At 36.8% G+C, this 72089-nt stretch overlaps 1 pseudogene; it reads left to right on the forward strand.

Annotated features, from left to right (window-relative positions):
* Positions 1-17717: 17717 nt before the first annotated feature.
* LOC103557127 (ubiquitin thioesterase OTUB1 pseudogene) lies at positions 17718-37600 on the forward strand (annotated as a pseudogene).
* The last annotated feature ends 34489 nt before the right edge of the window (positions 37601-72089 follow it).

The raw sequence follows: 72089 nt of genomic DNA on the forward strand, positions 1-72089 counted from the left end.
TCTGTGGTATTATTTGAACGAATGGGAAAGTACACGAAATTCTAACGCCTCCCATTAGGTCTGGAGTTTGTCTGCCATAAGTTTCATTTTAGAGAGTATATTTAGGTTAAAAGAATTTTCCATGTGTTCCACAGAAATACTCCTAAGGAGAAGAATATATTAACAATGGACATTCAATAATATCTAAATATGCACTAATTTATCAACTACTCTCGAAGGAGACATTCAAAGACAAAAGAAACTGAATTGTCTGTAACTCATTTTCTCCATAGAAATCACCTCTTCACCTCTGATTTATTGTTATTAATGACAGTAATTCTGCCCTGTCTTTGTATCTCTATTCCTCCTAGACTATGATGCAGATTCTTTCAAGTTAATGTATTATTGTGTTTCCATATAGCTAGTGTTCTGATATAGCAAGTGTTAAAAGACAAAATTAAACAGTAAATTTGAAGATCTAATTGGCTTTGTTAGGTGATTCACGAATCAGGCAGCATCTCATCTAGCAAGTAAAGGGTGCTCTGAGGAGTTGTACAAAATGGAAGGTTTTTACAGGAAGGAGGATGGGGGAAGGAAGTTATTAGCTAAAGAAAAGAAAGGATTATTTTGGACCAGGACATCTTCTCTTTGGGGGTAGGGGAATGGCAAGGGTTTCATCAAGGAGGTTGTATCTTCCTCCTCCAGGGGATGGAGAAGGTCCATGTGACAGTTTACCTCATTGGTACTGACCAGAAAATTCCAGACTGGTTGATTCAGAGTACGTTTCCGGGAAGGTTGACACAGCAGTTATGTTAGGTGTTACATCTAGGATTGGAATTATGGGGGGTCAGAATTTGCCACCCCAAAATGTGTCTCTTTGTCTTGATTATTTAAAAATTTTTTTAGGAAGACTGGCCCTGAGCTAACATCCATGGCCATCTTCCTCTGCTTTATATGTGGGACACCTGTCACAGCATGGCTTGACAAGCAGTGCATGGGTCCATGCCCAGGATCCAAACTGGTGAACCCTGGGCCACCAAAGCAGAACATGCGAACTTAACTGCTGTGCCACCGGGCTGGCCCCTGGCTTGATTATTTTTAAGAACAAAAGACTCAGAAATTTTGACCTTACCCATAACTGCCTAAAAGAATAGAAGGCCTGTTCCAGAAAGGAGCTAATACCATAAGATAAGTGTAGTATACTATATACTAGGTGTGATAGACAGGGAGGAACCTAGCAAGGTTCACCCTAATCAAAGGCCTCCCCATATCCCATTGTTTTTGTAAGGTATGGTAAACATTTGTTTACCAAACCTTTGCTTTCCCACCTCCATGCAAATTGCCTTGTTCCTCTCTGAAGTCCCACACCACTGCCCCAACATCCTCCTTTGTCTTTAGCTAAAGATGGTATTTAAGGTAGTGGCTTTGGCCATTTTGGGAAGTTAACTTAGTTTTCCTGGGTTTCTCCCATGTATACATATTATTAAACTTCATCTGATTTTCTCTTGTTGTTCTTTATCATGTCAACTTAATTCTTAGACCAGCCAGAAGAACCTGGAATGGTTCTTCCTCCCCTACAGAATCATGGACTTTTTCACAAGTGATGCCATTTTGAGCCTGTGGTTTTCTCTTTAACACAAGTAAGACATTGAAGAAAAATGCAAAATCCTCATGAAGTTGTTCATGAGAAATATCATAAGTCCTCTCCTTAGCAGAGAATACAGTTGAGTGGAATTACTTTCTTCAAGCTGGTATCACTGGACATAACCAAACTTCATATTTTCTATGAACCACTTTTCATTCTTATAATGAACTTTTCTACTGATATTCTATCATCTGTTTTGACTCTATATAACTGAAAAGGGGGCTTTTGAGCTTCATCTTTAGCCTTTACACTTTCCATAGGGAGGGACTCTCCAGGTTATTGAAATTTTACTTTTTCACTGTAATATTTAAACTTTTAATAAAAATAGTAAGTGCACATGATCAAAGATCAAATAGTAGAGAAGGATATATCTGTTAGGAATGTTTACAATTGTGAGTAAAACAAAACCCAACTTCAAGGGGTATAAACCATGAAGATGTTGATTTTTTTTTTCTCTTCATAAGTACTGAAGGCAGATGATCACAAGGTTGGACTAACAACTCCATGTCGTCATTAACACCAGATTCTCTTTCTGATGTGACACACGTATTAAAAGTGACCTTTTTTGCCTCTACCTAAAAATCCTAGGTAACTCAGAATCAGATATTTCTCTTATGGATTATGTAATGTGAAATTTCAAAAATATATCTCTTTACCCCCCCACCCACAAAAAAGGCAATGAGATAATATTGGGATACAAAACGAGGTTGGGAAAAAGAAGAAAGGTAATGCCCTAAGCTTCCTGCAAATACCTCCACTCAGATAATACCTGCCTCTCCTAATAAAATAATATCCACCCACAATCTGATTCATCATTAAATCATTTTGATTTTACCTTATTCTCAATTAAAGGAGTGATCTTTTGAAAATAAGATCATGCCTTAACTGTAGTGAATTCTAAGTTCCTCTCCATGCTGTAGCTCATCCTGGTCTGGTCCCACCTCACATCAGACCCTGTACCAATTGCTTTCTCTCTGTTCCACTTTGCCCCAGCCACGTTGGCTTCCCCATTTGGGCGTTTTGCATACGCTCCCACCTCAGGGTCTCTGTCTGGTTATTTCCTCAGCGTGTAATGTTCTTCTCCATTGATATCCTGCCTGCTGTCCCGTCACTTCCCTCAGGTCATTATTCTAATCTTGCTTGTCAGAGAACCTTGCCTCATGATCCCTTTTACAATTGCAATACCCTCAAACCCAACACTTCCCACCACTCTTCTTGCTTCCATTTCTATTCTTAGGACTTATATAGCGTCTCTGTACTAAAATTTTGTCACCTAGAGCAAAATGTTAAGTTTTCTGAAGGCTCAGATTTTTGTTCCTTTGTTCAGTGTGGTAACTCTGGCACCGAGAACAGTTCCTAATTTGGGCAGTTCCCAGGATTTGGGAAAATTGAGCTTTGTTTCAGGGTCCCAGACAGAGTGCAAAGTGAAGGTGGCATAGCAACTAAGATCTGTTGCTAAGAGACAAAATATTTTGTACTATATGTGGTTTCCCTCTCTCTCCCTTTCCAGATGGGACTTTGTATTGATGTTTTACATTTTTCTCTCTGCTGTTGAATATTGCATGTGTTTAGGAAATGCTTAGATTTATTTTCAGAGAGGAAACATATCCAGACTGATTAACCATTCCAGTAGCCATCTCAGGGGCTGATTAATCTGGGATAAAGGGGAAAGAGCGCTGGCTTTGTGCTAACCTTTATCTTTCCTATCACCCAACTCAACTTCTGCCACTGTCTACTCCAAAGAGGAGCTAATCTGAGCAAGGTCAGTTTCCTCAATTTATTTTTAATGAAATCAATGGTGGACTTAGAGGATTTGCACATGTACTTGATATCTTCTTTCAACTTTGTATGAATAATAATGATAGTAACGGTTACAAACTCTAACATAATGTTTACTGAGAGTCAGACACTTGTCTGCTAAACACAGATTATCTCAGGCTCACCACAATACTTTGGATATGGACTTTTTTCACTCCCATGTCGTATATACGAAGGCTTGAGGCACAAATTGTTAGCTAACTTGCCCAAGGTCACAATCAAAGTGCGAAAGCCAGGAATTATCCCCAAACAGTCTGACTCCAGACTGGATGCTCTTAACCCTCTTTGACTATCATGTCTTTATTGTTTCTTGTCTGTAACTCTTTTGTGTGTGTGAAATTTTAATTTCAGTAATAGCCTCATATTCTTATTTTTTATAGTTTTTGGTTCATCAGGAATATATCTTGAATTTTCATAAACAGTATTTAGACATTTATTTTTATGCTCATTTTAAAATTTATTGATAAATACATTAACTACTATTATACTCCTTGGGAAAACCTCATTTGGTCTTTTTCTGTTATATTTTAAACAAACGCTAGATTCTGTTTGCTAATATATTATGTGGAATCTTGTGTGTATTTTCCATTGGTCCATGACTTTTTTTTAATATTATATATATATATATATATATATATATATATATTTAAGGTCCGAATTAATGTTATGCTCAAGTTTTCTTCCATTCTCTGTGCTCTGGAGTCTAGAACAGTTAAAATCCATGAGAGGGACCAGCCTGGAGGTGTGGTGAAGTTTACATGCTCTGCTTTGGTGGCTGGGGTTCACTGGTTCAGATCCTAGCTACACACCACTTATCAGGCCATGCTGTGGTGGCATCCCACATAGAAGAACTAGAAGGATTTACAACTAGGATACACAACTATGTACTGGGATTTCAGGGAGAAAAAAATAAAGGAAGATTGGCAACAGATGTTAGCTCAGGGCCAATCTTCCTCAGCAAAAAGCATATCTTAAAAAAAAATCCAAGAGAAATATTTTTCCTTGAAGGTTTAGAATTTTTGCATGTGAATATAATCTTATATTGCTGCTTATCCAATCACTTGCCCTAAGTCTGATAATATGTTTATCTCATAATTCCCGGAAAAATGCCATGTTTTCTCATTCTTCTATTTTTATTTGTAGACAAGTCTGTCTGTTTTTAATTCAGTCTCGGTTTTCTTCATTCAGTCTTGGTAGAACACTAGCTTCCTTGGCTTTTTTTCTTAGTTCTATGAGGGCAAAGTTGATAAATTTTCTCAAAATGACAGACAGTATATTTTGCCCAAAATGTGTACTCCGTAAATGCAGAAGAGCAAGAAGGTGGAAATGGAGGCGACAAAATGAAAATGCCAACCATTTGCGCCTTTAGATAATTCTTTATAAAACTACAATTTATACAGTATTCTCTGAGTCATGGAGATTTATCTACCACAAAATCAATCACTTCTTAATTCATACAATTTCCATGTTGTATTTTACTTTATAATAAGGGGCATTGTTTTTTTGTTTCAAATCCCCATTTTTATAGATTCATGTATATATGGTGTATGTGCTTCTAGCTGAAGCATGAACAAAATATGACTGTCGTGATGTCTGGGGATTGGAATTTAAGTGACTTTTTCTATTATGAGAATGTAACAGATTTATAAACAAAATATGTTTTTTGTTTTTCGAAAGAACAAGCTTCAAAATCCAACAATCCTATTAATTTAATGACAACCTGGTACCATTCATTCACAAGACTTTATGTAGATGTACGTGTTCATTTTCTTGGGTAAATTCCTAATATAGAATTCTTGGGTAAGGGTAGGTATACTTTTCATTTTATCAGAAACTACAAAGAATGTTTCAAAGTGGTTGCATGATTTTTTGTTCACACCACCAATATTGCTCTACACTTTTCTCTTTGGTATTGTCAGTCTATTTAATTTTAACTCTTCTAGTGAGTGGCAAAAATACTTTATTTTGCTTTCATTTGTACTTCCCTGATGAGCAAAGATGTAGAAAACCTTTTTAAGTGCTTATCAGGCATTTATCTTACTTGAAAAGCTGTCTGTTAAAATTTTTGCCCATGTTTATTATTTTGTTTTTCATATTTGTAGGAATTCTTTATAATGCTCAATGTGAGTCCTTAGTCAGATTTGAATATAGTGATTATATTCCCCTGCATGTGAATTAACTTTTCATTTTCTTAACTGTGATTTTCAATGAGCAAAAATTTAATTTTGATGAAATTTCTTCTGTGAATTTGTTTCTTTAAAATGGATTTTTTGATGTGTCAATTTCACTATGCAACAGTTTTTAGTTTTTCAACCAAACGTTTATCTAAACATCACTGTGAAGGTATTTTGCAATGCAAGTAAGGGAGATCATTTTGCAAAATCTAGGTGAGGCTGACTGAATCAATTGAGAGGTCTTAAAAGCAGAGCTGATGGGGGTCCACCCTGGTGACATCGTGGTTAGGTCTGTGTTCTCCATTTTGGTGGCCTGGGGTTCACCACTGTGGATCCTGGGCATGGACCTGTGCACTGCTCATGAAGCCATGCTGTGGCAGCATCCCACATAGAAGAACTAGATGGACTTACAACTAGGATATACAACTGTGTACTGGGGTTTTTGGGAGAAGAACAAAGAGGAATATTGGCAACATATGTTAGCTCAGGGCCAATCTCCCTCAAAAAAACAAAAGCAGAGCTGATGTAGGGAGAGAGAGAAAGAGAAAGAGTAGGTATAGAGAGAGAGAAAGAAAGGGAGAGTTATTCTCCTATGTTGTCTTTTAGAAACCATTGTTTTAGCTTATACGTTTAAGCTTATGACCTATCTTGCAATAATTTTTTGTGTATGTTTTGAAGAAATGGGTGAAGTTTATTTTTCTCCTTACTTGGATATTCACTATTCCCAGTAACATTTACTGAAAAGCCTTTTCATTCTTATTGAATTATCTTGTCATCTTTATTGAAAATTACTTTACCATATACATGCAGGTCTATATCTAGAGGCACTGTTCTATTTCTCTACTTTTTCAAATCTTATTCTACTTTATGTTGCCATAATTACTGTAGGCTTATAATAAATCTTGAAAACATGCTGTTTAAGATTTCCAATTTTGGGGCTGGCCCTGTGGCCAGCGGTTAAGTGTGCACATTCCACTTTGGTGGCCCAGGGTTCGCCAGTTCGGATCCCAGGTGGGGACATGGCACTGAGTGGCAAGCCATGCTGTGGTAGGCATCCCACATATAAAGTAGAGGAAGATGGGCACGGATATTAGCTCAGGGCCTGTCTTCCTCAACAAATAGAGGAGGATTGGCAGCAGATGTTAGCTCAGGGCTAATCTTCCTCAAAAAAATAATAAATAATAAAAAAAAAATCTCCAATTTTGTTTTTTCTTTTTCAAGATCTTGGCCGTTCTAGGTGTTTTGCATTTGTATGTAAAATTTAAAATCAGCATGTCAAATTCTACAAATGCACACTAACATTTAAATTATCTCTATACAGATTTAAAGAAACAGTGTAATACTATTGTGAATAATTACACATGTTTATCCTAAAATATTTAATGTAATTATTGATCTATGATTCTTACAAGGTGTGTCAATTTTCAATGACCTCACATATATGGCTTTCATGGTTTTGCTTATAAAGAAGTCCAAGTAAATTAGTTAGAAGTGAATTGTTCTTTGTGTTATTGTTGTTTTTCTTTCTTTCTTTAGTATTGGCAATCACCTTAGAACCAACTTTTCCATGCATTTGTCCATGTGTTCTTTTTTTCCTATTGAGATATAGTTGACATATAACATTGTGTAAGTTTAAGGTGTACAATGCGTACATTTGATACATTTATGGATTGCAATATTATTACCATCATAAGGTTAGCTAATACTCCTATCACATCACACAATTAACATTTCTGTTTGTGTGGTGAGAACATTTAATGTTTTAAAACTAATTTTCCTACTCTAGCTTATAATTTAAATTAAATTGACTAGGTGTAAATTTTCCTTCTTTGTCTCGCCAGTCATTTCTTTGATATTAAAATTATATTTGCCATTTGGATGTCTTCAGGGACCTGCCCTGAAAGGAATACATTAGTGAGAATGTACAATATAACAACTATGATTTTCGCTGAAACTAATTTTATCCTACTAGGAAGATAATAGACTTTACAACTGAGTAAAACTTAGAAACTAATCATTTTTGCATCAAATTTTTTCTCAAATAGTTAAATCATTACTATTAATCTAAGCTCCATTTAAAATGGGATTTTTGTTGTTTTATCTATTCGTATACACCAAGCACTTAGTTAAGTGCCTGGTACATTGGAGGTTAAGGATTTGTGGGATAAATGAACGAATTCCACCCTAATTCATTTTTAATGTTCAATATTTTAGTAATTTCATATATAGTTATTTCACCAAAGGAGAAATTACTTAAAATTTTCTGTGACAGTTTTATGTTTAACAAAGTGCAGGAATTATTTGATTGGCGTTAGCTCCGTCTCTCTTTCCTCCTGAGCTCATACCTAGACTACCTTCCTCAGCCTCTCTTACAGTTAGATGTGCTTATAGGATTCCTCTCTGGCCAACGTAATGCAAGTAGAACTAGTGAATGGCACTTCTATGCTTGACTATATATTCTTCCCTGTAGGCTGGATTAATATATATGCCCACTGTGACCACGGGACCCAAGGATTGCATTATTACCCTGGAATCCTGAATGCTTCATGGAGTAGACAGCTCCTCTCCCCGTACCAACTCTCCTTAGGCTTTATGTGAGTGAGAAATAAATACCTATTGTGTTATACTATTGAGATTTGGTGATATTATTTGTAACAGCAGTTAGAATTATCCTAATTAATACAAAGGTATTATCCTAAAGTGGTGTGATGCCATGACAAAAATATGCAATCTGCATAGTCATTTGGTGGCAGGAAGTAATGAAAGCAATGTAAAAGGGTAAGATGGAATTGCTGATAGGAACGCAAAATGGTACAGCCACTTTGGCAGTTTCTTACAAAACTAAACACACTCCTATTATATGATACAGCAATCACACTTCTTGGTATCTACTCAAATGAGTTGAAGACTTACGTCCACCCATACTTGCACATGGATGTTTGTAGCAGCTTCGTATTTGGAAGCAACCAAGATGTCCTTCAGTAGGTGAATGGATACATAAACTGTGGTACATCCAGATGCTGGAATCTTATTCAGTGCTAAAAAGAAGTGATCTATCAAGCTAGGGAAAGACATGACGAAAACTGAAATACATATTACTAAGTGAAAGAAGATAATCCGAAAAGGCTACATACTATATGACTCCAAGTATATGACATTCTAGAAGAAGAAAACTATAGAGACAGTAAAAAGATCGGTGATTGCCAGGGATTGGGGAGGGGAGGATGGATGAGTATGCAGAGCATAGAGAATTTTCAGGGCAGTGAAACTATTCTGTATGATACTCCAATGGTGAATACTTTATCACTGCACATTTGTCAAAACCTAAAGAAAAGCGGCAAGAGTAAACCCTGTTGTAAACCATGGAATTTGGGTGATGACCTGTCAATGCAGGTTCATCAATTCTAACACAAATACCCCTCGGTGTGGGATGTTGATGGGGGGGAAGTTGTGTATGTGTCAGGGGCAGGAAGTGTGTGGGAACTCTCTGTACTTTCTGCTCAGTTTTGCTGTGGACCAAAAATGGCTCTAAAAAATAATGCATTTTTTTTTAAAAAGAATTATGGAAAGCCATATTACGCAGCAGCAAAAGGGTTAGAAAATTGTTGTCTGTAATAACGTGGAAAGCCAACTGTTACTGTGTTCATTTGATGGGACTGCCATAACAAAGCACCACAAATTGCATGGCTTAAATAACAGAGATTTATTGTCTCACAGTTCTGGAAGCTGGAAGTCCGAGATCAAGGTGTTGTCAGAGTTGATTACTTCTGAGGGCTATGAGGAAGAATCTGTTCCAAGCCTTTCCTCTAGCTTCTGGTGGTTTGCTGGCAATCTTTGCTGTTCTGTGGCTTGTGGAAGCACTACCTGATCTCTGCCTCCATCTTCACATGATGTTCTCCTTGTGTGTGTATGTGTGCCTAAATTCTTTTTATGAGTATACCAGCTGTATTGGATTAGGTGCCCACCCTGTTACACACCCACTAGTAAGCCCTCAATTTAACTAATTGCGTCTGCAATGACCCTATTTCCAAACAAGGTCACATTCTGAGGTGCTGGAGGTTAAGTCTTCGACATATGAATTTTGTGGGCACAGAATTCAATCCATAATACCTATTAAACCTAGAGCTGTAGGGGAACAGATTAACATGAAATATTAGCCAAGTATTTTGGATGCTATTAGCTGAGGGTAACAAGGAATATAAATAACAAGATGGGCTTAAATAACAATTGGCAGGTATAGGCAGAAAGAATGTGAATAGAGTGATTCCAGAAATAAGGGGCTTCAAACAGTTGGAAAAACTACCAGCAGTAGGAAATAAGATTGAAATGGCTTTGAGAGACAAAGATCTTGCCACCCAAGTTTGAAATTCTCAAGATTGCTGCTGTAAAGTTGAGGAGAGTGGACTAGGGCAAGGTGGCAAAAATCAATTTGGGCTTGATAATTATTTTTAGGAAAAAAACCCAAAACACCTTTAAATGTAGTTATTGGCAAATGAAATCTATTAAAAATATACATATAAAAATCCTATTAAGCAATTGAAAAAATGAGATCAACTTTAAAAAGTCTTTAACCATCCAAGTTCTAAAACAACTTTTAGCCTGTCAAATATGTACCAGTAGGAAGTAGGCCATGAAAGCTGTAAAACTCACAAGCAGGGCAAAGGCACCAACTCCAACTTCAGATGTGTCCATAGAGGAAAACAGACACAAGGAAGCTCCCCAAAGGTGGATCCGGTGGCCACAGAGAACAATGGACATGGATCTCATTTCTTTCAGAGAGCAGAAATAGAGTCATTTAATGAACTCAGCCTGCATCTGGGAGCAGCACAAAGCTTGCTGCAGGATTTCCAAATTACTATGTCCTGAGACTACTGTTGTTTCCATTGCTCCCTATTGATTGTGGGTTCCCATTGCTGTTTGTTCTTATTGGGTCTATAGGAGGGCAGGAGTGGAGCAGTGTTTTTGCTTTTATTTTAGAGATTGCCATTACATGGGTCACATCTAGATATGAGAAAAGGATAGTGCATTGTGCAGAAATCCTAGTCCTGTACACCTCAGGAGATGGAGCTGAGGCTTTCTCCTTGGGAAGTAGGTGGCTGTGTTTTATCAGAAGAGGAACAAAATGAGTGTGTGGTGACCGGAAATACTGTCCATGGTAGAGTCTGGTTGGTTTTTCACCCAATTCTTTCCTCCTAGGCACACAGCTAGAATTCGTTTTCCAGCCTCATCTGCAGTTAAGTATACCTACGTGACGAAATTCTGGCCACATCCATGTCTAGACAACAAAAATCACTTGCATAATTTTCTGTTTTCTCATTTTCCATTTGCTTGCTGGATGTCAAAGCTAAGAGTGCTTTTGAAATCCCATATATTGAATGTTATTCAAGCCCCCATCAGTTTGGCTTCTTGAATTGCTTAAGCAATACTCACCCCTTCATGCCAATTAGTCTTACACAAGGCAGAAGTAAACTTTTATTTCTTAGGTCACTGAGATAAGGGGGATTGTCAATTCCAGTAGTTAGTACTGCTTTAATTAACACCTATATCTTTGTTATATTTTGTCTTAGTTTGGGTTATCTGAGAAGCGGACTGTAAGAAAAGAATTTGAATGCAAACAGTTTATGTGGAAAGTTATTGCAGGATCAGTATGAAGGGATAAAAGCCAATTCATTGTGCATTAATAAGGTTATTGCTCTAGTAATCCTAGGTTTAAAACTTCTGGTGATTTCCAGGAGAGTACATAAATACACGTCAGATATATTTCACTCAACAGGCAAAAAATTTATGTCAATGGAAGAGGGCTTCTCCTGGAGACATCAATCCATTGGCCCTTTGGACTGTGCATGCTTACCTCAAGCATGCTGTTATGGACTGAATTCTTTCCCCTTAAAATTCATATGTTGAAGCCCTAACCTCCAACGTGACTGTATTTGGACCTAAGACCCATAAAGAGGTAACTTAGGTTAAATGAAGTCATAAGAGTGGAGCCCTAATCCAGTATAACTAGTGTCCTCCTAAGAAGAGGAAGAGACATCAGGGATGTGCACATACAGAGAAAAGGTCATGGGAAGACAGAGTGAGAATGTGGTTTCTACAAGCCAAAGCGAGAGACCTCAGACGGAACCAACTCTTCTGACACCTTCATCCTGGACTTCCAGCCTCCAGAACTGTGAGAAAAGTCTCTGTTTTTCAAGCTACCCAGTCTGTGGTGTTTTGTTATGGCAGCCCTAGCTGACTAATACACAGCTCCTATAGCACAGGCTATATCTACAACTCCTATAGCTCCCTTCAGCACACAGGCTGAGAAATGCAGTCCCTTAGAGTAAGAAGCAGTAGCACGTATGAAAATGTCTGAGACATTGACAAGGTCAATTAGAGTCTCCCCATGCACCACTATGAACCATTTTTGCCCCTTGTGAAGTTCACTCTCTCCTGAAATTGATTTTCAAGATGGTGGCTTCTCACAATTCCCAAGAAATCTAACAGAATGTTAGTGGAACAAGCAGCATTCTCCACTTCTGCATTTGACCCTGAAGCTATGGTTCATAGTCATGATCTCCCACCTCTACACCCTTCTAGAGTCTCCTCACCCTCATCCAACAGTTCTGCTAGTGTAGCTTCCTTGCACCTGGGTAAACCAACTTGCACCATGGCAGGTCTGAGCTGCTGATTATGAGGCCCCTATCGTATCATGGCTTCTTCAATTGCTCCTTCTGGTTATCACCAGGCAGAAAATTAGCAAGAGGCATCCAGTAAATAACTAGAGTTCTAGACAAACTCCCCCATTCCTCTGCTATATGATTCTACCTCTTTTCTCATGATAATAAGAGTGAATTACCCCTACTAGTATATTAGCTCCTTTCTTTGTCTGCTGAAGAGTAGGCAAAGAAACCAGGATGAATATTCCAAAGTAACCATGTAACACTGTAGTTACTACTTGGCATAAATGGCCTCCCCTAGGGACAAAGACCACTAATTCAGTGGAGCCTAAAAGTGTTGGCACAGAAAACAATTTCCTGAAGTGGGTCACTGGAAGTATTGTGAAAGGAGCCATTCCTCCTTCTATCCTCTGGTTCCTGGTCCATGTTGAGATAACGACCACCCAAATGAGAACAAGCAAAGGCTAAAGCTTGCTGTAGCAAGGGAATCTGCCATCGTCACTGTCACTTGTGTCTGGCAGAGACTCAAAGGCAGGCAGGGAGATTTATGGTGGAAGAACAGAAAGGCTTCCGGTGTGCCCTGATTAGAGGTTGTTGGGACAGAGGAGGTGAAGGTGGGCTAACTAGACTCCTGTGTGATTGTTTAGGGCAGCATATTTGGCTTTCTCTGGTTGGTCTTAAACTGGAAATGGGCTCAAATTAGGGGATCAGACAGTTATTGATTAAGTCCTGACTGTTTGGGGCTGACTGTTACAGATTGTTATTTGCCTTTCTGGCTTGTTGCTACTGATTGTGGGTCAGAGTTCTATTTTTATATATGGTCTAGCCATTGTCCCTTTGTATATCTAATCTCTCATCCATGTATTCTAGTAAATGAGGACAAAGCACCATATAATGGCTATTCATTCAAAGTATAAAAATGCATCAATGAGGATAGAGCACAAATCTTGAAAGATGTTGCGATGGTTAACTTTATGTGTCAATTTGGCTGGGCTAAGGGATGCCCAGATAGCTGATAAAACATTATTTCTGGATGTTTCTGTGAGGTTGCTTCTGGAAGAGATTAAGACTAGCATCTGAATTGGTAGGCTGAGTAAAGAAGAGTCCCTCACTAACGTGGGTGGACATCATCCAATCCTTTGGGAGCCTGAATAGAACAAAAAGATGGAGGAAGGACAGATTCTCCCTCTCTTCTTGAGCTGGTTCATTCATCTTCTCCTGCTTTCAGGACTTGGAGCTCCTGGTTCTCAGGCCTTCACACTCTGGGACTTATACCAGCAGCCCCTCGGTTCTCAGGCTCTGGGACTTGTACTGAATTACACCACCGGCTTTCCTTGTTCTCCAGCTTGCAGGTGGCAAATTGAGGCATATCTCAGCCTCCATAATGTGAGCCAATTCCGATAATAAATCTCTTCTTTACCTATCTATCTATCTATATACCTATCTATCTATCTTTCTTTCTATCTGTCTATATCCTATTGGTTCCGTTTCCCTGGAGAACCCTGATTAATACAGATTTCATCCTCAAACAGACACCATAGCTCTGCTTTTAAGAGACCAATCTATTATGTATATAGGCCAACAGGTTCTGCTTGATATGATATGCAAATGGATCCCATTGCCATCCGTTCATTGTTGCAACTTCTTTTACAGTAAAGTGGGTCACTTACGTTGAGGTAATATTCAGTGGGATTTCATACTCATAAATTAGATATTCTGTGAGCCCTTGAATAGTGGGTGGTACTGCCCCTAAAAGCTTCAGGCTTGTTAATTATTCCATATATGGAATATGTATCAATTTCAGTAAGGAAAAGTCATTGCTCTATGTATCCAAAATATTTCTACCATCAAGAAAATAAATGCTCAAAATAATGAGTTAGATTGTGTATTAAAAATGTTCCCTTCTTTTGCCCATGAACACTTCTTTAATTAAAGTCAGGTGACACAGCATTAACACGAGCATCAAAATGCATGCTTAGATTAATGAAAACAATAAAACATCTCACTGGCTAATTAATCGATGCATGAAATGATCATAACTATATCAACAGGGAATTTTAAAGTTCTTAACACATAATAAACAGAAAAGATTTGTTACTTTTTATTTCATTAAGAATTTTAAAAGGCCATATCACAGAAAGAAATACATTCTATATGATTATTGACTACAAAGTATGTGTCTACCAGGAGGGTTCTTAAGAAAAATGCTACCTTGTCTGAATACCTAATGCATTTATACAACAGATTATCCTGTAATCAACTCTCCAACTTTCTGAGGCATAATGTACAACATCTTAAATTATCACATAAAGTTTTTATATTCATTTATTCAAAATAACTTTTTAAATATATCACAAATGTATCTTCTTGAAACATGTGTCATGGGGAATTATTGTTTTATGAAACATAGTTTGGGAAATATTAGTCCAATGTAAACCCTATTAGCTGGTAATAAAAAATGTAGGCTAGTCGTTCAGTTTTTTGTACATATTTTTCACTTATAAGAAAATTATTTAACTAGTTTCCTTAAAAGGACATGGGTATAATAACATCAAATCTATTTATTTCACCCAGTTTTTATGATGATAAAACAATATCTGAGAAAGAAAATTGAATAAAATCCAAATACTCCCAACAAATTATTATTTTTAATGAAGAGAGCTTTTATTGATGCTATTGTATTATTCTTAAAAACCTATCAAGTATTTTAAAAATTCATTTAGTTATACAGAAAAAATTTATATTATTTATGCATAAATACAGAGTTGCTTAGAGTCTCTGATCTTATTTTTAGTGATTTTAGAAATGTTAAAAAAGCCATGGAATTTCTGACCATCTTCATTAGGTTATAATTTACATAAAATAAAATATACTGATTTAAAATATAGTTTGATGAGTGTGACACCTGTGTAAACAACACCTCAATCATGATATCCTCCTAACCCTTTACATTCATTACCCATTTGCCCCTTAGCACCTCTCCCTACCCAGGAAGCTACTGTTCTGATTTTTATCATGTCAAAGCATATAGTGTGTATGCTTTAATATCTGTCGTCTTTCATTCAATAAAATGTCTGCGAGGTTTACCCATGTCATTATATATATCTGCAATACATTCTTCTTGCCGAGTAGTGTTCCATTGTAAGACTACAACAAAATTGTTTATCCATTTACTTGTTGATGGACATTTGGGTTCCAATTTTTGGTCATTATTTTCATTTTTTGGTTATCATCAATAAAGCTATTATAAACACTCTTTGCTAAAGTCTTCTGTGGACATTAAATCCACTTAATAAGAAATTGAAAAAGCAGTTGTCCAACAATTGTCCAAAAATAGTTGTACAGAAATAGTGTACTATTTGGCACTCTCTTGATATATGAGTATCTCAATTGTTCTATGTTCTTTTAAATGCTTGGCTTTGTCAGTCTTTTCAATTTTAGCTATTCTAAAGGGTGTAATTGATATTTTTTTGTGGCTTTAATTTACCTAAGGGTATTATTGTCTTTAGAGAATTTTGGCCCTGGGGTGTTATAAAAAATGTAGTTTTTTTTCCATGATGAAGTAACATTTTAAGATAACAAAATAAGACAAGTTGGAATTGAAGACTGTGCAGTAGATATGTGCGGGAAAAAAATTAACCAGCAGCAAGAAATATTTAAATAATGATGAGATGTTTATTCATTCAGAACAGTATATTTATAATGAAGCAAGAAAGTTTAAAAAAATATACATATATATATGTATGAAAGGATAACTGAGAAAAAAAGAAAAGTTAGGAATCCAGGCTGCAGAAAGTTTGGTAATATATAGAGTGACTAAATAAGTTATTGTCCTACTAGGTCTCTCCGGAGAGTAAAAGGGGGTATTAAAGAATAATTAAAATTATATAATTTAAACATATATTTATTTATTGACCAAAAAATTAGTTTATTATATTAGTGGGCCTATAAAACAGTTTTATGCAAAGTTTCTAAAAATATTTTTTCAAAAATATATAACTTCCTTATACATCAAGCAAAATTTTAGAAAATGACTTAATTGATTGTCTAAAATAAATGATGTGCATGTTTTAATATTTAAATTCTATACTTGTGACATAGAACATCTTATCTTGTGGAAAGGATCATTTGATAGATTCCTGTATTTAATAACTATACCAGAATCAAATGGATGTAAGAAGTCCTTAAATTTTGGAGCACCTAAATTTGACAAAACAATCAAAATAAGCATAAATATAGATTATTAGTTAATGAATTGTCTGTTAAAAATATGTACTAAAGAAAGAGTCTCTGAAAGGAGGCCAAAGATAGTGCCAGTGCCTGTGGAATTAATTGAGCTGTAATAATAGTACATTTCATGTGACAAATTTATTACCAAGAATATCTGCTAACAGAAATGATTCTTCACTTCATGAAAGCATATTACACTGAGATAAATTGATTGAAATGGACAATTCTAAATTTAATAACCATAAAATGTGACTTCAAATAAACGTATATACACTTATTGAACAACTAAGAAATGATAAGAGCATGGTAAGAAAACATCTTTAGAAATAAATATTTCTGTTTAGTTTTGTATAGTAGTAAAGGTAGTAGAAATATGTAGTATTAAAAGCATTAAGGGTGGGGCCGGCTCTGTGGCATAGTGGTTAATTAAGTTCAGTGGACTCCACTTCAGTGGCCCAGGTTTGGTTCCCGGAGGCATACCTACACCACTTATTGGTGGCCATGTTGAGGCAGCGACCCACATACAAAACAGAGGAAGACTGGCACAGATATTAGCTCAAGGCGAATCTTCCTCAAGCCAAAAAAAAGGAGAAAGATTGGCAACAGATGTTAGTCAGGGTGACTCTTCCTCAGCAAAAAATAAATAAATAAATAAACAACCATGTAAAAGCATTAAGAGGATATAGTGTTAAAGGTTGATGTCAAAAACAAATATCAAAATATGTATATACAACCTAAACATAATTCATTTATATTATATTGAATGCTCAAATTGTCAATATAAAATGTTTATGTTTTGAAATTAATGATATAAACCATATTCCACATTCTGGGCCATAAAACAAACCATAACAATTCAAAATAAATGAAATCATAGAAGGTGTCCAGAGATCAAAAGGTAATTAAACTAGAAACCAATGGCAGAAAGATATCTGAAAAATTCCACATATTTGGAAATCACCACACTTCGAGACAAATCATGGAGACTTATGCTTCTGAGATGCAGTAACAGGGACGAACTTACCCTTCTACTTCAAATAACCAATAAAAAACCCAAAACACTTGACAAAATATATGAAAATCAGGCAATGAAGCAATGGGATCTCTTAGAAATGGGAAACAAATGAGGCGAGCTCTCTGAGTGCCCTAATTTATTGTGTCGAGAGAGTTTCCAGGCCATGGTGCAGGGAGGGGGAGCCCAGTCAGAGCCCCATGAACTCTCTGAGTAAAGGAGATGAAGACTGCGGAAAGCATTGGGAGATTAAGGCTGTCAGAGTTCACTGGGCGGAGGACAAGAGACGAGAGGACTGCACAAACCTGAAGAAGGTTCCTCTTAAGTATTCAGTAGAACACCGTTCAGCATCCAGGTACGAGGAAGCTACCTGAGGCTGGGGAGAGAAAAACTAAAAGGATTTGAGGCAACAGTATGAGTTCCTCTTCCCACAATCCAGAGGGTAAACCTCACAATTCATAGGACATTTAGCAGACTACTCAAAAGCATCCCATCCTTTTTGGGACCAGAGGGCTTTTTGAAAATAGCATTATCTCCCATTTGCATTTCCCTTAGAAAAAGAATGTGTTTCCTTTACCAAATAGCAAAGTATTTCTTAAATTTTTGGCAAGAGGAAGTTCTTTGGGCCCCTCTCCATGGGCGTAATTAGGAGATACATGCCATTACCATGCCCTGAAGTTTTTGAATCCCTGCCTCTGTTTTACACCAGTGATTTCTGGTTGACAATCTCCTTTCTCATGAGCCAATGATAGATTCAATTTTGTGTAACAACCCAGAAAATTGTTAGACTCCATGCCCAATTGAACTAACATATTGAAGGTCTGGTCCAGAGCATTGACCTGTCTGGTCAGAGCACTCATTATCAACAAATTTCCTCTCATCTGAAATATGTTCAGTTTTCCTTAGGCAAGCCACCTCTAAACTCACTTCCACAAATACCCTGAGATATGGTCTGATATTAATTTCCAAATCACTGCCATTCTCTGGGTCTATTAGCTTTTTCTTCTCTATTCCAATTCTGTGTTTAATTCCCAGGGAGAGCTAAGATCTGGTCTAGTAACTTCAACAAGGAGAGAATTGTTAGTTTCTCCTACAAAACAGCTCTGTCCAGTGGGAGATAAGAGTTTAACAGACCTGGAGTGAACAAGATGAAAAGAAGCCTCAGCACTTTACCTCTCCGACGTAAGGAGGCTCAGTGGGGTACTAAGGAAGGCTTTGGGGGTCAAGCATTCTGCAAATCATTCTAATCCTTCCAATTGCACCATTCCAATTGTTGGCATATATCTCCATCCTGCTTGAAGCCACAGTTTCATATAAGGAACCTGAATCAAAAGTGATACTATGTTTATGTTTTTAAAATGGTCTCAATCTTTTAGAGAACCGAAAAAACACATAATGAAAAGCTTTTATTTCTTGGAATAAATTCAAAATAAGAGAAAAAGGTAGTTCACAGGTAGGAGTGTAGTTGAAAAGCAATGAACCATGAGGTGCTAATTATCAAGCTGTATGTTAACATGTGTGTTATATATTTCTCTACGTTTTCATGTTTGAAATAGTTCACTGGAAAAATAAGACTGAATGGGGGTTAGAAAATTAATATGGTATATATAAACAAATCAATTCAGAAGCTTATCCGTGGTTCTGAGAAGCAGTGGGACTTGGCAAATGACAACTGTGGGCCAAGTGTTTTTGAATATTGAATACTTATGGAAATGACTTCTCAGAGAGAGAGAATTTGAAGACACGGGAGCAAGCAGGTACAACCAAGGATATGAAACCTTTTATAATGTGAAAGAGAGTAATAGATACAATAAGAGGAGGGATTGGTCTTTTATAGAAAAGAGGACATGCCTCTATATAAATAAGAGGAAAACAAAAAAATTAATAGAGATAAAGGAGGATGTGGAGATTTAAGAGGCAAGAAAACACAGAAGTTGCTGTTTAATTGAACTTATTTTGTTCTATGAAGTATGAAGGAGGATCATCAGACGATATTGTGTGTGGAAAGCTGGAGAGGAGTTTGGGAAGGTGAAATACATATAACATTGCAAGATTTCTAGGCAAAGCCGAGTGCCATTAATAAATGTACCAGTTTGCATAATTGTTCCTCAGCCTGTACCCAGTGTCAGGACTCTATCAGGTGTCTCCTGGGGCTGCTTAGTAGAGAGTCGCTGCCCATCTCTGGCCTTCTGAAAGCAGGCAGACCTACCAGGTCTGTCCCTTCTTTCTATTTTATGCTAACCCCTTCTCCTGAGGCAGAGCCTGATGCTGGAAATTCTTCAAATCATCTGCCCCACCTCATCAAACACAGGTTTAAGGGGAGGAGAGGCAGGGGGAGGAAAGCAGTTCAAATGGAGGTGGAAATGCAAATGTGTGTTAAACAAGTGTTTGTTGTGACCAGAGAGACACATTGTACATTACACTACAGTTATCTTAGGTATTGGCTCCTTCCTGGAACAGTCCTTCTACCCTAAATTCTTTTAGGCAGTTAGGGAGAAAGTCAAAGTTTCTTTCATAGTCTTTTGTTCTTAAAAATAATCAAGGGTTGGCAGGCCCCATGGCCGAGTGGTTAAGTTAGTGCTCTTGGCCTCCCAGGGTTTCAACAGCCAGGAGCCTGCATGAGGACATGGCACCACTCATCAGACCACGCTGAGGCAGCATCCCACATAGCAGAGCCAGAAGAATCTACTACTAGAATATACAACTATGTACTGGGGGGATTTGGGAGAAGAAGAAAAAAAGCAAGACAGATTGGCAACAGATGTTAGCTCAGGGCCAATCTTTAAAAAAAAAATAATAATAATCAAGGCAAAGAGACATATTCTGGGGTGGCCAATTCTGATCCCCCACAATGTTCACCTAATTTTATGAATTGCAGCTCAGTAACCATTTTTCCTAACTCAGCTGCTTAATAAGGCATATGAAAATACATTCCCAAGAAAATGATAATTTATTAAAATAATGCACATCAATTTTCTCTGAAACTCACTTTTTTCCCAAGCTCACATTTCATCATTACACAGTTCATTTGCATTTTAAAAACTTTGTCTAACAATTTAAAAGTTATTTCATAATAACTAAATTGTATCAAAACTTTTTTGTGCAATATGCCAACACTTCCAATTAACTACTTCTACTTTCTTAGATGCATAAATCAATTATGATTCACTATTAATTAATGAGGTTTTTCAAAAGGAGAAATTAAAATAACTGAAGAAAAATAATGAAAAACTTTTATTGTAGACACACTATTGCATTTATTGGGGGACATAATGGAATGAAAAAAATTTATGTACAAGGGTACTGATTTTACCGGTGCATTGGGTTCTTGTTGTCACTCAGGATAGAAATCAAGAGAGACAACAAACAGGAGTAGAAAAGTAAAAGTTTATTAGCTTGTGCACAAGGGAGGCACAAGAGAACCAGTGTGGAAAGGAAAGGGGCAGGTGACAGGCTCATTAGGGAGCAGGGCTTTTATTAGGCAAAGACTGGGGAGGAGTGCCTTGTTATGGCATGTAGGTAGGGTTTTTCTTGCACTTGTGCTGTTGCTGGACATGCCGCCACATGCATTGCATGCATTGGCATGCTAGCTGTCCCCTCCTGGGTGTAATTTTTACTGTGGTAACGGGATTGGGTCACTTTCAGTCAACTCCTGGGTGCTAGAGCGCATGCATAATCCCAAGAAAGTCACCAGGCTGTAGAATGTGGATCTTGATGGTCTCTATCTGATTCTCCTAGCTTGCTGATTGGTTAGAGGCCTTATCTTGTTAGACCAGGGGCTTTGTGGGCAACCCTATCTTGTCAGGCTGGTTCCTGTCTCACTGAGATATTGAGTTCTATTTTCCAACTCAGTGACAGACAGTAGAAAGAAGAATAAAATTAAATCTGTAGGAAAAGACTTCATGTTGGTTGCATACTACACTAGCTCAGCTTAAGTTTCTCTGCTGAGACTCTCAAAGAAGGTCAGTTCATCTGTAGTGTGATTTAACTGGGTTGTTTTCTTTAAAGAATGAGACAACTTTTGCAAATTTAGAAAACTTAATAAACTATGGTTCTGCCTCATTTGTACTTTATCCCAGATGATTCAGCCTTCAGTTCCATGAACACATTTAATCATATTTCACTCCAGTAACTTTTGTTAGCAGAAGAATATCATTTATATGCTTTTATCCCAGGATAAAACAGGGCTTCTTCAGTATTTGAAAACCAATCAAGGTATTTCACCATAACAAATCTAAGTTAGAAAACATATATAGTCAAGTAAATGGATTCAAATTTGATCTTTGTGGTCCTTGGTTAAGCAAATATTTCTTAGATAGAACATTAAAATCATAAGATCTAAAATAAAAAATTTATAAATTATACTTCATAAAAATTAAAAACCTTTACTCTTTAAGAAAGACAGAACAGTGGAAATATTTGCAAACCACACTTCTGAAAAAATATCTTGCATCCAGTATATATAAAGAATTCTCAAAACTCTATAACAAGAAAACAAAACAAAAAGACACCCAATTAAACAGGAGCAAAACTTTTGAATAGGCACTTGACCAAAGAAAATATACCTTCGGCAAATAAGGACACGAAAAAATTGCCAATGTTATTAATCATTGGGAAAATGCATATTAAAAATACAGTGAGATAGCACCACACGTACATCATAATGTCTAAAATTAAAAATACTGACTAGATCACATGTTGACAAGGATTCCGAGTAACTGGGACTCTCATCCATAGAAGATGGAACTGTGAAATGGTACCACCACTTTGGCAAACAGTGTGGTAGTTTCTTATAAAGTTAAGTGTACACTTACCATATGACAACAACCTTACTCCTGAGTGTTTAACCGAGAGAAGACAGCCATCTATGAGCCAGGAAATGAACTCTCTCCAGACACTGAATCTGCCAGCACCATGATTGTAGACTTCCCAGCCTCCATAACTGTGAGGAATAAATGTTCATTGTTAAAGCCACCTAGTCTATGGTATTTTTGTTATAGCAGCCCAAATTGATCAAGACAAGGCTGAATTGTGTCACCCAACATCCATGTGTTGAAGCTCTAACCCCTGTTACTTTAGATGTGACTGAGTTAGGAGATAGGGCGTTAAGGAGATTAAGTTGAAATGAGGTCATTAGGGTGGGCCTTAATCAAATCTGAATGGTGTGCTTACAAGAAGAAGAAATCCAGATTTCACAATCCACAAAGAGAGACAGCAGGGATGAGCAGACACAGAGGGAAGACCATGTGAGGACACAGCCAGAAGGTGGCCATCTGAATTCCAGAGAGACCTCAGGAGAAACCAACCATGCAGGCACCTTGATCTTGAACTTCTAGGCTCCAGAACTGTGAGAAAATAAATCTCTGTTGTTTTAGCCACCCAGTCTCCGGCATTTTGTTATGACAGCCCTAGAAAACTTACACAATTTCTCAAGACAGGATTAGGCCAGACTATTAAAACAATAAAGAGACTGAGAAGTTTATTAAGGGTGTTAAAAAATGTTTATTAAGCTTGGTTAAAAAACCAAGCTCAGAGAAAAATGTGTCATCTTCTACCAATAAGTTTATCCTTGGATTATCTATTAGCTTTTCTCTGAAAAAGTTAGATTGCACAATTCTGATCAAAATGGAATCGCTGAATTTTAGAACTGGAAATTCCTGTGTCCTTTTTGTAGGTTAAGACTCTGAGATGTAATGGTTTCAGAGAACTTGTCAAGATTACAGTTACTTGAGAAAAAATATCCCTGAATCAGCTCCAATTTTAGTTGAAAATCGTCAATAAGTCCTTAGACAATCTCTGTTGTTCCCTCAAGAAAAAAAGCAATCTGTCTCTGACAGTCCCTCTAGCCAAGAAGATTTCACTCTTTGCAGTTTCTTCATTATTCATCTTAATTCAGTTGCTCTTTCTTAGCCCATTATCAGGAGTGTGAATCACTTTTTAAATTTCCATTTTCTGTCTCCTTGGCAAAAGGAAGACCAATTTCATTGTCATTTTTCTTCCTTAGCAGTTCAAATATCCTTTGGCTTTTATATAATATCTTCTTATTTTATGTTTGCTAGTTTTTTCTCCTGATTCATCAAGGATGGTGGTTTAGTAATTTTGAAAAAGACAGTGCTTCTCTTCAGCATTGGAAATTTTTCATTTGCTTTTAGCAACCCTGTTTAGCTCAAATGTGTATACCCTTAGCCTTTTGCTGAGTGAGCTTGTCCTTTGACGATTAAATGTCAACAACAAAAAGTTTTGAATTCTTCAGTAATTCACTAATATTTCACCATCACATCGTATTTGGCAGTTCTCACTTTTGCTTATATTACTTTCTTAAGAGATTCCTTGAGTAGCTTTAGTGACCTCTTCATGTATAAAGCATGTGAAATTTCCCTGAATATCTCAAAATGCAGTTCTCCATTTTAGCTCTGCATGGTGAAAATATTCAATTCAATTATTTTTCTGTGCTAAATGACAACTAAAACAACTTAATACCGTAAAAGCTAAGCAAAAGCTTAATCAGAGAACTTTACTTTACTTTTCTTAAGTATTATAGCTTGCCAATATCATCATCTCCCCATTTTTCTTCAGAGCAGCATTTGAGTTATCGTTGACAATTTGAAGTTTTTCCTTCATTTTTGAATTAGAAAAATCCTTGCCCTCCAAATTAATCAATTTCTCCAAATTAATTTTCAATAAGCACAATCTTTCCCATTCCTAATTCTCATGCAAGAGTCAAACTTTGAATAAATGCAATAGGCTCTTTTTCAATTTCACCATCTTTATTTGCTTTCCTGAATCAGAAGACTAAAATCGTGATTAGAAAACTGCATTATATGACATAAGACTGGATTTTAGTCCCAGAAATTCCATTTGATAACTGCAACAAAATATATCCCATTCATACCTAATTCACAGGCTTATTAGGTCTTAAATAATGTATATAGGAGCCCTTTGACTAATAAAAACTAACACAGTAACAAATGAAAGGAATATCTTTGAGCAGTTTCACCTGCTTCACCATATTTTCCTGTAATAACTCAACCTTCATTATTCCAGTATCACAGATCTTCCTCCATCATTTAATTTATTTCTCAAAGCATAGTCATTAGAAAATTTCTATCAGTATCATTGGGGAGTGAGCTGATTTTATTTAATCAAAGAATTCTAGGTCACATCCCAGAACTAGAAATATAATATCAGAGGATATGGCCCAGGAATTTGCATTTTAGTAAATATAATATCCAAGACAGTTCTTTTTCACATTAAAGTTTGAGAAACATTAATCAGTGTGTTTTTCATCTCTTTCTCACTTTTTTCCTTTAATTATATCTTAATGTGATAGGTTGACTGTAAAAATGGCCAAGTTTTTCATCCCTGTTTATATCCACACTCTTTGAAATGTGACTCTGCCACTCCTCCCATCAGTAGATAGAATCGATTTCCCCATCTCTTGAATTTGACTTGCTTTGGCTAATCAAATGCCACAGAAGCGGCAGCCTGCCAGTTTCAAGCCTAGGTCCTGAAAGGACTTAGGTGCTTCCACTCACTCTCTTGGGACTTTGCTGCTACCAGCATGAGAACAAGTTAGGCTAGCCCGCTGGAGAAGGAAAGACCACATGGAGAGACCTAATGGTCCCAGCTGTCTCAGTTGTGGACACCCAAGATCAGCCACCCATCAGCCACTTGAATAACTGCAGATTTACAAGTAAGAGCAACCAAGACAAATATCCAGCTGACCAACAGACCCAAAAGCAACAAGATACGCCAAATGTTTAAGCCACTGAATTTTGGGTGGTTTTCTATACAGCAATAGCTAACTAACACACTTCACAGATCAAGAAACTAAGGCTTAGGTAATTTGGGTAGTTTTCCAAAGTCTTTGTAATCAACGTCTATTCTTTTGCTTTTAACTTAAATACACATATCATGTATGCATTTTCACAATTTGAAATTCTCCTGTCACTCATTCTAGGCTTGTAACTTTTTGTGTCGTAAGTATTATCATACTATTGTTTAAAATGTATATATTAAATACAATTATTTCTTTACAACTCATCTGAAATTATAGCTCAGTTCTGAGTTTTTCTAAATAAATAAAAAATGGGCATATCAGTGATTTTAATTTAATTTCACAAAGCAAAAACATAGCTCCAAGTAAATATACTTAGTCCACATCATTGTCTAGCTTAGAATTGCCTTCAAATTTGAAGTGTTTATAGCACGTTTTTATGACTGTATAATCTACATAATCTTAGATACTTTGTTTGCCTTAGCTCCAAACTTCATTTGAAGAAATAGAAATAACTACTTGATTGAGTATGTTTAAATATGTAAGATAATGTAACTATATAATATCTGGAAAGGGAAACATAACAATGGAAATTTTTCTCTTTGACTATGGACCGTCCTCTGCCTATACTTTCTACCCTGGCAAATTCAGTCACTTGTCCACTCAGTTGTTAATTCTATGCAGAAAACTCCAAAATCTCTGTGTTCTGCCATGGCTTCCTTTTGAAGCATCAGACACACTGTACCAACTACATGTTAGATAATTAAGCTTGGCATCCTGCAGGTACCTGTCAAAACATAGAAAAAGTTCAAGGTTATGTTTGGCTTAATAAACATTTAGCTTTACTTTTTCAAGGTTTTGTTTAAACTTTTATAAAAATCATATGTTATGGCTCAATACAATTTTTTCCCAAACAAAGCAAACATACTTTGGAAATATTACAACTCTAAAGGTTAAACTTGTATGTCAAAAATAAAGCAATTTGACAGCAAAAGAATGTTCAGGGTTTTTTTTTCAAGCATTGACTTTCTAATATAAACAACCTGGTGTTCAATCTATTGGAGTTAAATTTAACACTTAGGTTACTTCAACCCTCTTATTTAGCAGACATCCTCTGCCGAGTAATGTGAGCATTTAATTTATGTTTGCTTGTTTTAATATAAGTAATGGACAACATGGTTTCTGAAAAAGATATTTTAGGATCATAAGGTTTGTTTCAAATTTTCCTTTTAATGAAATCTATTTCTCTACTTAAAAGTTGACCAAGGTTTATGATTTCATATTTTCCTTTTTCAGAGAAGGATTTAGTTATCATTTCTACATTCACAAAACACATGTGTTTAAAACCTATTTCTTCAGGAAATCCCAGATAGAACTTTTTGTTGTTGTTTTTATCAATGTCAAAATTATCTCTTTTAAAAACTATTAAACTTTCAGGTTTTTCTATTCATATATTTGTGGACATTTGCTGAATGCATCAATAACAAATACTTAGTTTTATAAACAGACACACTGTTTTCATAATATTCATATAAATGACCATTAAATGCAAATAATAACAGCAACGCTAGGAGAAGAGACAGTGAATAACTTTTAAGTTTCCAGCCACTAATTCCAAGTTGGGAACTTGATTATACAGCAAAGAATATCCTTATATTGTCTGCATAATAAATGATTTTAGTAATTTACTGAATAGTCTAATTTGCAAAGTGTAAGATGCTTCCTTGTAATGGTGGGAGATGATTGTTCGGTAGACTGAAAACACTCTCTACAGATGGATGTCAGATGCCAAAGAAACCTCCTTCCTCTCGCCACTTACTGCAGCAGCAGAAGAGGAAACATTAAGGACAGCTAGAGAAGTTGTTCTGCGGATTTGACAGGTGTGTGTAAAAGGTGCCTGCACTCTAGGTCCTCAAGAAATCAGATTTCAAGAAATCTGAAAATACCAGGTTGTCAAAATGGAACCCAAACTTTGAGCATTGTGTAAGTGACATGAGAGCAAAGACAAAGAAGCTATCGTTCTACTTTTCAAATCAGCCCTGATACAAGAGACTCTCTGCTCATGGATTAAAATGGGATGCAGAAATGGATAGGAGAAAAATAGTGATAACAAAGAGAATGGCTTTATTTGTTTGTGCAATAGTTTATTTTAATGATAATTCTGCATAAATGGTTTGATGTTTGCCTTCAAATGTTAGTTAATATTTGGAGAAGCCCAATCAGGAATTCCAGGGAGGAATTTAAATAAAATAAAGTTACTTTCAACAGATTAACATCATCCATCAGACATGACTAGTTTCCACTCATGGAATGGAATAAAAGAATCCAACAAACACAGAAGTTTGACCTATCAGAGTAGCCCCTTGCACTCGGTGTTCAGAGTCCCTGTATCTCCCCATTTCATGGAGGTCATGTCATCAGATTCACTCATGCCTGGGAAGTCCTGCCATTAGAATATTGTCACTTGCCTTTGTGAGCTTTTTGTTCAGTGTTAGTTAGTTAGTTGGAGGGCCTGGGGTGTGGCGAGGGACTTCCCTGTGCTTCAGTGTAAGGCTGTGTTTGTACTCCCTTGTATAGCACGTCATTTAGGTTTGACAGAATTTGTCTAGGGCTTACTCTCATTATAATTTATCACCTGGGAAGAAGGTTGTGGGGGAAGGACTGCATAATTCCCAACTGTCCCTAACCCTCGAAGAATACAAATATTTAAACAGAGAACCTGATATTTGCCATTTAATGTATGATATTAGCAAAGGAAATCCAAAACTGTATTCAAATTAATGAATCATTATCAAGTTCAATTTATTCCAGGAATGCAAAATTGATTCATCATTTGAAAATTTGTGAGTATAATTCACCATATTAATAGATAATTATTTATTTATATACATGATCATCCTGCTGTAGAAAAAAATAAATTTGATGAAATTAAAATTTTATTTATAATAGAAATTCTTAAACTAAGAATAGAACATGGTGTATCATTGCATCATACCATACTGTCTTAATCACTATAGTTTTATAATATATCTAGTATTTATGAAGACTAGTACTTCTAACTTTTCCTTCTGCTTCTTAGGCAATGCATCAGTATTCTTGGCCCATTGTTCTTCTAATTAAACTTGTTAAATTCCATTAAGACTATGGAAAAATTCTTAATATAATTGGATTAGATTAAATTTCTAATTAGTTTTATTATTTAAAATTTATAGTTTTATTATTTAAAGAGAACATATATGTTTATATGTATGCTATTGTATGTATGATCCATTCCATTAATTGAAAAAAGCAAAGGTTTCTTGAAAATATGAATGGGAGATTGACAGATGCAAATCAGTAGGTCAAATAGAACATAGAGATCAAACCATAAGACCAATGCCTGATAGGATTGCTGTTTATACAAACGTTTATAGTACTTACTAACATAGATTTCAAACTAAACCCATATGTTACAAAAAGTTTAGGGGCTGCTCCAGTGGCATAGTGGTGAAGTTTACGTGCTCTGCTTTGCTGGCCTGAGGTTCACAGGTTAGGATCCCAGGTGCAGACCTAGCACCATTTGTCAAGCCATGCTGTGGTGGCATCCCACATAAAATGGAGGAAGATTGGCACAGATGCTAGCTCAGAGCTCATACACACAAAAAGTCTTAATCGTTCTATTTTTAGACAAGGTTATATTTGAACTTTAACTGGGGATCAAAAAGGTTTATATCATGTTTGGTATCTTATCACTTTAGTCATCTATGGCAAAATAGTCATACAGAAGTATTTACAGAACACTATTTTTGAATTCAATATGACTCAAAAGTTACATACATGAAACTATGAATTTTTCTGCAAAGTCATTTTGCAATTGTGATAGTTAAAAATTAATGACCTAATAATAGTGATGGATCAAAAATGACCACTCAGGCCCAATAAACTTTTGTTGTTGTATTAATAACCCACATCTGGGATATGATACCATGTTTGAATATGCAAGTCAATGAATTATGAATGACGCTATAACTTTTCTCTTATTTCATATTTTTTATAAAGTTTATCATTTTATTTATTTTTTTAATTTATTTTATTTTTTATTTATTTTTTTGAAAGATTATCCCTGAGCTAACATCCACTGCAAATCCTCCACTTTTTGCTGAGGAAGACTGACCCTGAGCTAACATTCGTGCCCATCTTCCTCTACTTTACATGTGGTACGCCTACCACAGCATGGCTTGCCAAACAGCGCCATGTCCTCACCTGGGATCTGAACCAGCAAACCCTGGGTCACTGAAGTGGAACATGTGCACTTAACCGCTGCATCACCTGGCTGGCCCCATTATTTCATATTTTTAAGATACATTTTAAAGCAAACAATTTTAAAAAGTATCATATACAATCGAGGTTTTTTTTTAATGTGCCAGAAGCAGTCTCACAGTATTTATCATTTAGTCATTAAATGAGGCCCAACACATAAATAAAAGTCACAACACAGATTTTAAATAGAAAATGTCATTCTTTGATACAAAAGTCAAATGTGTTTATATCCACACTCTACTTAGATTTCACACATTGTCATGCCAATGGACTCAGAGAAATGGAAGATTAACCCTATTCTACATGAAAGGAGCCTCCAGAAACACCAACTAAGCATCTTTAACGGAAATAAAATTCATGAAGAAAGGACAGTTTTTTAGAAAAAAAATTTATGTTGATTACTTGTATTTTATTTTAAAACATCCCCACTTAGGTCCAAGTGAAACCAAAGAAAAGTTAAATTCAACTGAATGCAGTAAATTTTCTTTGGTTCCAAAGTATAATAAATGAAGAAGAAAGGCTTAAATGCATTTAAATTCCATTTCCATGACACCAATACAAACTGCCTTCTTATCTCATTACCTTCCACTGCAGACTAAAATGCAAAGTACTGGCTCTGGCTCTTTCTTTGTTTTGTTTCTTTGTCTGTTTTTTAAATATGGAAACCAGAAAGAGGATGAATAATTGAAATCCATTAAAGTTTTATTTGTCTACATATCATTGTTTTCAATTCTTCACCCACGTAGAAAGCATAGTAACAAAAATGAATGATTGAAATTATCTCTTCTTGGTAAATGATGTCAACTGCCACAGGGCGCACAACCAACAGTGTGGACAGACACAGAGACAAAGAGACAGAGAGACACAGAGAGAGAGAGAGACTATGTAAACCATTAGCAAGGTAATTAGCACTAGAACAACTAAGAGGTCATCAAGTCACATCTTGCACATTGAGAACATTGGTAATAGCTTATTTCATGTTTTCTAAAAGGTCCTAGAAATATTTTTCTAAATGCCACTTAATCAGGTGCTATCATGCCTAAAATTCTGTAATTATAAATCTAGACCATTGTTTTCCTCCTGACTCAAATTTATCCCTTTCTCTCCTTCTCTGCCACCACCATCAACTTTCCTCTGGAAAGTTCTCCCCCGTACACATTTGCTCGCCCATTCTTTCTCTTCCATTTTATTTTCCCTGTAAGAGTAATTTCTATAAAATATGGCAGGCCATGCCATTGCTTTTCTAAAACACGTCAGTAGCTTCATGATGCACTTGAGTAAAATCTAATTCTCATCTTGCTCTACTAGATCTTACATTATAGAAACCATGTCAACTTCTAAACCTCAACATATGTCCCTGTTCCTCCTTCTCACCAGGCACTAGTGACACTCCGTCTTCCTAGAATGTGACACTTCCCATTGTAAGTTATTTGTTCTTGCTTTTTTGGCAAGCCTCAGATGCTATTTTCTCCAGATCTCCCCCTGACTGGTTTCTAATCCTTCATCTCCAGGTTTACATATTGCCTCCATTGAAACTTCATTCCTTTTCCACCCTAAATCGAGTGGGCCCTCTCTATAGCTCTTTATCACAAAACACTTAATCTTTTTCCTGGATCTAATCACAGCGTGTTTATGTATACATGTTTTCAGTGTTTAACTCCTAATTGAACAGAAGCTTCGTGAGGGCAGGGACTGGACTATGTGTGTGTCTTACCCACCATCATATACTCATCACCTTGGACATTGTCTGCTACATTGTGGACAACAAAAGACTTGTTGAATGAATGACTGAAAGAAGAACGGAGTAATTTTAATTACGTCTGTATACACACAAACATAGAGTCCAAAGTTGCAATGGAAAAGTATGTTCTCATATCTTTATTTCTATTCTCCATCTCATTTTTCATCCCTTTACTGAACAGACTCTTAAACTCTAGTCAAAGACATTGAGTATCTGTGATCCATGCAAATGTAATGTGTTTTCTCTCTAAAAGTATTTCTTTTGAGTGGCAATAAGCCATTGCCAAAATAAAAGTTCACTCTTTTAATTAGTTGTGCAATAGACAATTTAGGTAGAAATACTGAAAAAGTCCATAAATCCTCAGCTCCCTTGAGGAAAAATTTTTACAGAAAGTCAAGACATGAAGAAACTTGCAAGCAAACTTTTATACTAAACCTCATTTTTCTATATTGAGCCTATATTCCCCAGTCTTCAGGGAACTGGAAAAAATAGGAGTGAAGAAAAATAAAATAAAACTTAGAGAAGGGAAATATGTGATTTACATATACTGGAAGGATATTTACCACTTCTATTACTGAATTTACCAATTATTTATCACAAATATTTTTATACTTTTTGCATGGATATTACTTTAAGAAATTGTTTCAAAATGTGTAGTGAGATGTTAAATTAATGAGTCTTTGGTATTAGATAGACCATGATCTGAATTCCAACCCTATACTTCTTAGTGGCATGGACTTAAGCAAATCATGTCATTCCTAAACTGTGGGTGCAAAACTATCATAGTCAATAAGTTATTGTTGAATTAGGTCAAATAAAATGTGAAAAATAACTACTACAAATCTTGACACAAAAGTCATACTAAAAAATTGTGTCCTTGTGATTTTTTTCCTTTGGTGAGGAAGATTGGCCCTGAGCTAACATCCATTGCCACTCTTCCTCTATTTTGTATATGGGATGCCAGCACAACATGGATTTTGATGATTGGTGTGTAGGTCCCCACCCAGGATCCAAACCCGTGAACCCCAGGCCACCAAAGCAAAGTGCACGAACTTAACCACCACATGCCACCAGGCCAGCCCCGAAATTGTTTTTGATATAGGCATAAGGAGATGATAGGCTTCCAAAACCACATAGACTTTGTTTTTTCCTTATCTTGCCTATTCCAATTCAAGACCACAGAATCTGAGCTGTTAGCAAAGAAGAGCTGCAACGTTAAATTAATCCATAATATAGTTCCTAGATTACATCCTCTCCTGAACATTGAACAGCATTCGCAAAGAATTTGGTGAAATAGAATGTTAGATATAGTGTAAAAAAAAGCTATAATTACAAGAATTACAGTCATAAATGCTGGAGAATAATAAACAATGGAGAACGCAAAACATCTTGGGACCTGAATTCTAAAAGCATAAGTGGCATTACCATAACATATGCAAAATAAAACAAAGACAACCAGATCATTCACTTACACAACAAAAGTTTATTGGGGAAATAATAGGCATCCTAACAGGTGTGAGATGATATGAAATTGTGGTTTTGACCCAGTAGTCTTGTGCAAGAGAGGAACCTCATCACTCAGACCCACCTGAGCTCCTGGTTGTCTCTCAAACGTCATTGATTGTTCAAGCCGCCATCTTTATTCTTAGTGACTCCCAGTATTGAGGGTACACCAAGACCTGCCAGTGTCCCTGAGGGGAGGACTGTGGTTAGCACCTTGATGCAGGCTGAGTAGAAGCTGGACCCTCAGGCAGCACCTGGAAAGTGTATAGTTAGGCCCCTTCAAGGGAGAAAATGAGAAATGGATGTTTTTGCTTATTACCTCTATGCAGAGCCTGGACGTATAGTGGTGAGGGTGTGCTCCTATGCTTGTTTAAAAACCCCTTGTCTGTTTGCTACAGTCCTGGGGTCACAGGGATGCAAACTTCATTGGCTTTCAGAGCTAGGTGTTTTGGGTCCTGTCTCTCATGTGAAAGCTTTAAAAACTGAGGCACTAGTTGTGAGGTCCAAACCCTTTGCTCCTCAGGGAGAAGCTAGGAGTTGGGGGTTCCCTCCTAATTGTATGGCACTGTGCTGGGGATGAGGTTTACGGCCAGAGTGTGTTTCAGTCTTTCTTACTTTTCGATGTGAGTGTTTTCTCATTTACCCAGTGTAAGTTACCCAATGTAATTTAACGTAACCCAATGATTTACCAATCAGCTAGTTTCTGGTTTTTCTTCCAGAGGGAATTGCTCCACGTGTAGCTGTACATTCAGTGCATCCATGTGAGGGAACTTGAGCAGCATTCTATGTTGCCATCTTGGTCCCTCAACACAGCAGTTTTATGAACAATTATAAACATGCCTTCATGGAGTTTACAGTTTAGACATGCAGAAGAAAGTTAAATGATCTCAATTGTATTATAAAACATAACTATTAATTCAGACAAACACTGTTGGATAAAACAAAAAGGTTGTCAAAGTCATATAAAACACAAAATTATGAACCTGAATAGAGGAAGCTGAACTAGCTTTACAAGGTGTTGCAAGATAGGAGTCATGTGTTTCGTTGCTAACAGATGGTGCGGGGTAAAGAACGGGAGCTAATGAATGAAAAATGTCCACAGAAGTCCTAAAGGATGATGATAGACTAGATGGGATGTCATATTAGCAATGGAAGAGAACAAGACATCTCAAATGTTGAAGACATTTGTGGAAACTTACAATGGGCACGTCAGTGTAACAGACATTGCAAGAAAAAAATTACCAAGAAATGGTTGGAGTGATACAACATCCATGACTAAAATGTGATCAATTATCCAATCCAATGTAACAAACCAACAGTCACCAATCTCTTAATTAGTATTAGAAAGGAGGCAATTCTAAGGACCGTGATCCTGGGGCTCTATTCCCAGCTCTGTAACTAAATAATTGTGTGAATTTGGGCATACAACTTAACCCCTTTTAGTGTCGGTTTACTTATCTGAAAATTCTTACCAGCGAAATAGCCAACTTACTACTAAAGTTAATTATCTCTGTTGTAAAGGGTGTTGAAATTTTGTAACACAATTTTTGAGCAACAATAGTCATCATTATTTATTCTTTCCTTTTAGAGGGGAAATCAAGGAGCTCCATTATGCAATAAACTCCAATTATGTGGAGTTAAGAGAGCCTTCCTTTCTAGATGATCCTTTGACTGACCAAAAATCCTGGGGAGAATCATCCCCACCAAGTTTGTCAGCAGTATGGAGAAGCCAGCTGGACTAAATTGGGAACTGGTAAGAGCTCTTACCTGAAATGACAGAGCAACCGAAGACCATAAGTATAAGAGCTGCATTTTTCACAAAATGATATACTGCAGCCTAAATCTAAGTGGAATCTTCTCATAATAAGCTTCAGGCCAAGCTCTAAATTATGTGGTTCATATTAATCGTATTAGTTCAGGGGCAAATTAGAAGTCATAAGAACATACTCTCTAAAATATTAATGTGGTGATTACTTTGGCTTTTTCATTTTTAAATATAATATGGATGGATATAATAAATATTGCCCCAGGCTACCAAAACAGGTGTGCAGACAGGATGTGATTAAGTAGCAGAACAGTGTTTCTCTGCATCTGTCACTCCAAATCCATTCCTCTACTGAAAAACTGTGTGTGTGTGTGTGTGTGTGTGTGTGAGAGAGAGAGAGTGAGAGAAGGAGAGAGAGGGCAGGAATAAGCACCATTCCCTGTTGAAGCTTAGTACTCTCCTCTTGTTTGAACATGATGGTGATCCTCACCTCCTGCAAGAAAGCATGCATCTCCACTCCAAGGTTCTGCACCCCCTCCTCTTGGTCACTAAGTCAATAAATAGTGTCATGTCTCACCATAACCAGTTAGAGATTTACTGCACCTGCTAAGGGAGAAATTGGACTACACTTGGAAGAAACTTCAGGAATTAGCTAGCATGTTTGTTTAAGAGCCAGGAGATTACACATAGGACTGGATTCCGAGTGTGCTGGACCCAGAAGCACAAAACATAAATTTAGATAAAGGAGAGTTGATCAATATGGGAGCATTTTCCTGGAATATAGGATTTAACACTCCTTCAAGGACCCTGAGAAATGATGCATCAAGCTACAAGGAGAGTTCCAAGAAACATGCAAAGTGATTGCCCACATATCACGAGGTGGAAATGCCAGACATGTACTGGCAGAGGGTAGCACAATGTGATGGATTTACTCTAAATTCTGATAATGGTACCTCAAAGAATTAATTTGATAGTATGTAATTTAGTACTTTGTCATACCTAACATATAGTCAGTCTATAGAAGAGAAAATTCAGGGGTCCAACAAGTGTACAACAAAATGCTTTATCACATGAGTTATGAGAGAAAGAGAATGCAAACCATAAAGAAACGTGAGTTTGCTCCCATCAAAGCGGCAGTGAATACAAACCAGTGGAAACACCAAACCTTGGCAAGCTGAGGAGCAGCAGTATTCCTCATGAGATATGGCTTTAGAGAGAAAATAGGCAATATCTAGTAAATATGATGATGCACACACCTTCAGGCAAAGCAATTCAAATTTTAAATGTATTCACCATCATGGAAGTTATCAGACTAGTTTTATATAAGGACCTCTTTACACTCTTAAGATTTATTGAGGATATTGGACACACAGAATATTGTCCCTAAGGATTATATTTGCCAAAATTTAATGTATTCAAAATTAAGACAGAAAATTTTAAAATATTTATTACTTTTGAAAATAAACCAATTATATATTAATATACATAGCAAATTTCTTGTAAAATAACTACATCTTTAAAAACAAAAAAATAGCGAAAGGAAGGCATTGTTTTAAACTTTGCAAATCTCTTTACTGTCTGTCTTAAGAGAAGACAACTGGAGTTCTCATATCCACTTTTACCTTCAGTCTGTTGTGATAGTACAAGTTGTTTTTCCTCTGGAAGATCTCACTCTGCCCTCATGAGAATATGAGAGTGAAAAACACAAATGATACCTTATTCTTTTATAAAAATGTCTTTGAGCTCACTAGCCCCAAGCCACACTTTGAGAACTGCTGCCCTAGAGGGACACCCTACTTGTTTATAAGGAAACACTCAAGACGATTTGCTGCAACATTATTTGAATGAAAGAAAAATGGAAACAAACAACACAAATATTCATTCATTTGGAATTCAATACACTATTAGTATATCCATACGATAAATATTATTTAACAGTAAAAATGAGTACCTAGAGATGTACATGGACCTGTGTGAATAAATCTCACAAGAAACTTGAGAGAAAAGAAAATGAGTTGCAGAAGGGTGCACACAGAACGATAACGTTAATACAAAGCGTTTAAACGTGAGAAGCAAAGTCATATATTTCCTGGGCATACATATATTTGCACTAAGCAACGACTCTGAAGGTGTTAGCTGTCTGGCCTATAATGAAGCCATCGTAGTTCAGCAGGACTGAATTTAGCAAGAGACTAGAGACTGCTGTGTTCTAGTCTCCAGACCAGACTAGAACCCTTGGTCTCTGAATGGCTGGGGCTGAGTCCTGTACAAGGAGTGAGCTGAAGATAACAACATTTATCAACAGAAGGTCAGGGACTTCCACAGAAACTACTCTACTCACATACCTGCAAGACCAGGCCTGATGGGAACTGCTTCTATGGAGTTTTGGGATTCTGCCACTTGGAGGCGCTGCTGAGTGACAGCAAGGAATTGCAGCCATCCAAGGCTGTGTCTTCCAAGAGCAAAGAGGACCTGGTGTCCCAGGGCTTCACTGAGTTCACAACTGAGATATTTCATAACACGTTTGTGGACCTGATGGAACAGGGAGAGAAACAGACCTCAGTCGTCGACCTGCTGACCTCTTTCAACAATCAGAGTACCTCAGACTTCTTGGAGGTCTACCTACGACTGCTCGCTTCAGGCTACCTGCAGCAGGAGACCAAGTTCTTCCAGCACTTCATCGAGGGTGAGCGACTGTCAAGGAATTCTGCCAGCAGAAGGTGGAGCCCATGTGCAAGGAGAGTGACCACATCCACGTCATCGCGCTGGCCGCGCCCCCAATGTCTCCATCCAGGTAGAATACATGGACCGCTGTTAGGGCAGCACCAGCAAACTACAGATCTTCCCTGAGGGCTCTAAGCCCCAGGCCCACCTTCTCTACTGGCCTGAACACTAGGATATCCTCTACAAATCGGGCTCGCCCCAGCCTGCCACTGCCCTGCCTGCCCTCCCCTCTGCCAAGTGCTACACATGTACAGAGGATGTTTTGTGGTTGTAAATGATCATATTTCACTAGCCTTCCCCCTTATCCTGTCATACGACCTTACATGCTTTATTAAAGGGCATGCTGGGGGTGAGTGGCTTGTTGCCTACCTGGCTGCTGTGTATCTATCTGTCCCCCTTCACTTCAGGCGGGTTCCTCTTGGCCTTCTGCCTACCTACCCCCAAGTCTCTCCACCAGGTGCAGCTTTGATGGGGCTTGGCCTCTTGGGGATGCCTCCTGGTTACTTGGAGTTCTGTTTGCTTCCTTTAAGGCCTCCCCTTCTTCCCTCCTTAGCTGGCCCAAGGGCTTCCATGGGAATCTTAGAAGTTCTTTGGGGACTTGCCCCAGGACCCAGGACTACCAAGGATTCAAGCTACTCCCTCATAGGCCCTGCCCCAAGCTTGCTGTCCTAGCCAGGTCCTCAGACCCCAGCAATCTGCCCTCCATCAGGGGCCTGCATGGCAGAGGAGTCGTGGGTGGAAAGGGCCAACATGATGGTGGGGCCTTGCACAGGTCAGGTGGAGGAGCTGAGGCACCCCCAATGTACCCCTAGGAGGTGCCAACCTAGTAGGGGAGGGGTGGCCTTCAAGCTTGTGCTTGGTTCATGGTCCCCAGGTGTAGGCAGGGCTTGCTGGGCTGTCAGTCCTCCTCCCGCCGCCCCTTGGCCCCTGCCTGGGCCTGCTTTGTACCCTCTTCTCTTGGGCTGCCAGTCTCTCTTGCACTGCCTTCACTTCTTTTCTTCCCCCACTCTAGCACATGTGGGGTCTCGCACCCCAGGCTGTGAGCTCCTTGGAGGCAGGCCCTTCAAAACAGTGAAGTGTTGCTGCCCCCACCCCTAAAATACGTATGAGATGGATAAACAATGAATTCAAAGGAGTTACCTGTCTTCTCTGGGTGTGGTAGAAGGAAATGCAATGGAAGAGGAGTATACAGATGATTTTGATTTAATTTGTTGTTTAATTTCTTAATTTAGGTGACGTTTTCATAAGTTAGCTTAATTTTATTGATTTATACTTTTTTTGCATGTTTGAAGTAGTTTATACTTCTGTTACTGATAATTACAATAGTGGCTCTGATGAGGATTAAAAATATGAATGAAAAAGTGAAATAATGACTGCAGATTCTGTCAAGAAACAGCTACAGAGGAAAAGAATATTATGGAGGAATAAAAAAAGTAATATAGGATTAAAGAGATTTCTTTACATGGGAGAGAGCAAGGGAGGGGCTTGAAGAGAAGGGGAGGATAAAGCTACAGGTGAAAAAAATGGAATGATGGGTGAAGCAAGCTGTATGTGTTGATGAAAGAAGATAGAATCCACAGCATAGATAGAAATGCTATGGAGGAAAGACAACCTTTCAGTGAGAGTCTCCCGGTGGCAACAGAAGGATTACTGTTCTTGCAAATAAGTTTGGTAAGAGATAGAAAGTTAAAAAAGAGTTCACATCTGATGAACTCTACTTTTTATTTTCTAAGAAAGAAGTAATACACTGTGTCAAATGGAGTCTGAAGAACAGGTGGATGGAGCATTTCGTAAAAAGAAATTGACAAAATCTTCAACTTGGGAAATGATATATAGAAGGATTTCTGGTCAGGATGGGGGATTTTGCCTCTTATTTTTTGTTCCTTATTATTACAGTGAATGAATTGTCCACGCTCCTTTCTAAAGCCGGGTCTTCCACGGCACAGAGGATCCCCACCTTCTTTCACTTACGCATGTAGTTATATTCTATGTCTCTCATATTATCAATTTTCCATTTTTCCTATAATTTCACAAATATAGTACATTATCTCCCATCATTGAAGAAAAACTCTCCCTCGACCTCATATCTCCTTTTAGTCATCATTCTTTTCCTGCTATCCATCACAGCAAAACTTTTGCGTGGAATCTAAAAAAGTTAAACCATAGAACCAGAGAGTAGAACAGTGCATTTTCAGGATCTGGGGGTTGGGGGAAATAGGGAGATGTTGGTCAAAGGGTACAAACTTTAAGTTATAAGAGGAAAGTCTTCTGGAAATCCAGTGTACAGCATGGTGAGTTCAGTTAATAATTCTGTGTTGTACACTTGAAATTTGCTAAGAGAGTAGCTCTTACATGTTCTCACCACACATACAGCAAAAAATCGTAACTGTATGAAGTGACGGATGTGCTAATTTGATTGTGATAATCATTTCGCAATAAATACATATATTATTAAATATATATTTAATAAATACATATATTAAATCATGTTCTATATCTTTTAAAAATCATGTTGTGCAACCTAAAAAAAAAAAATCTTCTCAAAAGTGTTAGCCAGACCTCTCTTCTTGTCTTCTCTCTCTCGTTCACTCCATCAAGCTTTTGGCCCCAATATTCAACTGAAATCACTGTTGTCAAAGTCGTTGATGTCTCTCTCCTTTTACTTATAATCTAAAGGGTATGTCTCAGATGTTATCCACTCAACCTGTCTGCATCTTATGACGAAGTTAAACCCTCCCTCCTTCCCGGGCCTTCACCTGGCATTCAGAAACCTACCCAGCTGGTTCTCTGGCCACTCCTTCCCATCCTCATTTCCTGGTTCTTCCTCATCTTTCTAATAAAATATTTAAATGCCCCAGAGTTTAGTCTTTGGATTTATTCTCTACTCTGTCTAGATTCATTCTCTAAGTAATCACAACCAGTCCCATTGAGACATTTAAAATTTTGGTATTTTTTTCACTGTGGATTTTTACATTTTTTTAATTGTTAAAATATTATTTATCTTGATTACTAAAGTTTCAGTGCCCTTCTCTTAAATTCTGCACTGAAGGCGAGTGCCTTACTCACCTCACACTAGTCCCAGACGTATTAAACCCCATCTATTTTCTAATGATTTTCATATTTCTATCTTCCTCCTCTGAATTCCGGATTCTTATATTGAATTATCCTATTGACATCTCCATCTGCCTGTCTAATACACATCTCAAGAACTTAACATATCCAAAATTCACTCTTCATCTCCCTACCACCAACAGCTTGTACCAGTCTTCCCCATTTCAATAACTGTCCATACTTGACCAGTTGCAGGAATAGTGGGATTCTACTCATGATATCTGGGTACAGTCAATTGTGTGATATTGCATTGTTTCTCCACATTTATTCACTTCCTTCTCTTAATCTGCCCATCTTTCATCAGAAAGTACAGTTATCATTAGATCTCTTTATCTCTTTCAAGCAGAGTCTTTAATACCAGCAAGCCCTTCCCTACTTTTCTTTTTGCTGAGGAAGATTTGCCCTGAGCTAACATCTGTGCCAATCTTCCTCTATCTTTTAGTATGTGGGCCACAAGCACCATGTGGCCACTAATAGAGCATAGCATCTGTGCCCGGGAACTGAATCTGGGCTGCCAAATCAGAGTGTGCTGACCTTAACCACTAGGCAACTAGGGTTGGCTCCCTCTTCCCTACTCATAAATGCTCATGATTACATTGTTACGTGTCCTCTCATCTCCCAATATTTTTATATCTTGAGATTTGGGAGACTTAGAAAGTAACTGTCCCCCAAATTCTAAGAATTCCAGGTCTATATTATAACATATATTGCCATAATACTTTCATATGCTCTTCCTTACAAGCTAAAGTGCATTTCATCTTTACCCATTTTTGATAAAAGTAATTAGTGCCATTATATTATAATATTTATCAATGACATAGCACCTATAAATATGACTATTTAAAATTTTTTAAGACCAAATTCAGTAAGAAAAATATTATTTTAAAAAGGTTATAAATACTTCTCATTATGAAAGATGAATTGATTTTTGTAATTCTCTTTTATTCAAGTTTTGATACAACAATATTGTTCTGTGAATACCTCCCTTCCTCATGTCAACCATGGGAGTAATTTCACACTGTATTCATACATAAATAGACTCATTTAACAGGAAATGAAACTAAGCAATGTTATCAGACTCAATCCTTGCACACCACATCTCTGGCATGTGTTATTTTTCCTGCAGTGCTGTCATTTTACATTCAAGGCAGAGGTTAGAGAACATTTGATGATTGATTGAGCCTGCCCAAAACAAATCCACCATGTGATTACTTACTCCTGTATAATATGAGCGTCATGGGGAAAATAAGATAAATCAATAGTTGTTTTATTTGAGGATATTTCTTAGAGCCACAACATGTGGGTAAGCAGGTATCGTTTTTGTTTTGACAATAAGAACAGTGTTTTGTTGAACCAATTTTACTTAGTAATTGTCTGAAAATTTTTTTTCCTTTCCAAGTATATTTGCTCTTAGAGTATCTACCATACAGTGTAAACATCTTTATCTTCTCCTTGGCTGTTTATTCATTCACTTATGTTCTCAACTTTTTGTGCTCCCGCCCCTCAAAACAATGGTTTCAGCAATGGTTTGCATTTCACATTGTTTTTCTCTCTCTTTCTCTTTCATTTACACCCACTGATTGTTTTTCTCATCCCATCTGAGCAGATGTCATAAGAGCAAAGATGATTGGTTAACAAAAAATGTCAACTGTCTCATGCAAAATAAGTGTATTTATTAATTGTAGGCAAATGATACAATAGCAACAGCAGAAGCTAACTACATAGAGCAGGAAAAAATGCATCACTCTGAAGCAGTCGGGCAAGCCATTGGCAACTCCAAGCTCCTACCCAAGCACCCAGTTGTTAATTTTGTCATCTGACAGCATTAGAAATTCCCTCAGTTCCTTTGTGAAAGCACTAAATTCTTGCTCATGGGTCAGAGTCCAACAAAATAGTGAGGAATCTCTTTCAATTTGTATTTTCAGCATCTCTATATCATTCCTAGAAATGTATGCCTGTGGGGAAGCAAAAGGTAGCTTAGCTTTTTGCACTTAACATCATTTGTCCAAGCTAAGTTCTAACAAAAACATCCAGAATATTTTAAATGTAAACCTGATCATCAGAATCCCAGAAGCATCTAAATGAATGCCTGATGATCTTATAACCTATTGATTGATGACTGTTAAAGTTTTGACTACTGACTATTTGACTATTGACTATACCGTAACATTTTGACATAACAATTTCTGGCAGAAATAACTCTCATCTGGTTGTGATGCATTTCACAGGAGAGTTAAACTTGTTAAACAGTTTTATGATTTCACTCTATTGATGTCTCTTTAGACCCTCTAATAACATTTGAAAGCTCTAAATATTATTCTCTCAAGCTGCTGAAACAATTCATTCAGGAATTCAATGACTGTAACAAATACACCAGGTACCCTACTAGGAACTAAGAATAAAATAGCAATAAAATAATAAAATTAATTTTCATGCAGGAATCTATAATTTAGGGGAAGATATAGACACTGGAGCCTGAAGAAATGTTTGCAACTTCAAGGTGAAAGTACCAAGCAAAGCTAATGATGATCCATATCAACACACAATGTTTATTTTATTTTTAAATTTACGGAATTAAGAAAAATTTATACAACTATCCAGGTAATAACAAACAACTTATGACAAAGAAAAATAAAAAGTTGGGTTGGCCATCGGATGACTCACCCACTACAACAAACGCTAGAACACATTTCAAGCGGACAATATTTATTATAAAAACTCTGTTTTAAGTTGAGCTATTATTCATATGTGAGGACATTCTTAGACATAGTCATTGATGCATGAAGTTCCCATGTAGTCTCATAAATAAAAACTTGTCAATTAAATATTCCAGAGGAAACAAAAACTAATAAAAATAATGATCTAAACAGCAAAGAAAATGTGAGATTAAAAAAAAGTGGTCAGTGAAATCAGTAAAATCGATCTAAAGTCTAATAATTATATTTCAATGATTATAAATAATAATCCTTCAAAATAATGAATAATCGTTTAAATATTAATATATATCTTGGAGGAAATATACATTACACAAAAAAGAAATTAATGATAATATTGAGCTCACAACTGTCTCATAGAGTTGTTTGTAAGGATTAAATTATTTAATACATTCAAAGTGCTTAGAGCTATGAATGGCATATAGTAAATACTTAATAAGATAAACTCTGATGACTGAATAATGATGATATGATATTACCATTCTTTAATAGACCAGATTATCTCAATAAATCCAGGGTATGAAATGAAGGGAAGGCAGAGCATTTTACAATCTTATAGAAGAAGAGATCCATTGTATCCAAACTCATCTGGGCCTCAGTATTACCCAATCAACCTTTTCCTATCCCTAGACAACTCTCTTTCTGAATCCCCAATGGGATAATTTCAAATATTTATCCAACAATCTCAACATATCCTTCATCACTCTGAAATAATATTGCTTCTTTTCGCACAGAGAAAATCATGCAGCAACCTCCATATGGAAACTTGCTTAAATTTTACAAAAAAATGCTTGTTTGTACCCGCAACCATTTTTCCTTTCTTTCTTATTCAAAAGAAGAGGTAATTCTGCTACTGTGTAAGTAGTTTCGATAATCTTAGGGGATCACTTTACCAATTGTACTTTCAATATTTCCTCTTCGGTATCTGATATCTTTTGATCAGCGCTGAAATGCTTAAGTCTTGCCTATTTAAAGTCATAATAATAATTTAAAATCTAGGCCACTATCACCCTATCTTTCCCTCTTCAGCCTGTCACAGTGGAGGCTCTTGAAAGAACTTTTTGGGGACGATGTTAGGAGGGACCAATAAATATCACTCCGTATGCTCCAGGGTCTATGACAAATCTAGAAAACAAGAGTGAGCAAGCTGAGAATCAAGACATCACCTGCACTTTTACCCATTATTGCTTCTGTACTCTACAGCCCTGCTATTGTTAAACATTCCCTTTGTTTATGTTCATTTTATAAATGCATCACTATATTTAAAAGAAATCAATAAATTTCTTGCTATTTTGAAAATGTGTTTAGTGGTTTTCATAATTAGGCTATTTTTTATAATTACTCTTACAGATTATCTGAAAGATATGGAGCATAATTTTAATTTACTGAAAATGCTTTTTCTCTCTCTGGTTGAAACTAAATACATGCAGACAGCAGAATTGATTTTACTCCCTACAAAGAGGCTAATGAACATTTCTGGATTCAAGGAATAACATAATCTCCAACCAAACATATGTTTAAACATCGCAGAAACATAAAAGAAAAAACAACAATATTTGGCACATACACACCAAAGTGTTTTGATACAATTATAGAGGAACATTTTCATATTTAACAACTTGTGTGAAGTCTTATAAATAAAAGGTTGGGTTTGTGTTTTTTTTTAGTATTATGTAAGAGAGCCATAAAGAGAGCCATAAACACAGGAACACCCAATTTTGGTCTTGCTTATTAACAATCACCCTAATGGTTTTCTGAGAGATTTATATCCATGCAACATGAATAGAAATCAAAGCACAAATATATACTTAACTGGGATAACGTCTGGAACTACAATTTTGATGTGTGCTTTGAACCAAGATTAACTCGGGCCTTTGTTCCCACTAAAACTCACATATAATTCTTGGGACATTATTAACAGCCTTTGGTTAGCCACATGTAATAAAAAAGTCAAGGCAGGTGGAAAGAGAGAAGACACACTGGCCAATTTACCACAAGGCCAGGCCACCTTAGCTGACATGGCAATGAGATGTGATAAAGAAAGAACTGTCTCATCCTTCTGCACTATCCTCTCAATGCGCAAGGACTCCAAGCACTAGAATATGCTACACAGGCAATATTGTGAAATTCTGCGTCAAAGACTAGAATTCCTTCTGAATGAGAGGACAAAGAAAGAACAATGGAGTAAGCAGCACTAGTGGCAGGCAGAGACACTATCCCCCTATAGAAAAATTGCATAATACAAAATTGTGCAAGAAAACAATTACTGCCATCCCCCTTTGTCCTACGTCTTCTGTTCCATTAGTCCTTAGCTCAGACCGTTATCATAGCAGATTCTTCAGTTTATGCTTGTATCCAAGGCTTTATCAGTGTAATTAAGCCTGCATTAATAACGCCACTTTTTAAAATAATTTTTCTCCCAATGTAAATACCTCTAATCAAGAAGTTCCCGACTTGTATTCAGAGATTTCTTTCATCCCTTGAACCTTCCTTCCACTGAAAGCCAACGAACATTTTTTATACCTCCACTAACAGCTAATGGTGAGTGGGATCTAAGATTCAAGAGAGAATATTGAGCAGGGAAGAGAAATGTGGCCAATGTGGTCTCTGAGTTAGGGATATGTGGGGAGTAACTCAATGACCAGAAGTTAAGGAAGTTTGGTTTACAGGGATCGTTGGGAAGGCTTCTTGAAAAGTGGAGAGAAGACAGAAACAGGAGGAACTGAGGGCAGAAGTTTTCCAAAGGCTTCTTTTTTCTCTCTAATTATTTTCAAATGTTTATGAATGCAGATGCGTGGAACACATGAATTTTGCTTCATCAAAACCTTGTGAAAAGGAGGGTGGAGATGGATGTCCCAAGTGGCCATTTTATAGAGAGTTGAAATTACATGAGGAGCTAAGGAAAACAAAGTGAAATACTACCCAATTTGAAACATATTTAGAAGGCTGAAGGGCAACAAAGAAACCAACACACAATTCAAAAAACCAGAGACCATAAACCAAAGCTTTAGATAAACCACAAATAAAAGGAAATCAGAGCTTCAATTGACATTAAGTGCTGCAAAAAGGATGTCAGCTTCAGATCAAGGAGTTGTCCCTAAAGGTAGACATTTCCATATGAAATTAAAAAAAAATACTAGTTTCAACTGTACTCTCCTATGTAAATGACACCATAAGAGATGTACAAATGAAATACAGTAATAAATACATAATATAATACATATTACATTTAAAGTAGCACATCAAAAATTCTAACAAGTAAAACAAAGAATTTAGATAATAAATTTCACTGGGTAAAATAGTATTTTTAAAAATATATCTTGAAATCTAGACCTGGTTTTATTTATTTTTTTAAAGCTTCATTGTTTTTTTCTTTTCTTTCTTTCTTTCTTTTTTTTTTTTTTGAGGAAGATTGGCCCTGAGCTAACATCTGTTGCCAGTCTTCCTCTTCTTCTATGTAGGACACCTGCTACAGCATGGCTTGATGAGTGGTGCATAGGTCTGCGCCCAGGATCCAAACCTGCAAACCCCGGGCCGCCCAAAGTGGAGTGTGCGAACTCAACCACTCTGCTACAGGGCTGGCCCCTAGACCTGGTTTTAAATACAACCTAACAGAAGCATTGAGTCATATTTAGAACTTGCTTAAATCATAGACTATTAAACATAGAGAAAGCATTTTTAGCTCTGTTGTGCTATTCCATAGTAAACCTTAGACAATTTAGAAAATCTTACCCATTTTAATATAATATCACCCTGAGAGAATCTTATTAGAAAACATATTACTCAAATGTGCTCAATTATCTAAAATAATTAGAATGATACAGTTTACAAGTGTAAAGAGTTTAGAGCTAATTTTCAGCAGGTATGTTAGACTTACATTAATTTTTCTAAGTCACAGAATAAATAAAACCAAATGAGATTTCTACAAAATTTACCATTACTAATTTTAAATCACCCCCCCTTTAATTTACAATAAAATTAAGCATTATTCTAAACAGCTTTTTTAAAACTGATATGTGAATGTTCGTCTATTTATCTCAATCTGTTAGCAGTCTTAAAGAAGATAACAATATCTTACCTTCACAGAGTGATTATCGTGTTCTGGGTACTGTTCTCATAAATTTAATCCAAACAGCTACCCTACAATGAAGGTAGTATTGTTATGCCCCTTTGACAGACAAAGAAGCTGAGATTCTGAGAAGTGATTTACCTAAAAGGACACACCTGGGATTCAAACGCAGGCTGATGTGCTACAGAGGCTGATGTCTTAATTCTCTCATTATATGAATGGCCTCTCCAATGATATTGAGTGAAGAATAAAGAATAGGTGAATAAAGTAGGGACTGTCCTTTCTAGAGATACCAAAGTTTTCTCTAATTACCTGGTTTGGCACTGGATCTAAAATATTTAATAGTCACTATTATTTTGCACGTTCTTTTTATCTAAATGATTACTTCCAAACTAACAATCCAGAGCCTACATTCTCTATACAAATGCCTCTCTAGAGCGCTCTCTCCTTCTCTGAACCTCTCTCTGTCTCTGTCTTTTTCTGTCTCTCCATGCCTCTCTTTGTCTCTCTGGCTCTCTCTCTCTTTCTCTTTTTTAAACACCACTGATGAACTCAAGTGTTCCGAGTGAAGAACATCTTGGGTATGTGTAGCATATGCACTGAAACTGATTATGAAATGGTTACACACAATGGACCTCAAATAGAAGAGCTGAGGGAGGACTCTTACTAGAAGTACAAAGGGTCCTAAATTATTGTCTCTGCCCATTGGGAAGCTGTTTTTAGATGAGAATTTAAGGAAGTCACTCTTCCCGTCAAAACTAGTCAAAAATGACTCCTAGGACCGGCCGGTGGCGCAGCAATTAAGTGCGCACATTCCGCTTCAGCGGCCCAGGTTCACCTGCTAGAATCCTGGATGCGGACGTGGCACCGCTTGGCAAGCCATGCTGTGGCAGGCATCCCACATATAAAGTAGAGGAAGATGGGCATGGATGTTAGCTCAGGGCCAGTCTTCCTCAGCAAAAAGAGTACAATTGGCAGCAGTTAACTCAGGGCTAATCTTCCTCAAAAAAAAAAAAAAAAAATGACTCCTATATTATGACATGAAGAACAGAGTCCTTAGAAAAAGAACATTGTCCTCAGAAAAAGACATTGGTTCAAGACACAGCAGAAAGAGAGAGAGAGAAAGCAAGTGAGCTCTAAAGTTAAATAAGAACAGAAATAAACAAGCAAAACCTTCTTTCTCTGGGGTAATTAGATATGGGTAGTGCAGCCAATACATTACTGAACAATGTATACAAGAGAGTCACAGAAGGGAACACACAAATGGCCTATAAAAACACAAAAAGTTGTTCAGTCTCAGTGGTAATCAAGGCAAAGACTGATTAAAACACAGATTACAGTTAGGTCAAGAATACCAATTAGAATGCTTAGCCTCCTTTTCTTTTGCTCAATTAGCTCTCTTTCCTTAAGGACTAACTTTTCTGTTCATTCATCTTGGTCTTTGTTTTTGTGCTGTTGCTCTCCTTCAAAAGTTTGGTAATCTTTGAGTATCAGTTATGTCTCTGAATGAAGTCCTTGGTTGCTGCATATAGGTGGCTTGGGCCTTTTCTATTTCTGTTATGTAAGCCTGTTTCCTATTTCCCAAGTAACCCTCTCGAATTGGAAGGCTGATGGTGAACTCCATGTGTGTGGAAAGAGGACAGCTCAACTTTATTTAAAGGACATGGGTGTGCCTTGAGTTGGGTTCCTTGGAAAAACACTTTGAGATGGGGTGTTACATACAGATGGCTCCCTGGAGGAGGTGAGCATGGTTGCACTGAGCAGAGATAGGAACTGATTCACAATGCAGTGGCAAATGGCACCTTGGGCGATCCTTCAGGGAGCTGTAGAGCTGGGATGGCCCTTGAGAGTTGTCCCAAATTGAGGCAAAGGGAGAGGACTTTGTATGTCTGAAATAGTCATTAGCCACTGACTGGCCCTAGGAGGGAGTGTTACCTTGGGCAAGCCAGTTCCCTTGGGAAATCTCCAGCGAAGATTTGACAATGAGCCATCAGCCCCAGATATTTTCAGCATTTGGGGGATAAATGTGTCAGTTCGGAAGAGAGGATCTGGTTATGACACCATCCACTAGGCCAACCATTTGTATCTCTCAACTATACTTGCTTTTTAAAGTAGGTTCCTGACTGGAGAACAGATTCTTCAGGATACCGATTAGTCTGCTATCCTGTGGAATTTACAGAAGAAATGTTAGTAGGACAGCTTCTACTGCTGCAGTCAATCTTAAGCTTATAAGTGATAATCATCCTCTTCCTTCACCATCCATTCTATATTTCCCTTACTCTTTGCTGGCACCTGCGTTGTTACAGGGTAGATTCATAAAGGGTAAGCCGTCTTGGCGGATGCCTGCCACACTTGAGGCCTCTGTATAATCTTTAAGCAAGTGAGGTCACTATCTTCTAATAAGAGTCTAATGGGTCACCTGTGCAGGCTTAATGGCTTCAGAGGAATCTACTTGTAGCAGACATCCCCATCTGAAGTCATAGGGCCCCACTCCATTCTATAAGGGACTTACCTTTGGCTTAGAAGCCCTGACAGTTTTGAAAGTTCGGCCTTCTCTGAATCTCTGCTACCCTCGTGATTACGTTTTAAGCCAGCTCTTCCCATCTGTGTCTGCTCCTAGTGCAGGAGGTTTTCCTTAAGTCCTGCAAAGGGACTCTATGGCTTTCATATTTTCCTTAGATCAGCAGTGAATCATCATCATTGTTCAATAAACTCTTGAATCAAATGTACTCAGCAACTGCCTCCCAATTTCATAGTCCTTATACTTACCCTTTCCATCACACTTCTCAAGCACCAGAGATGCTGAGCATCAGCCAGTGCATCCCCTCCACCAGTAACACATCCCAGTTCAACACTGGCGAATATTTTGACAACATGCCAGAGGTACCATAGTCTAATTTTCCACCAATAATGGAGTAATCATTTCCAGCCAGTTGATAAAAGACCCAGCACCAAAATAGTGTATAATGTCTGTTTCCTACACCAATCCTGAGACTAAATATATCGGCTTGGGTTCCATGGTAAGACATGCCAAAGCATGGAATTGCATGCAGAAGATTGATTAGGGTGTGCTCTCAGGAGAGAGACTGAGAAAGTGAAGGAGAACCTAGGGGAGAGCTGACCCTCAATGTGGTTGTAAATGAACCCTTGGTTGATCCTGTGGAGATACTTGGAGCTGAGATGGAACTCTAAAATAGTCTCAAGTTGAAGCAAGATGTCTGAGACATTTTATCTCTGTATCAACCAGTTATTAGCCCTATACCACACTCTTGCAGCGGTTTAAACTTTGAGGATGACATTTCTCTGCTTTTGAGAACAATTCCCTGAGAAGAATACAGCAGTGACATTTCAACAGCCAATATTCTCAGCGACTGGGGGCTGGATGCATGGACCTTAAGCAGGAAATCTAGGGGGAAACACAATAAACTACACATATATAAGTGAAAATTTCATGAGTGTTGATGTGTGAATACACCATGGAAACTGTTACCACGATCAAGATAATGAGCAGATCAATCAATGTCAATAGTTTCCTGTTGCCCTTTTGTAATTCTCTCTCTCTTCCCCAACCCAACCCACCCCAGGCAATCATTGATATCATTTGTTGACACTATAGATTCATTTTCTATAATTTTATGTAAATGGAATCATATAGTTAGTACTCTTTTTGCCTAGCTTCTTTTACTCAATATAATTATCATGAGTTTCACCCATTTCGTTGCATTTATCAATAATCCATTCCTTTTTGTGTGTGTATGTGTTTTTCTTTGATTTCTTTTGGTTTTTTGTTTGTTTGTTTGTTTTTGAGGAAGATTAGCCCTGAGCTAACAGCCGTGCCCATCTTGATCCACTTTATGTGTGGGATGCCTACCACAGCATGGCTTGACAAGTGGTGCATAGGTCTGTACCCAGGATCCGAACCAGTGAACTCCAGGCTGCGGAACCCTGGGCTGCCGAAGCAGAACATGTGAACTTAACCATTGCGCCACCAGGCTGACCCCCACGTTTGGTAATTTTTGGTTGGATGCCAGGAATTTTGAATCTTAACTTGCTAGATGACACGTATTTTTGTATTACTAAACTTATTTTCTAGCTTTGTTCTAGAAGACAGTTAAGTTAATTGGAAATTGATCCCTCCAGGGCTTACTTATCTTTGTTAGATGGGACTAGAGAAACTTTAGGGCAAATTTTTCCCCACTACTGAGGCAAGAACTTTCCTAATGTTCTACTTAGCATTTCATGAATTATGTTTTTCCTTTCTGGTGGGAAATCAAATTCTTCCTGGCCCCATATGAACTCTGGGAATCATTTCTTTTGTTTCTTTTAGGTGTTTCTTTCTCTTGTCTCAGGTAATTTTCTCACATCCATGTGCTAACCAGTACTCAGCAAAAAGATTGAGACAAACCCTGGACAGATCCACAGATCTCTTTCTCTCTGTCCTATTGTACTCTGCCCTTTAAACTCTAGTTTCTTTGAGCTCTCCAGACACCTACCTCTATCTTCTTTTCTCAGAAAGATCGCTGGGCTCCACCTTGGCTCACTTCCCTGCTCTACTGTCAGTAAACTGGGCAATAAGCTGAGGCAATTGCAGGATTCACCTCATTTATCTCTCCTGTCTCAATGATCACTGTTCTGCACTGCCTGATGTCCAATGTCAGAAAATCCTGTCAAATATTTTGCTTTTTTTAGATGGGAAAGTAACTCTGGCTCCTGTTACTCCATCTTGTTTAAAATAGGAAATCTATTATAGGCTTTTAATATATTTTAAAGGAATTCTTGCTACTCCAAGTCAGGCAGTTCAATTTCCTTAGTGTGATGGTTTTCAAAAGGTAGGGCCAAAAGGAAAATTATGGAGAAACTTGTTTAAAATGCATATCCTAATGTCTTGTTCCCAGAATTTCAATTCAGTAGATCTGGAGTGGAATTGGGTATCTGAATTTTTAATAGGTCCATCATGCAACTCTGATACAGTGTTTAACAGAACGTAGTTTGAGAAACTTGCTTTGTGATTATTTTTCCAGTTTAACTTGGGCAAATGTGGCTCAACTGCATGCATGAGGCTGGGAGGGAAGAGAATTTGGCAGTATTTCCGTTGTTAATCCTTTGACTAATTGTCATGATTATATCCCTGTTTTTCAATCTAACCCTGAATGCCTTCTTATCCAGAGTTTGGAGCTTCTCCATAGATGAGCAGAAAGAAAAAGAGTTTTCGCGTGCCATCTAGCCATTCTCTGTGCTTGTTCCATGTGGCTGCCTCCGCTTTTGATTGTCATTGTGATCCCATCTGCTCTCTATCTTCCAGAAATTTTTCAAAAGCTCTTCACTGCTAATGACCTTTGACTCATTCTCAGATTGCTATGAATCTATTTCTTTATAAATATGTCATTGTCATTTTCAATTGAATTTGTCGGGGAATAGAGTAAGGACAGACTCAATTCACTATCTTCTACAGGAAGACTTGATTTTTAAACAGCATGAGGAGTAATCTTTTAAATCTTTTAAAGTAAATCTGATTATTTGAGTGAGGAATTTCTGCATGTTTCCAACAAGGCAACATTTGTATGTGTTACTAATAATATTTGCATTTTCTATAGTGATGAATCCATTTTCTAACATTACATATTACCACTTCATTTTATCCTTAAAGCATCCCTATTATAAAGATTAGTATTTTTGATCTGTTTTACTAAGGTACGTTAAATGACTTTCTGAAAATTACACACAAGCAAGAATAAAATTCCAAGTTTTTCTGATTTTAAGGTCACTGAGGTACTCATGTGTTTTTGCTTGTTGTTTATGGTTTTAAAATCATACTAATTATAGAAACATTGCTGCTATTGAGGTCAATATTGCTGAAAAATTTTGAGGGTGAATATAATTAATTCTATTGGGCATTTTTATTCATCCTACTGATATAAATAGCTTAACTTGTGGTCCTATAGTGATTACTGTATGCTAGGCATCAGTGTAAGTGATTTCCATATACTAATTCATTTAGTCTTCAGAAGAACACCTTGAAGGATGAATTATTACCATTGAGATTTTACTGATAGAGAAACTAATGTACAGAATAACTCAGGTCACACAGTTAGAAATTTTAAGAGCTCAGATTCAAATCTGGGAAGTTTGCTCCCAAATCTGTGCTTTTAACTACTAGACTTCACTGCTTCTTATATTGAAGAATTCTCTGTATATAATCTAGAAAATCGCTTTTTACTTCATCAGTTCCATATTATAAATAATGTCGGAGGACACTTTAAACAGTCTGCGTCACAAAAATACAATTCCACCAAACTTCTGATTGTTCTCATTAGTGACATTAACTGACTCTCATTTTTGTAGCCACTGTTACTTTCAGTCATCTTCTTGTCACTTAGGACTTAAGTATTACGTTTCAATATCAATCTCCTTTACCAGTCAAGAAGCATTCTATTAGAACCTTAAATTGCCTTAGCAATAAAGACCAAACAAAGTCCACTTAGAAAATTAATATTCCAGTATTTCATGGTTAAAAAAAATGGTCTTGTGTGTGTTTAAGCATGATTGCTTACCTTGCTCTTTGGTTTTGATCCCACCTTCCCTTTTAATCAGGTTTTACCTTATGACTACAATGTGTCCAATAGAGTAGTTGACAGGTGACATTATGAGTACCAACTTTAAAGAATCATTTAAGTTTTGTTAAGAGACTTTCACCCTAAGATTGATTAAGGGCATATCTCATCTTGGATAGATTTGCAGAATTGGCACAATAAATATTCATGGAGCCTCCTGCTAATGAAAAAAATGAGCAGCATACTGCACCACAGTGACTCTTGAAAAAACATTATGGGAAATAAAAATAGCCATATTGTAGAAGAAAAGCTAACGGTTAGTACGATTACCTGTATTCAGATTTATCTAGAGAAAGCAAGCTTCATAAATCACTAATATTGCAAAATAAACAATAGCTGGAGATAAGCTAATGTTGAAGGAAAAATAAGTGAGGAATGGAAAGTTCCTTTATATTCCTTTTGTACCCCACACGTGCCCTGGAGGGCTAGAGCTGGCCCATTTCAAGGAGGATACCCCTCAATTAAAGAGATACATAGATGAAAAACCAGGAGACAACTCTTACCCAGGATTAGGAGGGATTTTTCTACAATCTTCCAACAGTAAACTATTTCCTACAGTCAGCATACTGTTATAGCCCTATACAGTGATTTCCTGGGGCTCTTTTGCTTACGTAGCAGCAGCACCCAGCATTTGGCAGGGGCCCACCATGTGATAGGAATTCAAAAACAATTGTGGAATACATAAATTTATATTACTAGCTTTGAAATTAAATAAATGTGTTTTTGAAAAGTAAAAAGTAGTGAAAAAATATATTTTAGAAGATATTGACTGGGATAAACATATTACTTTAAAATATAGGGGTTATTCCTTCTCCATTTTCCTTTCCTAATGTTTATTGCCTCATGAGATACTATCTTCAAGTCGCATCTGAATGTACTTCCACTAGCCTGTTCGTAAGTAAGATCTAGTAAGAGGTAAACATCTGAGTGCGTATTTCCAAATTTATAAGTATACCAAACTTTTTAACTTGGTCCTTAAACAACAAAACACAGAAGCATCTGCTTGTCATATAATGTTACTAAAACATGATTTTGGCGCGATGAGTAATTTTTCCAGGAATGAATAGAGAGCTAAATGTAAAATATGCCAGATTTTGTGAGATAGCTCAGCTCTTCAGAACTATAATAATTTGTAATTTTTTTAAAGACTAAAACAAAATGCTATTATAAGCTGTCAGAAATTCAAGGTATGCAATTTAATTGTCTGCTCATATTTTTTTGTTGTTTAGTTTCCTTGTTAACCAGCCATCTTTATGTTTGAGAAAGTCTTTTATTTTGTTTATTTATTTATTTGTTTGTTTATTTATTGAGGTAACCCTGGTTTCTAAGATTATATAAATTTTAGATGTACATCATTATGTTTTGATTTCTGTGTAGATTACATTATGTTCGCCACCCAAAGACTAATTACCAACCATCACTGCACACACGTGCCCAATCACTCCCCTCACCCTCCTTCCTACCCCCTCCCCTCTGGTAACCCCCCATCCAATCTCTGTCTCTATGTGTCTGTTTGTTGTTGTTGTTGTTATCTTCTCTTTATGAGTGAGATCATACAGTATTTGACTTTGAGACAGTCTTTTAATACAATATTTAAATAGAGGAAAGAGCACTGGAGTCTGAGTCAGGAAATGTGAATGTATCCTTAGGCAATTATCACCAGAAAAATGAAAAAGGAAATTGGATTAGAATATCTCTCCTCTCCAAGCATGAAAAGTTTAAGTTATATAATATAAATATAATTTACATAATAGAATAGAATGCCTAATATATAATCAGCTAGCTGACTGTGGAAAATAAGGAATAAAATATAGATGTAGAAGAAAGGTAACTGATTGGGAGTCCTAGATCCAGCTGCATCCCACACTCATAATATTACCTTTGAAAGTCACGTAAAGTGTCTGGACTTGAGTTTTGTCATCTGTAAGATGGTCAGATAGTTTGGCCCAGCTGATCTCTAAAATTCTTTCCAGCTCTCAAAATCATGTTCATGTGATTCATTTCAAGACACTGGGCTTCTTCTCTCAGATTGAATCTCTTTGCTGACTTGGACAAGGGTAAATCATTGAGCAGTTTTTAAGTCAGAAAAGATTTAGGAGGAGAACTGTCAATCCAATTACACAACTCTTGAAGTTTCTTTTCAGATAGATCACATCTTGAGCCAGAATTGGCATCCAGCAGATGGCACTATGCCATCATTATGGGACCATCCAGCCCTTAAGAACAAGCACTCACTTCTCTCTCAATCAGCAATCTTAATCATTTGCAGTAATTACCAGTGCCATACTTTTTTCTTTATAATTATAAGATGAGCTAGATACTTTCTAATTTGAATAATTATGCTTCATTTAATTCTCCTCTCTGAAGTCAGGTGTATAAAAGGTGAAAAGGAAGTTTGCTAGTTCTAAAACTTGAGTAAATAATAGGGGCAGAGGTAACGAAGTTATCTGTTCTCTGATGGAAAGATGATTGAATTCCACCTTCTCAGAAGACTGCCAGACCAAACAAGGAGACTGTGAACTCTATGATGGCAAGAACCATGCCTGTTCATGTTTGTATCCCTATGCCCTAGCTTATTAGGAGATGTTTAATAAATCTATTGAATGGATTAAAAGCAGAATATAGGGGGGGCCAGCCCAGTGGCATAGTGGTTAAGTTTGGTGTGTTCCACTTTAGTGGCCTGGGGTTCACAGGTTCAGATCCCAGGCAGGGACCTACACCACTCATCAAGCCATGCTGTAGCAGCATCCCACACATAAAATAGAGGAAGATTGCTACAGACATTAGCTCAGAGCCAGTCTTCCTCAAGCAAGAAGAGGAAGATTGTCACCAGCTGTTCGCTCAGGGCCAATCTTCCTCACCAAAAAAAAAAAAAAAAATCAGAATATAGGATCACTGAACAGAGGATGTGGAAGAATGTAGAGATGGTAATCTGTAGAAAATTCTCCACTAATTGCTTCAATTTTCTAAGGAAAGTAGGAGGCAAAGTGATCATCTGAGAGTGAAGAGAAGGGAGGAGGAATTAGGAGTTCAAAGGGCAGAGAAGTTGTGAAATGTTTTCTAGGAAAACAGGAGAAGGAATGAACTATACTAGAGTAATGTGGTATGAATACTGACCACTTTTAAGGGTAAGCTTAAGTTTTTGGGTTCTGATTTAAAATGAGAATAATGAAGTTGTGAATTTATCTCCAGTTACATTCATAGGTCTAGGAATGGTGTAGGCAGAAAGTCTAATACAGTTATGATTGAGTTTTCTCAGGCAAGAACCAGGGAACAGAATGGGGACAAGGGAGTTAGCTTATATGCAAAGGAATGATTGTAATGATTGACCATGGAATTTAAGGTAAGTAAAGAGGAGAGAGAAGGTCTAGGAACGAAAACAAGGCTGTGTCAATGAATCAGAAGTCCTGGTCAGGTTGAAGGATTGTTGGAATGCAATACGAAATCACACTAAATGATAAGGTGGTGATGGTCAGCAAAAGATATATGCAACTGAAATGATGAAGAGATTGCAGGTATTGGCAATGACAGTTCTAGGATATGACCACTAAATCAGAATAGGAAGAAGGACAAGGTTATTGAAGGAGAGATGTTCTAGAAAGTAAAAGTCCAAGGCGTTGGAAATATTATCTAGATACATCTTGAAATCAAAGGAAGAAAGTCAGGAGTAATAGTAGAAACAGTCACAGTGAACAAAATTATAAATCATCAAGAAATAAAGAAGGATAAGACAAGGGCCTCTTAGATGAGAGCAACAGTATTGATGATACAAACTAATGAGTAACAATGTTGATGATATAATCTAATGAGCACCAATGTTGATGATATAATCTAATGAGATGATATGCAAAGGCAGACGATTTTAGGGAGGAGGGAAGGAGAATGGTTTGAAAACAACATGAAGAATAAAAAGGACATTTCTTCAATCCATGCCCACAGATAGGATACAAAAGTCAGCACTTGAGAGGGCTGCAAAGAAAACAAGGCCATCAGATGAGATCTAGATTTCTGTTAGAGCAAGAAGTTGGAAGGATCATATAAGGAGTGCACGTAGCGTATAGTATTCAGGAAAGAGCATGCATGAAATTTTGCCACTGATGGATCATGATAGCCAGAGGGCACAGTGGAAAAGGTTTCAGAATTTGTAAAGGGATGGGGAAAAGGAGCAGAACAGGGACTAACAGAACCCTGTTGGATTACTGTAAGAGATGAATCATGACCTAGAGGTGATGAACATAAAAAGGAAAAAAAAGAAAGCAATAGTATTTATAAATCCTTAGGGATTCAAGAAAGGTAATAACGGGGAGGCTCTGGATTTGGGGCTGGGTTTAGTCCTACTGTATGAAACCCCCTTGATCCATGCTGATGGGAGTAGAAGATCCTCCCTTACATTGGGGTTCACTCTTGACATTTGTTGGGAGAAGGGTGACCCAAAACACCAGAGCACAGTTGCTTCCTTGAAGCCTGATAATGGAGTTAAAACCTTTCAGGATGTCTCTTGTTACTCTCCACACAGTAGGAGTCCACTCCTCTATACCCATGGTGAGGGGCATAGAAAACCCAGATGAGGCCAGGTCCTCCCCAGAAAAATTCCCTGTTTTCTCTTTCTGGAATTTCTATTATTTGGATGTTGGGCCCTCCTGGAATGATCCTTTAATATTCTTTTGTTCTGCATTTTTCGTATATTTGCCTTTTCTTTCTGAAAGATTTCCTCACTTTCATTTTTTTATACATCTGTATGCATAATGGGGGATGATAGTTAAGAGTTCTTTCTTTTATCTTTTCAAAAAAAAAACAGAGCATCTAGTGGTTGTTTTAAGGATGCAAGATTTTCTTTTTTTCTCACAGAGGATATTATTATTTCTTTGATGCTTTCTTTTCTGTGAATTTTCTCTGTTTCCTTAGAATTCTTTCTTTTTTCTGTAGCCACTAAAAAGCCAGTTATAATCTCTGTGTGCTGGAGGATGAGCTTGTCAACTGGAGGGATCAACCAAAAGAGACTGACCAAGGACCTAGATGTTTCGCTGGACTTCTACCCAAGAGGATCTCTGTAGATATTTTCTTTGGACCATTCAATTTTTCTAGAGAAGAGTATTTCGATATCCTTAGGAAGTGAAATTATGAAAGCATATAAACTTTATATAAAAAGTATATAAACTGAAAGTATATAGGAATCTAAACTACATAATCTTCAATCTAATTTCTGTTTCTAATAAGATGTTTGTCTCCATCCTTCACTGTGTCCTTATTCTCTCTAGTTCTAATTATGCAGAGAATAAATGTCCTGCCATTGTAGGAGAGAGGGTAATTGTCTATACGCACAGGTGAAGAGAAACTTCTTCTAAGAAGTCTAAGGAGATCTAACGGAGATCTTACATCATCTTACGGAGATGTGGACAAATGTCCTAGTTTTCGCCCCACCCGTTCCCCCCAGATTCTGAGGTTTCCAGAGCTTCTAATTCCTTAGGCTTTAAGAGCTCTGCCCTGCAAGTTGTCTTGTTTCTAAATGGCACTGCCTTCTGCTCGCCCTGGGTTTCAGCTTTCCTGGCTTCGCGAAGCTTTTTACTGCTAATGCCTCTGCTTCCCAACTTCTAAAAAGTCTATTGATGTTTCTCACTTGCTATGGTTTCCTCTCCTGTGCTCTTTGACTTGTGATTCATTCCTTTTTTTATTCCTGTGCTGTTATTTTAGCGGACTATTTGAATGAGGCAGAGATCTGCACGTGTGTTTAAGTTCCCCTGATACTCACGTCCCCTTCCCCAGTCATCACTAGAATCTGGATTGTAACGTGAAGACCTTCGCCAGGACTCCTGTTGGAGCTAGTGGGGCCTGAGGTTAATGTTCATATGGTCATAGCACCAGCAATGATTTGGTTATTGCTGCTCTAGAAACCACAGACAAAACCAGGAAGATGATTCTGTGGATTGTGCCATTTTCCCAAAGGAAAGGTGATTTATAGCCCTGTCCTATTTAATCCTATGTGATAAATGTCATTATTGACATTTTACAGAGTTGCCAGCTGAACTTCTCATAGGATAATTCAACAAGGTTGCTAAATGAAAAAGTGCACATTTGTCCCAGGTCTCATTGAATCCAGAGACCATCTTCTTGTCCATACTACCCATCCTCCTTGACAACCTCAAACTACTCTTAGTTACCTAGTTAGAGAAGTTGTCTGGAATATGTTATAATTTAATGAATTTGCATGAAAATATAATTACTATAATTTTGTGTCACAAGTTTGCTGCAGTAGGTTTAGCATAAAATAATAATCTTATAAAATAGAATCTCATAAAATATAAAGTAGAACAAAAAGAATTATGCAATTTAAATATTAAATATTATAAAATATTAAAATATTATGCAACATCACACTAATGATTTCCAAAGCTTCCAAGTACTTGTACCCTAAAAATTCCCGGATTAGTAATTTTTAGACTGTTTCCTAAGAGGTCCTTTGGGCATGTGGCGGTGGTGTACAGAAATCAGGGGCAGAGGGAAGAAGGAAAGTAGGATAGGAAGTCTGAAGACATAGACTACATGCCTAAGTGATGCCTGAGCATCACATCCAAACACACCATCCTCCATTCTCTTCAGGGTGAGAGACCAAAAGTAAATATAATAAAATAGAAGACATTCCTTAGCCTCAAAAAAGATGGACTACCTTAAAACAAATGTATTTGAAATATTTTCAGGTGAATTTCCTGACAGAGGCAAGATAAATGTGGTGCCATAATTCAGCAGATGAGAGTGAAGACTCTTTGGGGAAATGGCCATTACTGCTCCTACAAATTGGATTTACATGCTTGTATACTCCATCAGTGCTTCCCCATCAAATCTGCCTAGTCCTAAATGGCATCACGAAAACAAATGCTCTTCTTCTAATGAGTTTTTCATGTTTTTCCCCTCTGTTCCCTGCTAACATTCTTTCCTCATCAGGAAGGGCAACACATTTGTTCTTTAAAATGAATTCAAATTGAAATTCCAGGAGAAAAGTGGGTGGCAAGTGCCTGGCAAGGTAAATAATTTGATGAGACGTAAAAATAATGAAATTTCAGCCACATTCCCTGGAGCTTGAAGATTTAATTCTACTGAGAAGTATCAAAGAAAGAAAAATTGGCAACAATAAGTTAAAATTGCCAGGTTAATCCTTACAAAAGCAAAAAGGAAGATGATTTACTGATGGAAACTTTCACGTGCCAGAGATATCAATATTCTTTTCACTATAATAACTGGAATCTGGATTGTGACTGATTTTTCTATATTGTTTAGCTTTCATTTTCAATGTATAAAGAATGTGCAGAAGGAAATCACTTCCCATGTGATCAGGCTGAGGATAGAATTCCGTCTCCACTTCCCCTGCCTCTTATCCCTCAGCCTGGGCAGCAATAAAGACCACAGAGATGCTGCAAGAGAAAACCCCCTACGCTTTTATAATGTTCATTTGTTTCTTTGCTTGTCTTTCTTATTCTCACAACATTATAGGATTTATCTCAGAGAATCACCTGAAAAAAAATTTTTTAAAGGCATTACTGTAAAGATATTTATTCACCATCATAAACTCACATATTGAGTCATATTTTGGCACTGTACAAAGCACTTTACATGAATGATTTGACTTGTTTAATATTTAAAATTACCATTTTAGGAACACTATTATTTTCCCCAATTTACTTTTGAGAAATGTGAGGCTTAAAAGGTTAAACAACATGCCCAAGGTCACAGACTGAGAAGTGGGTTAGCAAAGTCTCTCTGAGTATTAATTGCTAATAAAGATTTAAATTGAATCAGCAACAATATACTTTTTTTAGTAGGGTCGATTAACTTAAAATCAACTAATAGTGAACTTGAAGAAATGCCAGTTCAAGCATCTATTAAACTCTGTTTAAAATGTTAGTAATTTAATGAGCTTAATTAGGAATGAATAGTCACACTTGGAATAAATATTCCTTTTGGAAAAGATCAGCATAACAGCCTGAAGGAAATTAATGATACTTAAAACTTGGTCGACAATTTAGCCACTACGTTTGTTTGATAGAAAATATACACTGCTCAGTTCACATTGGAAGAGTCTAAAGAACTCTGGAAAAATAACCAAAATGTATCTCCTGACCCAAATTTATATTTCCCTTTGCTTAACATACACCTCAGCAGCATATAGCTGAATTGGCATTAAATATATTGCCAAAGGTACAGGTAAGTATGCCGTAGGCACTCAATAAATAGTGGATTTATTCACAAAGTTTATTATATAGAAAAAAAGGATTTTAAATTCAGCCCGAAATTGTTGCATCTGTTCCCCAGCTGTTCCTCTCTGAACCGATCTCGTCTTACGGAGCGTTGGCTTCAATGGGGCAGAGATTCACCAAAAACGGAATCCCGAAAAATGGTTATAGCGAATGAAACAAAGAAATGAAGCAAAACAAACAAGCCCGTATTTCTTAACCAGACCTAAGGCCAAAGCAACAGTCAGTTTGATTCTGTGTAATTTTCCTCTTTTCTACCTCTTGGAACTTGATTATATCTGCATTCTTTGTGACTGGCAATAAAACGTGAGATTACTTATTCTGTAAAAATTACAAACGTGTTGTTTGCCACGTAAATATTCAAAACATCTAAAAACAATAGTGGCTGTCATTTGGGGGCACTTCCTCTGTGTCATCCATGCTGAGAGATTTATCTATATAATTTCTTTATTTTCACCCTCTTAAAAACTGCTACAAACGTTTATCTCTAAGATTGTTGCCTTATTCAGTGTTAGAGGTGGCTCTCCCATCCACACTGTAGAAAAGGTTAGAATGCAAACAGGATAAATATCAAGATTTAGAGAAAGCATACTACGTCTCTCTATCATAAAATATGCCAATTTAAGCGAAAACCTGGCATAAAGTTGCCAACACTGCCAGGAGAGTGTGGTTCCTACAGTGTGAACTGGGACGTTCGGTGGGTCACGCTGAAGATGTGTTAAGCCCACTGCCATCAGCATTTCCACACAGGCCACAACAGCTCCTTCTAATTTATAAGGATAACGAAATATATCAAATTGATCCTATTCACTGTTAGAAACTGTGACATTAGCAGACAGATTACTATGGCCTTATTCTTGCCAGACTTGTTCTATTAAAATCAAATCAGAGCAAAATATGCCCAGGCAAAACCTCAAATTTATTTTGCCCCCAATTTTCTTAATTTTGAGTGAGAAATATGTAGTTTCCAGTAAGTAGATTCTAGGCTCATGCAGTGCAGAGATAAATTTATGCACCTTGTGATTAACTGACTAAGCATAATTAACTTAATTAGGAATATTATTTTGCCTGTCTCTATTACTCCTGTTCCAGAACAGGAAGAAAAATAAGTGCCTAAAAGATTGAGCCTTGATTAGAGTCATGTCATGTTTTCAGCAAGATGCTTTACACAAGAAAAACAATCAAAAACCAAACGCCATTAGCACTAATAAACATTTCTTATCCTCCTTGCTTGTAATGTGACTTAGAGATGAGGGAGTTCTCAACCCCTCCAAGTAAGTGAAAACACAAGGAACATTAGATCCCCTGTTTTGTAAGGTTAATAAATACATTGCATTGTTTGTTGCTTAAATATTAAATATCTAAAAAGATTAGAGGCTGTCATTTGTAGGCACTTGCTGTGTGCCACGCACTATGAGAATTTTATTTGTATTATTTCACTTTACTTTCACCATCACCTAATAAGGTAGTAGTTAGTGCTCCATGAATAGGTGAGGAAAGTGAGAGTTTGAAAGGTGGTACATTCTGCCCAGGGTCAAATAAGTAGCAGATGATGGGCCCCCATAGTGAACCACAGTTGTCTGAGCCTCAAAGCTGTTTTCTTGACGGCTCTGTTACACTTTCCTCTTATTAAGTATTTGACTCATAATAAATGTCTTGATCATATCACAAAGCATAAGCCTCTGGATGTTACAAATGCCCTTTGAAATTTTTAGAGCCAGTTTTAGACTAACTCCACAGAGCATGCTGGGTATACGTTAGAGTGTGTGTCTGAATTTCTAGGTGCAACAGACTGAAGCCCTTCTCTCTCTTGCTGGAAAAGCAATGAGAAGGTTTAAGTCATCCTCTTGGCTCAGTAAATGCCCTTTTGTCCGCTTAGGTAGACTGGCCTTTGGAAGCAACGTACCACACCCCTTAGCTTCATGAGGTGTTGAAAGTAGGAATAACATGCTCTACAACAAAAAAGAAATAATCACACGTCAAATAAATGACCGTGGTGCAGTTCCCAGTATATTTCTCAATGCTTAGAATCTCTCCGTTTTTTCATCAAAAATCCAGGCAATGGCCCATGAGGATACCTCCCAATTAGATGACATTGCCAGATCAAGAAATATTTTTTCCTGATTTCAATGCTAAAAAGTTTGTAAGATGATATGCTGCTATGACTTTGTTTATTATCCTTGTTAAATATAATTTGAATAAAATATTTTTCAATGGTGCTCCTGCAACTCCACATTAAGTGATTAAAGGGCTTGAACTCAACTTGTCTTTAATAGCTATTGCATTTTATCTTATTCAACATTAAGTGTGTAGTTGCTATGACATCATTTAAAATTATTTATCAACAGTTTATCAAGCATATTGAGCAAAATCAATATGAAAAACATATTGGAAACAGGTATTAATGGGTTCTTTTTGCTCAAGTGTATAAATAGTAACAAATAATTCAAAGAAAAAAATGGGATGGATTGAGAAAACAGAGAATTTTTTTAAAGAAGGGCCATGGAAAAGTAATGTTTTTCAAGTTATATGACCATGAATTTGTGGGAAGGTGGATGGGAAGGGTTATGCAGTTTTAAAAGTCAATGTATTAGGGGGCTGGCCTGGTGGTGTAGTGGTTGGGTTTGCGTGCTCTGCTTCAGCAGCACCAGGATTCATGAGTTCAGATTCCAGGTGGGACCTACACACCACTCAACAAGCCATGCTGTGGTGGCATCCCATATACAAAATAGAGGAAGATTGGCACAGATGTTAGCTCAGGGGCAATCTTCCTCACCAAGAAGAAAAAAAATCAATATATTAAGAATAAACTTATGGATCAATAGCCATGACAACAGAAATGACAACCACATGTCCATTAAATGCTTGTCTGCCAGTTATTTTCCACTTTTTCTTGTGGTATATGATTATTATGAACATTTTAAAAAGAAGAAATTTAGACTCAGAATTTAATTTCTCTTAAGTCATACAGCCAACAGTACTGGAGCCAAATTCAAACCCAAGACTGTTTGCCTCCAGAGTCCAGGCTTTTAATCATTAAGCACAGATGGCAAATAAATAAATGTCTGCAGTTTCCGAGTCTATGATAGAACTGGGGACATGATTAGCCTGATTTGGCATCTATTTCCATAGAACCACACTGCCTTTCATCCCCTAAAGCCAAGAATAGATCCTAAGAATTTTCTGCAAGTGAACTGTCAGTTCAAATAATGTAAAACGCTCCTAGTAGTATTGGAGACCGTATCTAGTTTGAAGTTCTGGGGAAAGAGAATGTGAATTCCTATTGAACCGGAAGTAATTGATTTTAGTACTAAATCTCCAAAAATCAGTAGCCTGAACCCTCCTTCACATCATTTCCATCATACTACCTTTTTTGGTTTTTCTTCATTCTCTTTTAAGTACTATAAATGGAAAATTTGAAACACATACAAAAGTGTATAGTATAGTTTAATTAAATCCATGTACTCATCACTTAGCTTCAGTTGTTATCCAAGCATGGCCAATTTTGCTTCATCTATATCCTCACCAATTTCCTTCCACAGCAAGTGATCTTGAAACCAATCCCCAACATTATGTAATCACATCCACCAAGATTTTAATTTCTAGAAGATAAATTCATATTTTAACCATAAATGTAACACCCTTATTAAACAGAAGTATGACAATAATTTCTTAATGTCATCAAATATCCAATAAGTGATCAAGTTTCTCCAATTGTTTCATAATTCTTTTTAGTAATTGGCATAATTGAATCAGGATCCACACAATGCCCATACAATGTATTTGGTTGATATTTTCTGATATCATCCAATATCTTTTATTCTACAATTTTCCTTTCCTTCTACAGTCAAGAGCTGCATAACATTTCAGTCAACAATGGATCACATACACGAAGGTCGTCCCATAACATTAGCACCATATAGCTTAGGTGTGCAGTAGGCTGTACATCTAGGTTTGGGTAAGTACACTCTATGATCTTCGCACAATGCAAAAATTGCAAGTGATGCATGTCTCAGGATGTATCCCTGTCATTAAGGGATGTGTGACTGTAGTATCCTTGTGAATTTTTTGTTGAAGAAATTGAGTCCCTTGTCTTATACTTGTCCCCAGTTCTAGGCTTTCTTGAATGCATCCTCAAGAAGCTAATATGTTTTGAGTCTCCTGTATTTTCTATAAACTACTGGATAAATCCAGAGTCCTGGATAGGCTTGAGTATTTCCCTAGGAGATGCATAATGTCTGATTGTTCATTTTTTTAACGATACACTTCTAAATTTACTATAGCAAATTAGAACAAGAATCACTGTATGTTTTTCTTTTTGTGATTTCAAGATGTTATTTTGTCTATTCTAGTAAATTGTTTAGGATTGTTATTGTTTTTAATAGAGCCCCATTACAAAGTTGCATATGTTTTCAGAGCTCTAAAACCAACCCTACCTTTCCCATGAGCTCTGCTATTTTTAGTGATTTTTGGAAGTGCACCTAACATGTTTAAGAAGCATAATATTTAATTTTAAATTCAAGCTATGAGCCTTGCTCCAGTAACTAGGGAGTTTAAATTATGTATGTTTATTTTAACTTCATCTTTCTGTCTTGTTTCATGCTATTTGTTTTTAAGCTTTTATGTTGTATCTTTCACATACATGTTTTTAAAATTTGTCTTATGTGCATTTTGTTTGGAAGACATCTTTCAGTACTTCTGTTAATATCAATTTTTATAGTTTTTATAGTTTATGCTTTCTTTAGTTATCAAAGTCAAGAATGGAATGATATTTATTGATTCTACCTATATTACAAAAGGAATTTATGATGCATTTATCTTATTCCTCTCATTTCAATTTTTGGTATTTTCTTGATAATGCAATTTGGGAATTCAAAAACAATATTGGAGTAAATTGTATTTTTAAATTTTTGCTCAAATGTATTTTGTATTTGCAATTCACCTTATAAGAATACAAATATTACATATTAAAATGTATACCCATAGCAAGTATTCAATAATTTACATGTTATATAATTTATATACCACATGTATTTGGTTAAATAATAAACAATATATTTATCCTAAATCTTTTTGTTATTATTTCTTAATTTATTTAATCTGTTATTAAAATTTAATCAGTTCTTTCAAGAATGAAACATTTTAAACCCACATTTACTCTTCTCCCCATGGGACATTTCTCAGTATATTTTAAGAACATTGTGCAACTGATGTACGTAAGATGATGTGTGGATGTCTCTGGCACTCACAGAAAAAATTTGTAGAAGTTGAATAGCCATTGAAAAAATGCACAAAATCAATGCAAAGGATAAATAATCATACTCAAGCAAACATATTAAGCATTACCAGCAAACAAATCAATGAAATATCCAGTTTTGCCTCTCAAATTGGTAAGCATTTTTAAAATATTCATATTGAGGGTTGACATGCATATAGTGATATGGACCTTCTCACACATTGCTAGTGGGCATCTAACTGTTAAACACTGTTTGGAGGGCTATTGGGCATTATATATCCAGAGACTTAAATATATTAAATCTGTTGATTTGGTAATTCCACTTTGAGAAAATTCCCCAAAGAAAATGGCCTCGATTGTTGTATTTGGAAGCCCATCAGCCGTTTTTTACACCACCAAAAATAAGAGACAGCATGAAGACCCAATAATTGGGAAAAGGTTAAATAAACCATAATCCATATAAGAAATCAAGTATGCATTACTGAAATGTGATTCTGAAGAATATTTTATGACATGGGTAGGAATAAACAAAGTAACATTAAATGAAAATGCTATATAAAAATTCAATATATAATTTGATTCTATGATGGAAAACATGTGATTAAGGATCAACAAGTCGGTCAAATTTAAAGCACAGGTTCCGAGCAGGCACACATTTTTCAAGATTTGGTTGAATTCACCTCCATACTATCCTTTTAAATAAACATGAAAGAAGAATCATATCTTTTGCAGGTATCTTTTCACATTTCTTTTGAGATACACATCCATTTATACATTACAAAAAATCTTATCTACTCTTCTTTTCTTAGTTCAGAAGCAATAGTTACTCCTTAATTATTAAGACATTTTTATATTTCCGAAGTTTCTCCAATGGTTTGATTCTGTTTTTTTTTTCTTTCTTTTCAGAATCAAGATCCTTAGCCTTATAATTCTGTTAACCTTTCATGATATAGCTTTGGATTCTGATTTTTCTGCCTTGTATAACTATGGTTCTACTTCTTCCATTTATCATAACTCTGCACTTCCTTTTCTTTAATCTCTACTTCTCCTGTAACTTCAAAAGCCATAATATTCTCATTTTCTTTGGTCTTCTTTTTTTAAATTAATGTTCCAAAAGCTATCTCCCACCTCTCTCTAGTATTTCCTCACCATTTTTCATTCTTCCATAAGTATCAGATAGAGCTGTCTCTTCTTGCAGCAATTTTTCTCCTCTTCCAACACCTGTCCGTTCTCTGCTTTGTTGCTATGGTTTCATAAAATATTATAAATTTTGATCATTTTACTACTTTGGATATATTTGTTGATTCTCTTCCATCCAATCCTCTTAATTTAGTCTACAAAAGTCCTTTACAAGAGCCTTAAGCAACCCTTGTGGAATGAACCCTCTCGATTCCTCTTGCCTCCTCAACACCATCAGTCCACCCCCAAGACCATTATCACTTACTGCATACCAGACAATGTTTCTAATTTTTACTTTACCCTCTTTCAACACGTTTCTGAACTTTCCATGATGCCCATAATGTTGAACCTGCTGATCTTCATAGCTAAAATATCGCCATCCACTCCTTAAATAGTATCAAGAAAAGGTCTACTGATTTTCCAAGTTTCAATTAATGTCGTGTCTTTGGTAGGCTCTTCACAATCTACCATAGGCAAAAGAGGTAAATCCTCTTTGTCCCCACGGCATTTTGCTTACATCTTAGAATACTGTATTGAAGATAATCTATTTATTTTTTCCTAACTGCAAAATGGACTCAGATGTTTTTTTTCAGTGCTCTATTTCTGCTGGTATTTTCCAATCCCAGTTCCAAACAAATGTGACTATTTTACATGGACTATTTGTACCACAAAAATGTCTTGCTAACTAAGTCACCCTCCTTCCTCTATTCGCTGCTTCATTCCTGTTGAGTATAAATTGAACCTTTAACCTCAAGTCTCTGGGTGGAATTACCAAAATAAATTCTCCCATCAGTCCTTTTCTTTGTTTTTTCTTTCTCCATAATAAATGCATTTTCCTGCCTATTAAATTGCATTGAACTTCTCTACACAAGAGTTTTTAAATTAAGCTCAGCAAGAAAAAATGAAATAAATATCAGTGCAAAATAAATGACCCTACTGATCAGTGGTTACTCATTTCCTCTTAAATAAATATTTATATAATTTCACTCCTACATTAGAATTGGAAAACATTTTCTACACAGAACCTTCTTATCCACCAAAATGGATGGATGATGACACGTCAAGAAGTTTACGTATGTCAGAAGTGGAAAAATGTCAATACCTGTAGTCACAACTGCAAACAAATTATTAATTATTTGGAACTCTATAGGTTGCTTACATGTTGCTTTCAGATCTCTGATATGTCTCCTTTATGGTCCAAGTCTGGAACCTGGATGTGGCTGACTACAGAAGGGCTGGTTAGCAACTTTCCTGTGAATCTTCAATTCCTCTGAAAGGTCTAAAAAAATCCTTCAAGTAGGGGTCCAGAGAACTTTTATGACTATTCTAAAAATATTCCTTATTTCCTGTAGATTCAGGATCAAGAGCTCCAAAAACTAAGCCCTTATTTTAATCTGCAGATGCCGAAATTACCATGCAAACTAAATTCCCAATTTCACATGTGTTTTTATGTTAAAATTACGTCAGTGATTGGAAACATGTAGACCTGAATACTGTGATGAAGATTTACAGGCATATTGTGATGAAGTTGAAGACCTTGAACCCCTAAATTCTATTGAACCTCATTCGTCTGTGGAAGCAACCTTTATTCCTCTTTCTGAAGAGGTTAGTCTCCTCTTGCCTGTAAAACTGTATTTGTCTCCACTGAAATAGGTACTTTGCAGGGGATTGCTGATCCTCTTCAGGTCCCGTACACACAGCATCTCATTGTTTCTAGGCCTATAATCAGAATCAAATCCTGATAGGCTTTAGAAAGGCTGGCAAAGTATGACCCATCAGGAGTGATCCTACACACTGAAATAATTGCATGATTTTGCAATTTTTAACATAAACCTAGAGAATATGTATGGAAACATAACCTAAGGCATAGAATCAGGGTGGGAGGAATATAAGGTTAGACCAGGTTGAATATATTAACATGGGTGTACTAAGCAGGGAATCTCTAGTCAGTGTGTTAGCTTGAGTGGCTCAGAATGGCTCCAACAATTTGCCTAATCAATGTATGTAAACCTGGATCAAAGAAGGTCCACATTAAATGAACTTGAGATTCCAGAACTTCCTTGGTATACTCTAGAGGAAGATAATCAAAGTCTGGAGAGATTGAAACGCAGCGTGGATTTTTTATGTGAGATATGCTCACTCACACACTAACCATAAGAGTCCTGAAGACATTTCCTACATCAAGCCTTTGAGACATACACTGGGCAAGGGCACCCCAGCATCTGTGAAGAGCTCCATGTTGGTTCTTTTCTGCAGGCCAAGAACAACAGTGGGAACTTTTTGTCAAAATGAGTTCTCTGAATCCAATGAGGATGATGAGATCCAAGAGTGTTAGGAACCAGGTGGAAGCACTTAACAGCCAGAGAGCAGGCACCACAATGGGTGGCATATCCACAGCTTTTATCAGAATATAGCAGAATGGTTTGACCCACAGAGAACTTTGATCTCATCTAACTGATCATAGTGTCCCTAGAACTGAAATTAATGGTAGCCCACTAACGTCTTAAATTAATTTCTATAACTGGAAAAACTTCAGATATTGTGAGCCTAAGTCTGAACTTAATCAGCACAATTATGGGGTGTGGTACATCAACCATTTTCCAGAGTCATGACAGTTTATGGAACTAGAACCCTGAGAATGAAAAATAAGCTCATTTTACGCCAAATGACGAGGGGAAGTGGATCATGGCTTAAGGAATTCACTACTCTCACCACGTTCTTCATCTCTGTGAAGCAACTGGCCTTTTAGAATAGAATGGCATTTTGAGGAGTCAATTGTGACACAAATTGAGTGATAACACCTTGTGTGTCTATGCTTACAAGATCTATACAGGATGTGATCCTATGATGTGATCAACATATACTGGTGTTTTTCCCATAGCTAAGATACTAGAAGTTCTAACCAGACCAATATAAGAAAAAAAAAGGAAACAAAAAGCACGCAGATAAGGAAGAAAGAAATAAACCTGTTGTTATTTGCAGATGATGAAATGGTCTAGTGGTAAATCCTAAGAACCCCCAAAATTCCAACTTACTGCTTGACTCCTAAAAGCCCGTGTGATTTCTACTGAAACAGGGTTGATACTTTCGATCTTCAGTTACTACAAAAATGTCTGCAAAGCTAAAGTTCACTGCTCTGAGCTGCACTTAGGAAACTCATCCTGTTGTAGAAGGAGCTACTATTTCCTGGATGATGAATTATAAATTTAAGTTCACGATTTAGTTCTGTTCAGGCAACATACACCTGCTTAATGTTCAAATAATCTTTGACCCTTAGTATAATGAAGAGAAAGGTGACAAAAATTAATTAAAGTCCAGGGCTGATAGGTTTAGCTTTAGCTTCACATAGGCCAATTTGAATTTCTCGGCTCTACACTTATTATCTGTAAGTCAGACAAGGTTTTGGACAAGCATTCTAAACATCAGCTTCATTATATAAAAAATGAACATAATTTCAGGATTGAGCTAACAAACGCATTATGTAAAGCGTCTAGTTCAGTGTCTAACATAGAGTAAGCAAAAATATCTCAGTGGTTCCTTTCATTATTATCATTATTGATGTATTTTTATAATAAACTAGAAACTCATAGTCTGTAA

This window comes from Equus przewalskii, chromosome 32 (assembly GCF_037783145.1).
Source record: "Equus przewalskii isolate Varuska chromosome 32, EquPr2, whole genome shotgun sequence".
NCBI classification, from domain to species: Eukaryota; Metazoa; Chordata; class Mammalia; order Perissodactyla; family Equidae; genus Equus; species Equus przewalskii.